This window comes from Nicotiana tabacum, chromosome 3, assembly GCF_000715075.1.
Source record: "Nicotiana tabacum cultivar K326 chromosome 3, ASM71507v2, whole genome shotgun sequence".
Classification (NCBI taxonomy): domain Eukaryota; kingdom Viridiplantae; phylum Streptophyta; class Magnoliopsida; order Solanales; family Solanaceae; genus Nicotiana; species Nicotiana tabacum.
Genome location: NC_134082.1, coordinates 190,978,937 through 191,051,025, shown reverse-complemented (window position 1 = coordinate 191,051,025; position 72,089 = coordinate 190,978,937). Strand labels below are relative to the sequence as shown.

Genomic DNA, 72,089 nt, shown 5'->3' with positions numbered 1-72,089 from the left:
GTTTTAATATAGAAGAATGTTAGTTTAAATCGCTTGAATCCGTTCTTTGTTGTTTAATTTAGATTTAATTCGTGTTCATTTTTTTATTTGAAGTTCGTTTTAATCCCGTGATTTAATGTGAGTTTATGTTTTGGTTTTTAATTTTTTATTTAGTTTGAATCATGTATCTTTGTTGTAATTTTGTTGGATTTAATTTGAAGATCAATTGATTATTTGAGTTTAATGATTTGAATCTGTTTATTTATTTTGTTTAAGTTTAATTTGAATTTGAGCTCATGATTTGAATATACTTGTTTGTTATTGTTGTTGAATCTGAAAGTAGATTTGTTGTTTAAAGATTGTTCAATCAAAATAATTCCAATTGTTTCTTTGTTGTTCATCATATAGTTTGAGTTTGTTCATAAAATCTGATTAGGAATTGGTTATAGCTGTTATATTTTGGTTAAAATTGATTAGCTGAACTTGTTATAGATGACGGGGTAGATTGGTAAATTACAGTGTTTTCAGGGTCAAAATGGTAATTTCAGTAAGGTCAGAGGGGTATTTTTGGAATTAAAACTTTGAACAATTATTTATTTTGAGTTCTCTGTCCATTAAGATTAAAATAATATTAAAATAATCAATAGTGGGGGACAAGACATAATGGTGGGGAATAATGTACTTGTTTAATAAAAAATGGGGAACAAGACATAGTGGGATTGCGGGACTCAAGAAAAGTTGTTTAAATAAATAATAATTGTATTTTTTATGTAGTAGTGAGTTTGGTAAGAGAAAGTGGTTGTTTTATTATTTGATTAATTGATTAAAGAGTTTGAGATGAGAGATAAATAGAGAGACTTGAACAGATTTTAGAGGAGAGAAAAAAGATAGAGAAAAAAAAGGGAGCTGAATATTGAAGAGAGAAAAAATTCCGAAAATATTAAGACTTCCAAACATACAAATAAAAACATTCTGGAAATTAAAAGAGAGAGTAGTATACACCTGATATACAATTTAAATATTCTGATATACGGATTCAGAAATTAAGGGTTGAACATTAATTAGTCTTTCAAATCTGAAAAGATTCCCTTGGCTTCTGTCCGTTGATTGTTGTCGGTATTTCTGGATTTTTATCTTGATTTCAAAATCTGTCACGGGTTTCTCGTTGTTGGTTGTTACTGGTTGCTGGGTATTGCTGTTGTTGTATGCTACTGAATTTCTGCTGATCTCCCTTTTCTTTTGCTTCCAATATCAGGTACACGACTGTAATACTAGCTATTGCAAGCTAATAATGTGGAAGCATGAATACATATGAAGAATGGAATTTTAAATTTTAATTTCGCTTTTTCTTTATTCCTTTTATTGATTGTATTTAGGCTATTTCATGTATTACTAAATAATAATTGGAATAAGAGAAAATAACATAAGTTAGTCTTTAATGAATCGGTTTGGCAAAACGGGTTAATTCACTAGTTATGAAGGTTTTAAGATTATCAACAGTAGGTTAATCGTGAACAAGTAGCTAAATTTAGCTAAGGCATGAATTTAAACTAAATTTCGTGAATTAGGCATTAAGGCATGATTTCAAACAAGATTAGAAGAATGTTTAAGTTTAATAAACTTTCTAATAAGCTTTAGTAATTATGGTTAAATCTAGTTTCAAATGGTTGTGAATAATTAATCTCAATAGTTTTTTTTTATAACAATGCGAGTTTTAATCTAGCTATATTTGATTCTTTTGAATATTAGTTGTCGAATTTTTATTTTATTTATAATTTCAAATTTTTAAGTAAAATTACTTTTCATCAATATTTGTATTAATCTAGCAATTAGTATGCCATGCTTTCTTAAATAAAAAAAGCTCGTAATTAATTAGGATTTTCTTTATTTATTTTAGAGACTAACTTTAATAGAAAAATGTAGTCGCTTTAAGATTTGTCCATAAATGAGATGAGCCTCGCCTAGTAAAATATATAGATTGTGGGGCCCTCACAAATGTATGCATTAATTATTTAGAACATCGAAGTTGGCCGTCTAGTGAAATTTTATGGCCTTTCCCAAAACAACAATACGCTAGTCGCTCTAGGCGCGTCTTTAACAAATTATTTTCTTAAATATGGGTGTGCATTTATGTAACCCAAATCCATATATCAACGGAGTCGAAATATGTCGATAACCACAGGTGCATTGATTGTGACGTGGTTTGAAATACGTTTTCACAATGTTGCAATTCTCCGTAAAATAATAACAATAAATAAAAATAATAAAAGCGGCTAAAGGATAAAATTTGCACATAAGTTTATAATATGTATTATATCAAATAATCAATCCGAATATAACAGTTGAGTGACCGTGCTAGAACCACGGAACTCGGGAATGCCTAACACCTTCTCTCGGGTTAACAGAATTCCTTATTCGGATTTCTGGTTCGCGGACTGTAATACAGAGTCATTCTTTTCCTCGATTCGGGATTAAAATTGGTGACTTGGGACACCCTAAATCTCCCAAGTGGCGACTCTGAAATAAATAAACAAATTCCGTTTCGATTGTACTTTAATTGGAAAAAACTCCCTTCCGCGCCCCTTCGCGGGCGGCGCGGACGAAAAAGGAGGTGTGAAAGGCTCTACCGCAACCGGCTCTTTAGACTGGTGGGCTGGGGCAGAAGCATGCGGCTTGTAATTTTTGTCCTTGGGGTTGTCTGACCCCTTCAAACTGTACCAGGAGAACGGAGCCACAGGTTTGATCTTGACGTCAAACGGTCTTTTCTCCACCTCCAAGTCCCGGAAATACATAGTGAGGGTGTTGGGAAAAAGGTAGTTCCGGTCATACTCAACCCCCACTGCAGAAATGATGCGGGACATCACATTGCCCAAGTTGATAGGATATCCCGCCATAATAGAAGCAACAAGAACGGCCCAGGCAAGTGGAATAGTCTGATCATGGGTAGTGGGGTCGAGCCGACTGCACACGAAAGTCAACCACCCTCTACCTCAAAGTTGAAGGTTCTCTGAAGAATTTTGGACCCTGCTTGTAACCATTCTGGAACCGTACCCGGGATTTCCAGGTATGAAGCTAACTACGGACGAACCTCCTCGTCCATTGCTAACTTTTCATTGTAAAGGGACTCATCTTCATCATTGAACCCCAGGTATTCATTTAGTGCCTTCTCGGTAAATACCACATTTTTTTTCTCACTTTGATCACCTTAGTGACCTTCAAGATGTGGGCCACATTGCTATAGAACTCCTTGACCATATGCTCATTCGCCTTCACACAATTGTCTTTAAAGAACTCCCAACCCACTCGAGTCTGAAACTGTCTATGTACATTGGGGTGTAGGGGTAGAAGGTCTTTGTCAATGAAGCTCCTCTCAAGAATCAACTTCTGTGACAGCCACCATTCCCTAAACTTGTGGAACGCCACCTGGCTGACGAATCTATCTTCCCAAATAGCGGGATTTTTAGTCCTGTCAACTCCCCCAACCTGAGGCATACCACCCCTAGGCAGCTTCCTATATCCCTCATCACCTTCTCCAGATAGTGATGCTGTGGGAGAGGTAGAGTATTCATCCCCACTACCTGCCGCTGAGCCCTCAGACGACCCAGAAGAAATGTTGACTGAAGCTTGAGCATCGGGGGAAGATGGAGGAGTGTCTTTATGTATGGCGTTCTCCGGATACGGGATGTAAAGAGGGACTGAATCTGAAGAGATCTCCCGGGATGGCTCATACTCACTCCCCGAGTTGTCAATGGCTCTATCAGCCGCTTTGATTGCTTTCCTCATTTCTTTTATGTTTTTTCTAGCCTCGGGAGTAAGTTTTACCATCCTTTGCTTCCCTCTCCGAGAGGAATTACCTCTCCCGGGTTTTTTGGCACCTCCACCTCGTTGTTTGACCATTATCTGCAAGCATACACATCTAACATGGTTAGTATCAGCACAGGCAGTGAAACAAGTGTTGAAATTGAACGGCAGACATCAGATTACATGTTGCAGAAATAGTTACAGAACAGAGCACCGCGACCCGCACAAATAGGAGTACAGCCGCACTGAGAGCACCGCGGACCGCGCAAGGGCAACCGCGGTCCGCTTTGGAATAAGACCCCTGAAAACATCTCTCTGAATCTCCTTACCGCGGCCCACACAAACAGTACTGCGGCCGTATTGAGGGCACCGCAGACCACACAAAAGCGACTGCGATCCGCACTAAGGTAAGTACTGTAACACCACCTCTCTGAATCCAACCACCGTGACCCATACAAAGTAGCACCGAGGTCGCAGTGGGCCAGCGCGAACCGCATAAAGTGCAATGCGGCCGCAATGGGCATAGGTTTACTTTTAGTCAATCGAGCACCGCGATCCGCGCAAAATGGAAATGCAGACTGTGTTAGGGCACCACGGACCATACAAAAACAACCGTGGGCCGCGGAGAGTGTTTTTTTAGAGGCACTAAGATAGGGTTTCATTTTTTGCACAATTGTTCAAATTTGTTCACCTTCTTTGTCCCTACTCACTTGCCCAACCATTATGTATATTTAGCACTAAAATCCATCATTTAAAACTACCCTAAGCTAACAACTAAATAAAGAAGAAGAAACTAACGAGAAGAAAAAGAAGTTATGAGCTAATGATAACAAAATAAAACAAAATTAATCAAGTAAATGAACAAGGACTGAGTGAAACATTACCGGAAGAGAAGATGAAATGTAATTAGTCAGTCTTAAGCAAGAATCACGGTCAAAAGAGGTTATGAACATTACTCTTATGTGTCTGAGTGTAAAAAGTTCGAAAAGGGTAAATAGTGACCCATGGGTTCTATTTATAGAAAAATAGTGTGGCCTATACCTACCTACCAGCGCGGCCGCACAAAATCGACCGCGGGTCACGCTGAGTTTATTCAAATGAAGCTTGAGTAGGCAACCTCCACGGAATGCACAAAATAGACTGCGGCCGTGGAGGTCCACCGCGGACCGCACTAGATGGAATACGGCCGCGGTGGAAAACTTTAGAGGGCACCACTTTTGACCATCACCAGTGCGGACCGCACAAAATCAACCACGGTCGCACTGGCAATTTTCAGAGACTGTTCAACTTTTTTCAAACTATTTTGAACTGCATCAACTTAATCCCTACAACATCTCACAATCAGTTAGCTCAAAAATCAAAACTACACTACCAAGAAAACACATAAAACAACAAAAAGAAAAAGACGTGGGTTGCCTCCCAAGCAGCGCCTGATTTAACGTCGCAGCACGACGCATGTTACCAGTACATCACTTTATATGGAGAAGTGCCACCACGTGGCCATCATCAAATTTCCCAAGATAATGCTTGACCCGATGTCCATTGACTCTGAATACTTCACCATTCTTGTTCCTTAGATCAAGAGCACCGAATGGGGTCACGAACACAACGTCAAACGGCCCACTCCACTTTGACTTGAGCTTACCCGAAAACAGACGTAACCGAGAATTGAACAAGAGAACCATATCTCCAACCTTGAACTCCTTACCCCGAGCATATTTGTCGTGAAGGTACTTCATTTTGTCCTTGTACAAGGATGAGCTGGAGTAGGCATGGAATCTAAACTCATTAAGATCATTAAGTTGTTCAACCCGCAGATTTGCCGCAACATCCCATTCTAAGTTTAACTTCCTCAAAGACCACATGGCCTTGTGCTCTAATTCCACCAGAAGATGACAATCTTTTTCAAACACTAACTGATACGGTGACATACCAATCGGAGTTTTGTAAGCCGTCCGATAAGCCCAAAGAGCATCATCCAACTTTTTTGACCAATCGGTCCTATTAGCATTGACCGTTTTGGACAAAATACTCTTAATTTCTCTGTTGGAGACTTCCACTTGTCCACTAGCTTGAGGATGATCGGGGGTCAAAACCTTATGATTAACACCGTACTTAGAAAGCAATGTGTCGAAAGCCTTGTTGCAAAAGTGAGACCCCCCATCACTAATGATAACACGAGGAGTGCCAAACCTTGTGAAGATACTTTTTTTCAAAAATGCCACAACACTCCGGGCTTCATTGTTGGGCAAAGCCACGGCTTCAACCCATTTTGAGACATAGTCCACCGCCATGAGAATGTACGTGTTCCCACAAGAGCTCACAAAAGGACCCATGAAATAAATGCCCCAAACATCAAAAATATCCACTTCGAGAATTGTATTGAGGGGCATCTCATCCCTTTTTGAAATTCTGCCGGCTATTTAGCACTCATCACATCTCTTCACCAAATCGCCCGCATATTTGAACAAGATGGGCCAATAATATCTGCAACTAAGCACTTTAGAAGCCGTTCTCGCCCCGCCATGATGACCACCATAGGGTGAAGAATGGCAAGCCTCTAGGACACTCAATTGTTCTTCCTCCGGGACACATCTTCGAATCACACCATCTATGCAAATCTTGAACAAGTATGGCTCATCCCAATAGAAATCCAAACTATCCCGCTTGAGATTTTTCCTTTGGTTAGAAGAGAGCTCATACGGGATTCTTCCGGTCACAAGGTAATTTTCAACATCGGCAAACCATGGCATATCCTTCATTGACACCACAATGAGTTGTTCGTCGGGAAATGAATCATTGATCTCAAGGCCATCACAAGGCCTCCCCTCCTCCTCCAAACGGGACAAGTGGTCCGCCACTTGATTCTCACTACCCTTCTGGTCAACAATTTCTAAATCAAACTCTTGAAGAAGTAACACCCATCTCATAAATCTCGCCTTGGAGTCTTTCTTGGTCATCAAATACCTAAGGGCAGCGTGATCGGTTTGCACTATAACTTTGGCCCCCATAAGGTAAAGTCGAAACCTTTCCATAGCAAACACAATAGCCAACAATTCTTTCTCAGTGACTGTATAGTTTCTTTGAGTCTCATTCATGGTTTTGCTTGCATAGTACACCAGATGAAAAATCTTGTTGATTCTTTGGCCCAAAACAGCCCCAGCCGCAACGTCACTAGCATCACATATTGAGCTCAAAAGGCAAGCTCCAATTTGGTGCGGTAATGATAGGGGTAGAAGTCAACTTGAGCTTGAGAAGCTCGAATGCTTGCATACAACTCTCATCGAACAAGAACTTTTCATCTTTCTCTAGCAACTTGCACAATGGATGTACCACTTTAGAAAAATCCTTTATGAACCTCCGGTAGAAAGCAACGTGCCCAAGGAAACTCCTCACCCCTTTGACAGAAGTAGGGGGAGCCTCGAAATAACCTCAATCTTGGCCTTATCAACTTCAATTCCTCGCTTCGAGATCTTATGACCCAACACTATGCCTTCTTCTACCATAAAATGACATTTTTCCCAATTGAGAACAAGGTTGGTGTCTTCACATCGGCCCAACACTCTATCCAAGTTTACCAAGCACTCCTGAAAAGAATCCCCAACCACACTGAAATCATCCATGAAGACATCCAAGATATCATCCACCATATTGGTGAAAATAGCCATCATGCAACGTTGGAAGGTCGCCAGAGCATTACACAATCCAAGTGGCATTCTAGAGAAAGCGAATGTGCCATAAGGACATGTAAAGGTTGTCTTCTCTTGGTCCTCCGGGGCAATTAGAATATGATTGTACCCCGAGTAACCATCCAGAAAGCAATAGAAAGCCCGGCCGGCAAGACGATCAAGTATTTGGTCAAGGAATGACAATGAGAAGTGATCTTTTCTAGTCACCTTGTTCAGCTTCCGGTAATCCATACAAACTCTCCACTCGGTGACCGTTCTAGTGGGAATGAGCTCATTATTGTCATTGGTTACCACGGTCATACCACCCTTCTTCGGCACACACTGCACCAGAGAAGTCCACGAACTGTTAGAAATAGGATAAACCACCCCAACATCTAGCCACTTGATAACCTCTTTCTTTACCACCTCTTGTATCGCCTCATTTAATCTTCTTTGATGCTCCAAGGAAGGCTTTGCATCCTCCTCCAAGATGATTTTGTGCATGCAAAATGCGGGGCTTTTTCCCCGAATATCAACTAATGTCCATCCGATTGCCCTTTTTCGCTTTTGAAGAACCGCCAAGGTGGCCTCAACCTGCATGTTAGTAAGGCAAGAAGAAATAATAACAAGTAAAGTAGAATTTGAACCCAAGAATTCATAACTGAGGTGTGGAGGAAGTGGCTTCAACTCCAACACTGGTGGCTCCTCGATCGATGGCTTTGTTGGTGGAGTTTGGCGGTTTTCATGATCCAAAGATAGCCTCCTAGGCTTATAATAATATGAACCCATACCATGCAATGCATTCACGCACTCCACTCTACTAGCATCATCATTGACAACCATATTAAGAAGCACGACCTCAAGGGGATCTTCAACATGGATCATGGAACTTGTGTCATTCACTGTCACAGCTGTGACAATGTCCACAAATAAACACACCTCCGTGCTATTGGGTTGTCTCATTGATTTGCAAACATGGAATACCACCTTCTCATCCCTCACTCAAAAAGTCAACTCACCCATTTCAACATCAACCAATGCCTTCCCCGTAGCTAGGAAAGCCTACCAAGAATAATCGGCACTTCAAAGTCCACCTCACAATCCAATATGACAAAGTCGGCCGGCAATATAAACTTATCCACCCGGACAAGAACATCATCAATAATGCCCAACGGTCACTTCATCGATCGATCCGCCATTTGAAGTCTCATTGAGGTAGGTCGAGGTTGTCCAGTTCCCAAAATCTTGAAGACCGAGTAAGGCATCAAATTTATGCTAGCTCCCAAGTCACAAAGGGCCTTGGCAAAATCCGCACTTTCGATAGTACAAGGGATAGTAAAAGTTCTGGGGTCCTCAAGCTTAGGTGCCATTGAATGCACTATGGCACTCACTTGATTATTCATTTTAATTGTTTCGCACTCCATCGACCTTTTCTTTGTTACCAAATATTTCATGAACTTACGTACCCCGACATTTGCTCAAGTGCCTCCACCAAAGGCATATTGATTGTGAGGCTCTTCATCATGTCAATGAACTTTTTGAATTGATTATTACTCTTTTGCTTTGCTAACCGTTGAGGATAAGGTGGAGGTGGCCTAGGCAAAGGTGCCTTGGCCTTTTGTACAACCAGCTCGGGCATGTCAATCACGTGTTCCCTAGACGGGTTCATGACATCTTGTGTCTCTACCTCGGCTTCATCATCAATATCAATCCGCACATCATTGTTCATATTTTGATTAACCACATCATCAACAGTCAAAGGTACATCATCATTCCGTAACTCGACATCTTTATCCATAACTTTTGTTTTGATTTGAGACATTCACATCACCACCTCTCCCACTTCTTGTTGTAACCGCCATCACATGATTATTATTTCCACCCTTCGGGTTCACTACCGTATCACTTGGTAGAGCACCCTTTGGACGAGTATTCAACGCTTGAGAGATTTGGCCTAATTGCACCTCCAAGTTCCGGATAGATGTGTTATGAGAAGTTAATTGAGCATCGGAATCTTGGTTCTTTTTCATTATTTGCTCGAACATGCTTTCAATTCTCCCCATATCACTTCCGGAAGAACTAGGACCTTGAGAAGGAAAGGGGTGGATTGTTCGGTTGTTGGTACATGGGAGGACTTTGAAAGCCTTGCCCCCGATTGCCTTGGTTCCCGCTATTGTTCCACCCTCCTTGATTGTTGTTGCTGCCCCAATTATTGTTATTACCATTTAAATTCCATTGGTTGCTTTGATTCCCCCAATTGTTGTTTTGGTTGTTGTTATTCCAATTACCTCTGCCTTGTTGTTGATTGTTGTTATTACAATTACCTCTTCCTTGTTGTTGATTGCCCTAATTTCCTTGAGGACGCCATTGTTGATTCAAAGAGTTGCCTCTATTCCCTTGGTAGTTATTGACATATTGGACCTCTTCACTTTGATCATTATAGCACTCATTTGAATAACCATCACCCTCATTGTTGTTGTCATATTGTTCACAATTATCTTGAGGTTGTTGTCCTCTTTGCCTCCTTTTTAACATAGAAACACCTTTCATTGCATTGACTTGGCACGGGTTTTGGACTTGTTGCAGTTGTGCCTTTGCCAATTGATTCATAGTTATTGTAAGCTCGGCAATAGCTTGGCCATAATCGTGCAATTCCTTGTGCAAATGGATGACCGTGGGGTCACCTTGGGGCACATTTGCTCGGCTTTGCCATGCCGAAGAGGTGTCGGCCATTTCATCAAGTACATCACATGCCTCTTGGTAAGAAAGTTTCATAAAGTTCCCTCCGGCCAACTGGTTCAAAATGCATTGATTTGTGGTGTTGATGCCCCGATAAAAGGTTTGTTGAATCATAGCTTCGGTCATGTCGTTATTAGGGCACTCTTTCACCATTGTTCTATACCTTTCTCATATCTCGTGCAAAGGTTCCATTGGCTCTTGCTTGAAAGCTAGAATTTCATCCCGAAAAGCTGCCATATGACTTGGAGAAAAGAACTTGGCAATAAATTTGTCCACCAATTCATCCCATGTTGTAATAGAATGATTTGGGAGCCTTTCTAACCAATCCAATGCTTTACCCCAAAGAGAGAACGGGAAAAGCCTCAATCTCAACGCATCCTCGGACACGTTTTTCTGCTTGCTACCCTAGCATGTATCCACGAACCCCTTCAAGTGCTTGTAGGCATTTTGATCGGAGGCGCCCGTGAAATACCCTCTTTGCTCGAGCAAGGTCAACATAACATTTGTGATTTGAAAGTTTCCCGCCCAGATTTGGGGAGGAACAATAGCACTGGCATATCCTTGATTTGGTAAAACTCTGGGAGCCACTCTCGGCGGTGCCGGAGGAGGGTCTGGAATATTGTTGTTCACATTTGCATTTACATTGGCATTTCGGCCTCTCCGTGGAACTTGAGGTAAGACCTCATCTTGTTCTAGATCCTCTACCTCCTCCCCCGCTATCACTTTGACGAGAGGGTCATTTGCATTAAGCGCCATTTGTACCTGATTGATTGACACAAACAAAATTAGTAAACAAGAAGGAAAGAGAAGCAAAACACAAAACTAAATAAATAGATAATCAACACCGTAAACTTCTCGGCAACGACGCCAAAAAGTGATCGCTGCCAACTCGACGCTACACTAAGGTAGGAAGAGCGGGTCGCAATAGCTTTTACCCGATATAAGGGTCGGGATCGATTTCCTCAGGGAGCTAGTAGTGGAGTTGAATTGTTTGTCTATCCTAGAGATGTGTTTGTGCTCCTAATGTCACTTCAAACATTTTTGGGTTTTCAAATTATAACTATTTTTGTAAAACTATTGATTAACACTAAATTATACTGCGAGAATATTGCTAAGTTGTATCTAATGGGAAGAAGGGCACTAGGGTCGTGACACTAGCTAGGTGGCTAATTGACGAGTAGATGTTACTAAGGTTCGATTGACATAATTGGGGCTTATGCTATAACCGTTGCACAATTTTACCCACTCTCACAGCTCTTGGTAGGGAGAGTGATTTTGCCCAATTGACTCTCTCGAGACCAAATGGGTAGGCAAATTAGACCAAGCTACTAGGGTTCAAGTAAGGTAATTACTCTCTCGAGGTTTAACCCGTTAATTGGGACTATCACTTCTTATGAGTCCATCCCAATTCCGTGTTGGGTCAATTTTGGGGTCATAGACTCTCTTTCTCGAGAAGAGTTAAACCCACAAAGCTTGAATCAGTATTTGCAACCACCAATTCTAGATTACAACATAAAATCAACCCAAATAGCAAACACCCATAGTCAATCTCACATTAGATGGCAACACCCATCAATTACCCACACTAGGGTTAAGTCACAACCCTAGCTAATGGGTTTAGATACTCATGTTAGATAAAGAAATTGAAGAAATAGATGAAGAACTAAGCATATTAATTAATTGCTAAAATTAATCTACAAGAATCTGTTGTAAATGTAAAGCAAAAGTGCCAAAAATGGCTACAAAAATTGGTCTCACGAGCACAGCTCTCCACTGATATATCTCATAACCTAAAAAATGGTAAAATGTTCTATTTATACTAGGCTGGAAAAACTGGACAAAAATACCCCTGCGGGGCCAGTGCGGGCCGCATTAAATGGACCGCGGCCGCACTAGGCTCACTTTTGCTTCTCTGAACTTGGACTCCGTGGACCGCATAGAATGGACCGCGGCCACGGAGGGAGCTGGTGCGGTCCGCGCACTCACGACCGCGGACCGCATGACAATGGCTTTGAAAACTTCATCTCTCTGAATCTCTCTGAAGAGGTTTGTGAATTTTTTATAAAATCCCAAAAGTGTTCTGTTTTTGGCTTTTTTAAAATCACACAGCGAAAATGCCCTTCGTGTTCGCGATGGTCAGGCTGGGTGAGCCTTCGCGTTCGTGCACACGGGCTCGCGTTCGCGAAGAGTAATCTTCTCGAGCCCTCGCGTTCGCGTCCAAGGGTTCGCGTTCGCGTAAGACAACTACCCCACCCTCTGCCCAGGCCCATTTGGCCTTCGCGTTCGCGTGGTCAGGATCGTGTTCGCGAAGGGTTATCCCCCCCAAAGCCTCACGTTCGCGACCTAAGCTACGCGTTCGCGTAGAAGGAAATCCTTCAGAAACAATTAACTCATCGCGTTCGCGTGGGTACTCCCACGAACGCAAAGAAGGAAGTACCAGAAACCCAACAGCTGAGAAATCTGCAACAGTTTCTAAGTCCGAAACCCTCCGAAACACATCCGAATCACACCCGGGCCCTCGGGGCTCCTAACCAAACACACATACTAACTCAACAACTTCATACGAATATATCTGTGCGATCAAATCGCCAAAATAACCTCAAAAACAATGAATCAAACCTCAAAATCAAAGGATTTTTCTCAAAATTCATAAAACATCAACTTTAGCAATTTAGGTCCGAATCACGTCAAACGGACTCCGTTTCAACCAAAATTTACAGAAATAACTTAAACCATATATAAGACCTATACCGGGCGCTGGAACTAAAATACGGGCCCGATATCATCGCTTTCTAATCAGATTTCATTTCAAAATTTCTTAAACATTTTCAGAAAATAATTTTACTTAAAAATTCATTTCCCGGGCTGGGACCTCGGAATTCGATTCCGGGCATACGCCCAAGTCCCATATTTTCCTACAGACCCTCTGGGACTGTCAAATCACGGGTCCGGGTCCGTTTATCCAAAATATTCGCCAAAGTCAAATTTATTCATTTTAAACTCAAATTTCATCATTTTTAAGCTTTCTGGCTATGCGCCCGGACTGCGCATGTAAATCGAGGCGACTCTAAATGAGGTTTTCAAGGCCTCGGAAGCACAGAATGCAATTAAAAAAATAGGTGATGACCCCTTGGGTCGTCACAATAAAGAAAATCCCAAAAATGAATAGAAGTGATATTTGGAACCAATAAGCAATTCCAACCTAAATAGATACCCGACTCCATTCCAAGCTCTCTGTGGAAATCGATCCCGACCCATAAATCGAGTAAAAGCTATTGCGATCCTCTCTTCCTCCTTTTTGGTAGTGCGGAGTAGGCTGCGCTCACTTTTTGCAACGTATAGATACTCGTTACCATACCTATACGTCGTACTCAACAATTACCACATAGCAAATAGGACTCGACTCATAATCCCTCAAGCTAAGGTTAGACCAAACACTTACCTCGAACTTTCACGGCCAATTCAAGCCTCAAACACCGTTTTTCCTTTTGAATTTGGCTCCAAATCAATTGTATCTAGACATAATCGACTTAATAACATCAATAAATTCTAAACAATTCAATTCCAATGCTTAATTATAGCTTTCCCATCATTCTTCCCAAAAAGGCAAAAATTGACCCCGGGCCCGCTTGGGCAAAATACGAGGTTCGGATCAAAACTCGATCACCCATTCACCCACGAGCTCGAATATATAATTTGTTTTGAAATCTGATCCCAAATCGAGGTCAAATTCCCAAATAATCAAAAAGCCCTAGCTCTATCTAAATCCCTAATTTTCTACCTTTAATCTCATGTTTTAGGCCTAGAAATCTAATGGGTGTTGATAAAAATGGAAGAAAACGAGCTTAGGATTACATACCTATGAAGCTATGGTGAAGTTTCTCTTCAAAAATTTCCCAAGAGGTGTGGAAAAGAAGAAGTTGTGAAAAATGGTGAAATTCCCGTAATACATTCTGTTTTTGAACTTAAAAATAACTGGGCGGATTTTGGTCTATACCATCGCGAAGAAAGGAATGCGGTCGCATAGGGTAAGGGAGATTGGTCACTGCGATCGCGTTCAAGGCACTGTGATCGCATAGAAGAAAACGGGTTCCCTTCCCAGGCTTGGTTTAATACATCGCGATCGCGGAAGAAACAATACGATCACGTAGAACAAATTGTGACCTCCCAGAATTTACTCTACGCGATCACGGAAGGACCTATGCGATCGCATAGCACAAAACAGGACCCCTGAAGTTTACACTATGCGATCGCGAGACTTCCTATGCGATTGCATAGTACAAAATAACTTGACACCTGCAACAACAGAAAGCTAGATTTTTCTAAGTCTAAATCACCCCGACACCTATCCAAAACTCACCCGAGCCCTCGGGGATCCAAACCAAATATACACACAACCTTAAAAACATCGTACGGTCTTATTCGTGTAATCAAATCACCAAAATAACATCATGAACATCGAATTAAACCTCAAAATTAATGAAATTTCTCAAAACTTCTTTAAACATCAAATTTTGCATTTAAGGTCCGAATCACGTCAAATGGATTTTGTTTCTTACCAAACTTTACCGACAACACATATAAGTTATATTGAACATGTACCGGGCTCCAGAACCATAATACGGTCCCGATACCACAAGTTTCACATAACATTTTACTTTCAAAAACCTTTATATTTTTTAGAAAATAATTTCTTTTAAAAATTCATTTCTCGAACTTGGGACCTCAGAATTCGATTTTGGGCATATGCTAAAATCCCATATTTTCCTACAGACCCTCCGGGACCATCAAATCATGGGTCCGGGTCCGTTTACCCAAAATGTTGACCGAAGTCAACTTAATTCATTTTATAGCCAAAATTTATCATTTTTTCACAGATTTTCACATAATAGCTTTTCGACTATGCGTCCGAACTGTGCACGCAAATCGAGGTGATGCTAGATGAGTTTTTTAAGGCCTCGAAATGTAGAATTTTATTTTAAAAACAAGTGATGACCTTTTGGGTCAGCACAGAAATAATGTCTGTTCTTGATGGTATCGGTCTGTATGTTGGTTTCAGAGCCCGGTATAGGTTTAAAATAATAATTAAGTTGAATCTGTGAAATTTGGTAAGAATTGGAATTGGTTTGGTATAATTTGGACCTTTAGTTGACAAAATAAAAGTTTCAATGTTCTTAAGTGATTTCATGAATTTGAGGTTAAATTCGTAGTTGTTGATGTTATTTTGATGATTTGATCACACTAGCAAGTCCGTATGATGTTTTTAGACTTGCATGCATGTTTGGTTTGGAGCCCCGGGGGATCAAGTGAGTTTTGGATAGGCCGCGGAGTGAATTGGACTTAGGAAAATTTCAGCTGACATCTGGTATTTTTGCCCAGGCCTCTGATCAGGCTTTGCATTTGCGAAATGGTCAGGCTTGGGAAATGCGACCAAAGTATCGCAATTGCGAACCAAGCTTGGGCAGGCCCTCATCGCAATTGCGACCTCATGGCTGGGAAATGTGAACTCCCTACATCGCAAATGCGACTATTCCTTCGCAAATGCGAAGATGACAGGATTTCAAAGGGTTCGCAATTGGTCGCAATTGCAACATCTGAGACCTGTTAAGTGGGATTTTGACGGGATTCTTCTTCATTTTTACAACTTTTCAAAACCTAAACTCCCACAGGCAATTTTCTTGAAAAGAGTTCTTCCCCAAATCATAGGTAAACGATTTCTAACTCATTTTCTTCAATCCATAACATCTTTTTACATGATTTCACTTCAAAATCTAGTTTTTTCATAGGAAATTGGGTGTTTTTTGGGTAGAAGTTAGGATTTTCAAATTTTGGGGATTTGGACCTCAATTTGAGGTCTGATTTCAAAACTAATTGCATATTTGAGTTCGTGAGTGAATGAGTAATCGGATTTTGGTTCGAACTTCGGGTTTTGACTAAGCGGGCTCGGGGTCGGTGTTTGACTTTTTGGGAAAAATAATGGGAAATCTATTTTCATGCATTAGAATTGGGTTGTTTAGCATTTATTGATGTTCTTAAGTATATTATGACTAGATTCAAGTGAATTAGAAGTGGAACCGAGAGGTAAAACAGTAATTGAGGCTTAATCTTATCTGTGGAATTGAGGTAAGTGTTTGGCCTAACCTTAGCTTGAGGGAATAAGAGTTGTGGTCTATTTGCTACGTGTTAGTATCGAGTACGACGTATAGGTGTGGCGACGAGTATCTATACGTTGGAGTCAAGCATGCCCGTGGGCTTTATATCCTGTTTGTTGTGACTTTATTATGTATCGATCATGCTCAATTGATGATTACTAATGTTGAACAAAGATTATGAAAGTTCTTGGTAATTGACTATTGTTGAGGATTGACTCAAGTTAAGTTCCATTTTGTAAAGTCATTGTTGAAAACGAGATTAGTTATAGCTGATTCCCTTGCCGAGATGTTATTGTTGATATTGTTGAATCCCTTGCTGGGACGTATTGTTTCTATTGTTTGGATGAGGAAGAGTGTAAAGCACAAAGGGTGATGTTGTGCATGATATTGTCCGTGAGTGTAATGCACGAAGGGTGATGTTGTGCCGATATTATGAGTGTTAATGCACGAAGGGTGATGTCATTCCATGATTTGAGAGTTAATGCACAAAGGGTGATGTCGTGCCATGATTTGAGAGTTAATGCACAAAGGGTGATATTGTGCCATGATTATGTGAGATAAAGTACGAAGGGTGATGCCATGCCATTTCTGTTGTATCATATGGTGAGAATGAGAGTAAATGCACGAAGAGTGATGCCGCGTGTTACCGCTTCCTTATTCTTGTTGATATAGATGTGATGTTCACTATGCTTTATTATTGATGTTTCTTTATTGGCTTATTGTTAGAACCTCATATCTCCCGTAGCATGTCCCCTCCCCACCTTATTCTGTTGATTCCTGTTATTATGATTCTGTTTGTATATGATTTAACTGCACATGTATATTTGACTGTCATGTCCTAGCCTCGTCACTACTTCGTCGAGGTTAGGCTCGACACTTACTCAGTACATGGGGTCGGTTGTACTGATACTACACTCTGCACTCTTTTGTGCAGATTTCGGTACTGGACTCGGTGAGTAGCTGAGGAAGCTGCCTTCAGTCCAGGGAGACCAAGGTAGATTTGTTGGCGTCCGCATAGCCTAAAGTCCCTCTTCCCTATTTAGCTTTTTTGCTGTCTCTTTTCATTCTGAGAACAGTTGTATTTTTCTTTCCAGACTTGTATTTGTAGTAAAAATCTTAGTCGTTCGTGAATTTGTGACACCAGATTCGTGGGTAGACATGTATCGAAGTATTTGAATTTATTTTAACTCTTCCATGTTTTTCATTTGTTTAGCTATAGTTACTGTTTATAATTGTTTGGGTTAATTGTTAATGTGTAAAACCTTAATAGTTGGCTTGCCTAGCTTTCACGAGTAGGCGCCATCACGATTCCCGAGGGTGAGAAATTCGGATCGTGACGGTAAAGTTACAGAATCACAGGAAAATTAAGTTTTATCTTAAGATGCAATGAATAATATGGAAGCTAGCGTAATTTGGATGGAGGGTAAATAGTTTAAATGTACATGAAATAGTAAAATATTTATTAGAATCACATAATAGTTCCTTTATTAGTAGAATATATAATTAGTTTCAGTTAATATATATTATTAAAAAAATTCCCTTTTTTCACATTTACAAACATAGTCATGTTATGAATATTATGCACAAAATTGCTCCATTACAACACCAACATACTAACCTTGTTCCTATCTAATTTCACCTCGCCTAACTAATTTTATACTACTTTCTCCTATAAATAAGACTTACAACACTTAGTTTTAATCACTAATCTGACAGTTTTGCTTCTACTTTCTCCTCCTCTCAAAAAAAATGGCCATACAATTCAACTTTCTCCTCCTCTCAAGTCTCTCAGTCCTAGTTATTGCTTCTACTTTCTTTCATGTTTCCTCTGCAAAGAATGGCCTGAAACATAATTTCCTTAATGGTCAGCAACCCATAAACCCAAATGACCCTAAAGTTGTGGGAATCGCGACATTTGCTGTGAATGAGCACAACAAGGAGGCTAAAAGCAATTTTCGACTTGTAAGAGTGATGGCAGGAGGAACTGATGTAACTCCTGACGGTACTGTTTATCAATTGCAAATCAGTGTAAGTGAATCAAATGTTATCACAACCCGTCTCGTGGTTGTTTTAATGCATTCAAACAATGTTAAAGACCTTCTTTCTTTTGAATGATTATCTTTTCTTATAAATTTAGTGTACGTTCATCTAGAAATGATTATATTAGAAGCATTTATATTAAATAAACTATTTGAATTAGATTGTTTATCTTGTTCTATTCATTCGTTTGGCCATATTAAAGATGGATGATAAATTTTCATTTTGGATAAATCGAATAAATTCTATTTGATATTATTCAAAATTGTTCCCCAAATGTCCCAATTGTCTATTTTGAGAGTCTCAAAATATATATCACATGGTATTTTTCTATTTGCTAATCCATCCTGTATCTTGGGGAAATTGTGCAGAACTCATTCTTCCATAAATCTAGAATTAAGGGTTGTGTGACCAAAAAAAAAAAAAAAAAAAAAAAAAGAAGACCGTGCTGTAAGCCTAAAACGGAAAATCCCATCCACAAAATTATCACTTTTCTTGTTAGTGATATAGCCTAAAACACTGCAGATACAACATTTTTTCCTCCTAATTTCTCATAATAGTTTTTCCCCAATGTTGATTAATCCACCAATTCACTTAGCTTCTATAATTACTAAAATTTTCCATATTTATTAAGAATAACACCACATGATCTCTGCAATTTTCTATAAATTAGATTAGAAAAACAGAGGTAAAAGGATTGGTCATTCATCACCGTTCCGTGCATCAGAACGTGAAAATTTTGAAGTATTTGACTGCCATTATTAGAAGTTGTTAATTGCTACATGTAGATCAACTATTCATGGGATTTCATCAGATCTATGATTTTTTCCTTAGTCTAGTTTCTTTCCAAGGAGTTTCATAATGCAAGGCTAAAGATTCAATGTAAGAATCTTGTTTAAAAATTTATAGTAAATCGAGTTTTTTTAAAATACTTTTTTGGATAATTTGAGAAATTGTTAAAAGTGATTCCTGTTCCTGTTTTTAGTTCATTACATGCATAAGTGTAGTATTTTCGTTTTTGTTGTCTTCTTGATTTCTTCTTTATCTTGTTGCGTATAGTATAGCATTTGGCTATAGGAAGGAACCATTCTGCAATTAAACAGTAATAATGTTGCTGCTCATCCCTTTTTTTGTTGCTAGGAATTGGATAGAATCCCAAGAACTTTGGGCCTTAGACTTCGAGATTTGATCGTACTCATAAGAAATACCTTTTGTCAGAAAGATAACTCCTTGACATAATGTTGATCATAGTTGTAAATTTAGATTTTTTTTCACAACGATTAAATATTACAGATTTTTGGGAAGGCATCCGAAAAAGAAATAGCTACAGATACAAATTTAAGGAAAGAAATGATCTTTGCCTGCCTGTTGAAAACTTTACAGCCAGGGGTGGATGCATGCTTGCCGAAGTGGTGTCATGCAACACAACTTCATTGGAAAATTTTACTAAATATATTTATTAATAGTGTACGAAAAGTTAAGTAGGAAAAAATGACCTACATGACATAAATTTTGTCTTGGCGTGTTGGTTATGTGCTTGATTTTGCTCTAACAGATCATGGGTTCAAACCCCAACTAGCTTATATTTTTATTTTGCAAATATTTGAGAGAGCCTTTGTGGTTAAAAATTGTGATAACTACAATTGAACTTGAGACTTTTTCTAACTTAAGACTTAACAAAATCAATTAGATTAAGGCTATTTCTTGTTTAAAAGTATTATAATCAAATTTATATTCCAGTTCTTCTACATATTTCGACAACGCTTACAAAATTTCTGGGTACGCCCCCGTTTACAGCCTATCGTGGTTCCACTACAGTAATGGAATCAGTATTCACAGAACCTTGGCTATTAGAAGATCCTTGCTCTGAAGAACCACGTCCTCCGGTAAATGCAGGTTGCTTAGGAGTAGGTAGGTCAGCAATGTCACTAGTCAGCATTGATAGAACCGTGGAGACATTTGGCCTATCTTCTGCATATTCTTGAACACATAATAATCCAATATGTACACATCTCACAACTTCTTTCTCAAATCTTGGATCAAATACTTTGGAGTCTATCAATTTTACAATATTGTTTTCCTTCCACAACTTCCATGCCTGAAGAGCAAAGACATTGACAAACAGTGAAAAGTTTTTGTTCAGAAGTTTCGTGTTTTTTCTCTATCTTTATCATTTTTTTATAAGTAATCAAAGACATTAAAGCTTCATGAGTATGCAAGACTGAACTTACATATGCAAATAGAGTCAGTTCATCTTCATCGTTGTAAAAACTGGAATTCTTCCTTCCACTGACAATTTCCAATATCAACACTCCAAAGCTGTAGACATCTGATTTTTCTGAGAATCTTCCATGCATTGCATATTCAGGGGACATGTAACCACTGCATAACATATAAAAAAAAGAGACCCAATAACTAATCATGTCATTTCATCCATGACAAAATTAAGGAAGCAATCCAAACTTACTATGTGCCAACAACTCTTATTGTGTTGGCCTGATCTTGATTTCCTCCAAATATCCTCGCCATGCCAAAATCTGAAATTTGTGGGTTTAGGTGTTCATCCAACAGGATGTTGCTTGCTTTCAGATCTCTATGAATAATTCGTAGTCTCGAGTCTCTGTGAAGGTAAAGGAGGCCTCGACCAGTTCCTTCAATAATGATGGCTCTCTTACTCCAATCAAGGAACTTTTCCTGGTGTGAACCTAAAAAGGAAGAAATGTTTGATGGATTTTGTTTCCTTAAGACAGTACAGCTTTTGTTTGATTTTGGAAGTCCTTAAGTAACAATAACACGCAAAAACAATGAAAGAAAGTTAAGCACTAACCAAAAATATATGCATCTAAGCTTCTATTCGGCACGAAATCATAAACCAACATCTTTTCCCCTCTCTCTATGCAGCAGCCAAGAAGTCTAACAAGATTACGATGTTGTAGTCCAGAGATCAAGACGACTTCATTCATAAACTCCTCTAGCCCCTGACTAGAAGACTGTGAAAGCCTTTTCACTGCAATTTCTTGTCCATCTTGAAATTTTCCCTGCAGACAATTGATCCAATTTATTCCATATTTTGCTCATTTGTCAAAACACATAGAGCTGCATCGAGAGACATTACTCTGTAGACCGGACCAAAGCCTCCTTGCCCCAGCTTGCTAGCCCAGTGAAATTTGTTAGTTGCATTTGCTAACATGTCAAAGCTGTACAATGTCATGTCTTCAATTTTGACTTTGTTGATGTCATCTTTAATCATGCTTTCCTTGTAATAGTTTGGAGATGCTTCTCTTAAGAATGCTTCATTTTTTCTCTTCCTTCCTGGTTCAGAATGGATATTCAGAAATCAAATGATCTACAAAGTAAAAGCCCTAGTATCAGATATCTTATTTGATTAATTACCTCTATGCTTAGTAAACAATATCCAGAAAAGGTATCCACATAAGGTAACTGTTACCGAGACCGTCGACACCGTGATTGCAACTACAGGGATGCGTTTCTTGTGATTTGCATCTGCAAAACTTGTATGAGTCATAGACAGTTCTTGAGAGTGTAGAAAGTATCAGGAGTTTCTTGTTTATATTTATCAAAGACTAAAGGGGCAGCCCGGTGCACTAAGCTCCCGCTATGCGCGGGGTCCGGGCCGGGAAGGGCCGGATCACAAGGATCTATTGTACGCAGCTTTATCCTATATTTCTGCAAAAGGCTGTTTCAACGGCTCGAACCCGTGACCTCCTGGTCACATGACAACAACTTTACCGGTTACGCCAAGGCTCCCTTTCATATTTATCAAAGACTAGAAGACATTAAATTCAACTCACCTTGTTGTTCCAATAACATAAGCTAAACAACTAAAAGCTTAAGGTTGAAAAGAAGTATATTACCAAGTTCAGAGTAGGCAAGGCGAATGAACAAATCAGCCGCCCCATCCGTGGAGAATTCTTGAATATCAATTAAGCTTCTATTCCAATGCATACAACCTATGCCTGTGTAGTATGAATATGCCATGCAGGAACAATTTTTCAAGCAATCATTCTCACAGTTTTCTTTTGTAGAGGATACCCAAATTGCAAAATCTGGCACTCCCATTGTCTGCAGCTTCAAAAACCCATCCTGCTTTCCCTTGTCAACATCAGTTTTGTTTCTTTCACAGTCCAGTGCAGTATTTCTGATGCATCCACCATTCCAATCTCCCTTCCCCCATTCTCCTTCATTTTTCGGCTTAAACCCTCGTATACAACTGCACTTTGGAGAATTCTTAGGGTTACAGCTTCCAAATTGCCCGCACTTAGCATAAAAATCACACTCACTTCGGGGATTAGCCCATGCTACCATCCAATCCTTCTTATTTGGATCCCAAACTTTCTCCTGATAAGACCCTGTGGAATTCAAGGAATAATAGAGTATCGAAGACTGATCTGGGTTGGTATAAATTTGGTATGCGGTGCCTGCATTATCAGCTACAAGGTCAACACCAGAGTCATAAAAAGATTTCATTTCTGGTAATCCGATGTAGATCTGTTTATTCCATGGACCACTACGCCAGTAAGGAGAGCTATTGTTCCAAATAAAAGCCTGGGGAAGGTATTGAGGTTGAATTCCAGCTGAGAAACTCCCGATGGATGGATCATCAGGACTTCTCCATGATTTCAGGAAAGTCGTCGTGTTAGTAAACTTATTAATCCCCATTTTCATCAACGGTAAGAGAGAATCTGTAGGGTATTGAAAACTTTCCCATAGAACTCTCCCATTTGAGCTGTCTTTCAGGACTAAGTTGCCAGTGTCCAAGAGCCCGGCGGTTGAATTCCTTATAGAGTTTGAAACACTGGATGACCAAACAATCTGCTTCTGTCCATTCAAGATTACAAGATTCCCATCTTCTGATATTGTGAGTATTCCATTAGAATCATGTAAAGGTTTGTCTCTGTTAGCTACCCATACTACAGTTGGTGTTGGTGATGGTAGGTTAAACATAATACCTACATAACGATTTGCAGAATTCCCAGGGCTGAAAAATCCCAGTTTAAATCTTCTGCCTCTGGAAAATACAGTTTCCGAGTCTCTCACGGGTGCACTACTGCTAATGGTATCTGAGGCACTGGCGCTGGAAAAAACTTCATAAAAACAACAAAGTAAGAGATGACAAAACAGAGATAAGCTCATCCTATTTTCTGCCAACAGGTTCAGTCGATCATTTGAAATGTAAGAGCTGAGAACTTCAAGGATGACCCCCCACCCTTTTTTTTTTGTTTTTACTTTTTAGCCACGAAAATAAGTTGTATTAATACTTAAAATTTAATACGTATATATTTCTCTTCAGTTTACTTTTCAATCAGTTGTCAATTAATTGTTGGGCCTGTGTCTTAAATGATTTCTTTAGTGGCCATTTTGGCTTCTAACTCTACGCGTACTGTATTTCTGAGTATTTCTTGTGCATTTGATACCTGTGATTCTGTAAAAAAAATTTGGGCAAGGAAGGGTGTCTCTCATCCATGTAAAAGCTATATACTCTAAGTATAAGATAGTGATCAAATTTTTATTTTTCCTTTCTTTTTATTTCATTAAAAGTCAGAAATTTTTATTTTTCCCTGATGAGTGATGACATCTATTTAGAATTGTTATTCTATATAGTGGTTTGTTACCTTGAATCGTTGAAAATATTTTTCTCCAAATAAGTGATTATGACTCGCCTCATTTATATAGTCTTGTTGTAAATATTGTTCAGGATTTGGTAGATCAGAAATTTCGGTAGCGAGCATAGACAAAACCATGGATACAATTATATCCATCTTTTACATATTCTTGAACACATAATAGTCCAACACGCGCACATCGCAAAAGTTCCCTTTCAAACTGCTTATCTATTATCTTGGGGTCTACCAATTTGACAAACCATGTTTTCATTCAATTAACACGCCTGAAGAGCAAAGTCATTGACAAAACAATAGCAAATTGAGCAACGGAAAGTTGACTTTTATTCGCTAAATGTTGAACCGTTTGATCACCCGTTCAATATAATTTTCTTGAGATAGCCATAACTTCTTGTTTCTCCTATCTCGAGTTATCTGCAATCCCAAAATATGTTGAGCTGGACCTAAGTCTTTCATTTCAAAGGACTTAGAGAGTTCTTTCTTCAACTGTCTAATTTTTGTTGCATCTTGTCCGACGATCAACATGTCGTCTACATAAAGTAAAAGTACAACAAAATTGCCATCCGAAAATCTCTAAATGTAAACACACTGATTTGCAACAGTCCTTTTATATCCTTGACTTACCATAAATGAGTCAAACTTTTAGTACCACTGCCTCGGTGCTTGCTTTAGGCCATATAAACTTTTCGTAAGCTTATAGACGAGGTTTTCTTTTCCTGAAACCTCAAAACCTTCCGGCTGCTCCATATAGATTTCTTCATTTAGATCACCATGAAGAAATGCTGTCTTGACATCCATTTGTTCAAGCTCCAAATTCAAACTGGCTACCAATCCAAGGATGATGCGGATTGAAGTCAATTTTACAACTGGTGAAAATATTTCATCAAAGTCAATTCCCTTTTTCTGTAGGAATCCTTTGACTACTAACCGGGCTTTGTGCTTCACCACCTTTCCTTTGCCATCTTTCTTGAGCTTGAATACCCATTTACTCTTCAGTACCTTCTTTCCTTGTGGAAGTTTCACAATCTCATAAGTGTTGTTTTTCTGTAAAGAGTTCATCTCTTCGGTCATTGTTTGCAGCCATTTTTCTTTATCCTTATGAGATATAGCTTCATGGAAACTCTCTGGTTCTCCATCTTCAGAAAGTAGAATATACTCGGTTTTTGGGTATCGAGTTGATGGAATCTGACCTCGTTCAGATCGACGAGGTTGTTGATTATTAGCTTCAGGAGGTGTACCGTCATCATTCCCCTGTGATGGTTCTGTAGTTTCCTGAGGGGTTTGTACCTCCCCCTGCCAAACATCCTCCTGTTCTGCTTCTGGTACTGCTTCATGCTCCCCCATGCTATTTGTGTCAAACTGCAATGGTAGTGGATCTGGACCAACTTTTTGGGCACTAGAACCTCTTTCATAAGACATTGTGGGCTTTTCAATGTCTTCAATTGTCTGGTTTTCGTGGAATACAATATCCCTACTTCTGATCACCGTCTTCTATATTGGATCCCATAATCTATACCCAAATTCTTCATCTCCATAGCCTATGAAGATACATGGTATAGTTCTACCATCAAGCTTCTTCCTGAGCTCCTTGGATACATGTGCATGTGCTAAACAACCGAATACCCTTAAGTGACAATATGAGGGATTCTTACAAGACCATATTTTCTCTGGAACCTCAAAATTCAACGGGGCTGATAGTGACCGGTTGATTAGGTAGCAGGCGGTGCGAACAACTTCTCCCCTGAATGGCTTAGGCAGCGTTGTCATACTGATCATACTTCTGACTCTTTCCATAATAGTCCGGTTCATTCTCTCGGCTACTCCATTGTGTTGTGGGGTGCGTGGAACCGTCTTTTCATGTCGAATCCCTTGTCCCTTGCAATAAGAATCGAACTCCTTGGAAGTATACTCGCCTCCATTATTTGAGCGAAGGCATTTTAATTTCTTTCCCGTTTCACGCTCTACCATGGCATGAAATATCTTGAAATAATCAAAAACCTGGTCCTTTGTCTTTAAGAAGTACACCCACACCTTTCGAGAAGCATCATCAATGAAAGTCAGAAAATACCTATTGCCGCCAAGTGATTTCTCCTCCATGGGACCACAAATATCAAAGTGTACCAGACTGAGTAACTCTGATTTTCTGGTTGAAGAAAATGTAAAAGAGACTCTATGTTGCTTTCCGAATAAGCAATGATTACAAGGGTCTAAAGCAGCGTTCTTGTCCATTCTGATAAGCTGCTTTTTCATTAGAATTGATATCCCCTTTTCACTCATGTGACCGAGTCTCTGGTGCCATAGGTTTTGAGATGCATCTTTTTCCATAACATTAAGGCTGTCTGAATATACCTTCAAATGAGTTTTATATAAGTTGCCACAAATATGTCCTCGAGCTAGAATTATAACCCCTTTCAGCAATTTCTATGTGTTTTTTCCGAAATAACTTTCATAGCCCTGTTTGTCAAGAGCTATACCTGATATTAGGTTTAGATGAAGATCTGGCACATAACGGACATCCTTCAATATCATTGTACTCCCGATATTTGTTTGTATTTTGATATCGCCAATTCCAACTATCTCACAGGAAGAAGTGTTCCCCATCTTCACTACTCCAAAGTCTCCTGCTTTGTATGTTGTGAAGAAATCTTATCGGGATGTGGCGTGGTATGATGTTGCAGTATCTACCACCCATTCGTTTTCTTCTTGACTTGAGACGTGAAGGCATGTCTCTTCTTGGATGGAACAAATGGCTACCTCTCCGTGGGTAGTGACTAATGCATATCCATCCTTCTGCTTCAACTGCTCCTTCTCCTTATGCAATTTTCTGCAGTTCTTCTTTAAATGGCCCTTTATTCCACAATGGTAGCACGCATAAGATGACTTCATACTATCTGTGGATTTTCCCCTACTCTTGCTTCTGCCTCTCCTCTTATCTTGACTTCTTTCTTGTTGTCTCCCTCTTTCTGTAATAAGGGCATGCGACTCACCATGATCGATGTCCTTTCTTTTGCCTTCTTCATTAAATAAGGCATCTTTAACCATAAACATGGTCAGATTTCCACTAGGAGCTGAATTACTGAGAGAGATTACCAGCGTTTCCCAGCTATCAGGAAGAGAATTAAGAAGTAGTAGGGCTTGCATCTCATCCCCGAGCGGCATGTCAACAGACGATAATTGATTTATCAAGCTCTGAAACTCATTGGTATGCTCGACAACTGAAGTTCCGTGCTTTAACTTCAAATTTACCAAACGCCTCATCAACAAGGCTTTGTTCCTAGCGGTCTTGGCTTGATACATCCCTTCTAACTTCACCCAGAGGGCATACGCGTCTGTCTCTTGTGCAACATGATGAAAAATGCTATCGTCAATCCATTGTCGAATTTGACCGATAGTTTTTCTGTTTAATTTCTTCCACTCTGCTTCTTTGGTGGAATCGAGGTTCTTACCCTTTGCTTCTTGGGATCAAACAAATCTTTACAACTGAGGAGATCTTCCATACGAGGTCTCCACAATGTGTAATTTGTGGCAGTAAGCTTTATCATAGCTTCAGATGATGATGACTCTTCCATTATATCTTTAAAATGGCTTGGTCAAAAGTTTGGAGCAGAATCTCACCAAACGAACCTCACCAACGCGTCCAGAATGGTGAAAATTGGTAGGATTGACTCTTCTTGGATCAAAATAGGGTCTCAAAAAATTTTCAAAATTTACACCAAACTTTTGGGGGTTAAATCGAAAATATGCTGAACTTGTGGGGCAGATTTATAATTTCAGTAACTTCAGGGGTTATTTCATAAATTTTTGAAAATTTATGATGACTGGGCGCTGACTAGATGCTGACTGGATGATGACGTGGCGCTGACTGGGCAATTACTATTCATCATCTTCTTCCTTGGATAGAAGAAAAAAAAATAGTAAAATTTAAATTGCCATAACTTCTTTGTTTTAGCTTTGTTTTGGCTCCGGAAAATTGCGTTGAATTCGTATCGACGCAAGGAATCTAATGAAATGATCAAAACACACTGAAGATCACGTTTTCGAAAAACGTAAATCCGGGTTGAAATTTTCAGTGTTTCGATATTTCTCGATGAACACAGAAATATGATACCACTTGTTGTGATTCTCGGATCAATATGAAGATTATTTGGGAGGAAAAATAACTCTATTTCACAAGAATAGAATTAAGGAGAATTTACACCAAGAATTTCTCTCTACAAAAAAACCTCACCAAACTCTCTTTTTGTTCTCACAATCTCTTCTTGGATTGTATTTCAATCTCTCTGGATTGATATTTCTGTGTAAAACATAAAGCTCTATTTATAGCCTTAAAGAAGGTGGTTGGTAGTTGAATTCTTCATTCAACAATGGAGGCTTCAACAATGGTGGCTTCTAGAATGGGTTGGTGGCGTCAACAATGGTGGACTTCTAGAATTGGTAGTTGGAAGCAGCTGAACTTATCACAAATCACACTTGTTGTCTTCTTTTAAACCATGAAATATAGTACAACTGGTCTTAGTCGTCAGCAAAATCCTTGCCATGCCAAAATCTTAAATTTTCGGGTTTAGTCTTCATCCAATAAAAGTGTTGCTTGCATTCAAATCTCTGTAAGAATTCCTCACCAATCCCCTCAATGATGATCTCATGTTGACTCCAATAATATGGCTTGAATGTACACTAAAAAATAGAAAGTCTGAAGTTAATATTTCAGATTAATTTTCCATAGAATCAATTAAAGAAAGAGGTAGGCATCCAAGCTTCTTTTGGCATGTATTCATAAACCTGCATTTTCTAATGGATTCTTAATATAACTGAGAAAACTTTGAGTAAAGTCATTGTTAGGTCCGAAATAATTAGGTGTTATGCAGAAGCTAGTAACGCAAACTTTGAACGACGATAAATCATACAACAAAAGAGAAATATACCAAAAGAGACAAAAACATTTAACGTGGTTCAGTCAATTGACCTACGTCCACGGTGGAGATGACCAATCCAATATATAAAAGAGAGTACAAAAATATTGATAGAACAACCTTACGAAGTGACACACTAACACTTGTTCCGTAAAATTTTTCCCCTAAACATGACTCTCAAACCTCATATGGCTACATTGTGGATGCTATTGAATGAGAAAAGATGATCCTCGATTTATAAAAGTCCAAACATTTTCCTACAAAAAAGGGACTAGCCAAATATGGGAGATTTATAGTTTCTTTCTACAAGAAGGAAAACCCAATTATGATAAATATGTTGCCCTTTCCTTCAAGAGATAGGAAAACCAAATATGGTAAGAAAATCAAAACAACTCCTAACAGCCATTACTTTAAAAAATCACATACAAGAAGGAAATTAAACCATAAAAAATATAAGACGTCTATCGTCCTTCCATAGTAGTAATGCTAACGGTGTTGACAGAGCCTTGAGTTCTACAGGAATCTTTATTGGAACAGCTTGGTCCTGTTGTAAATGCAGGTTGTTTAGGACTTGGTAAATCAGCAATTTCCCTGGTGAGCATAGACAAAACTGTGGAGACATTTGGTCTGTCTTCTGCATATTTTTGTACGCACAATAGTCCAACATGTACACATCTTAGAATTTCCTTCTCGAGCTGCAGGTCAATTATCTTGGGGTCAACCAATTCGACTATCTTGTTTTCGTTCCAACGCTTCCATGCCTAAAGAGCAAGTGCAATGACAAGACAAAGGAAACTTGAATTATGAAAAGTTGTCTTTTCATTAAAACTAGGAGCTTAATTTTCATATGAACTTACATATGCTAGAAGGCTTATTGCACAATCATCTTGGTGAAAGCTAGTGTTCCTCCTTCCACTTATAATTTCCAATAATAAAACTCCGAAACTGTAAACATCTAATTTTTCTGAGAATCTTCCTTCCATTGCATATTCAGGTGCCATATAGCCACTGCATCACATTATGAATTTGAATGGTTGCTTGTTATTTTCATTTTAACCACAGAAAAATATAGAGTAAGATCCACAAACTTACTAGGTTCCAACAACCCTACTTGTATTGGCCTGATCTTGGTTGCCTGAAAAAATCCTTGCCATGCCAAAATCTGAAATTTTGGGGTTCAGGTATTCATCCAACAAAATGTTGCTTGCCTTCAAATCCCTGTGGATAATCCTTAGTCTTGAATCCCTGTGAAGGTAAAGGAGGCCTCGACCAATTCCCTCAATGATGATTGCACGTTTACTCCAATCAAGGAAGTCTTCTGCTTCCAGGTGTGAACCTGTAAGTATATTGAAAAACATACAAGTGAAAATATTTCAAACAATTTCCCTTTTAGCTAGACAGTATGTAACATAAAAGAAAAGTAATGGTAATCAACTAACCAAAGATATAGGCATCCAAGCTTCTTTTTGGCATGAATTCATAAACCAGCATCTTCTCCCCTCTTTCTATGCAGCAGCCAAGGAGTCTAACAAGATTACGGTGTTGAAGTTTGGAAATCACCACCACCTCATTCATAAACTCCTCTAGCCCCTGGCCAGAAGACTGTGAAAGCCTTTTCACAGCAATTTCTTGTCCCTCTGGCAATTGTCCCTGTAGTTATATCATATTCCGTCAATTTCTATTCTGGAAAAACATAATAAATGACTCAATCACAGAGAACATTACTTTGTAAACTGTACCGAAACCACCGTGCCCAAGCTTGCTAGAGAGGTGAAAGTTGTCAGTTGCATTTGCTAGCATGTCAAAGTTGTATAACGGCAGCTCCTCAAATTTAGCTTGGTTGATGTCATCTGTAACCATGCTTTCCTTGTAGAAGTTTGGCAATGATTCTCTTAATAAGAGCTCACTCTTTTTCTTCCTTGCTGATTCAAAAGCACATTAGAGATAAACTGATAATGAATAATTAAAGCTACTGGACATTTTCTAATGTTACAGATTAGATTGTTACCTCTGTGCTTAGCCAAATATTTACATGAAAAGTATCCAAAAATGGCAAGAACTATTGAGCCTACTGGTACTACGATCCCAATGGCTACTTTAATATCTTTCTTTTGATCTGCATTCCGAAATAAGCTTACATCAGACCTACGTTTTGGGCAAGCAGAGTTTTGTACTAGCTTATATTATAGTTCTGAAAAGAATAAGGTATTACCAAGCTCAGTGTACGAAAGACGAATGAATAAATCTGCCCCGCCCGTGGAGAATTTCTGAACATCAAGTAAGATTCCTTCCCAATGCATGCATCCTATGCCTATGTAGTATGAATAAGCTATGCAGGAGAAATTCCTCAAGCAACCACTTTCACAATCTTCTTCATCCAAAGATACCCAAATAGCGGAATCCGGAACTTTCATTGACTGCAGCCTCAAAAACCAATCTTGCTTACCTTGCTCAATGTTGGAGTTGTTTCTTTCATTCTCTAATGCAGTCTTTCTGATGCATCCATTGGTCCAGTTTCCTTTTCCCCATTCTTCTTGACTTTTTGGTTTAAACCCTTGCAAACAAGTGCAAATTGGTGAACTATTAGGATCGCAGCTTCCATAAGGCCCACACTTTCCATAAAAATCACACTCATTTGCAGGGGTTGCCCATGTTACGGTCCAGTCATTCTTCCTATCATATAGTTCTTTTTGCTGCAAAAATCCAGTTGAGTTCAAGACTAAGTAGAGCATCCCATCATCTTGATCTGAATATGTATAGGAGAAGTAGGCAGTACCCATGTTGTCATTTACTAGCTCAAATCCACTGAAATAGAAAGAAGTCATTTCTGGTACTCCAATGAAAATCTGTTTATTCCATGGACCGCTACGCCAATGAGGTAAGCCATTCTTCCATATGAAAATTTGGGGAATGGTTTCAGGTTGAATTCCAGCTGAGAAACTCCCATCAGAAGGATCTAAGGGACTTCTCCATGATTTCAGCAGATTCGTCGTGTTAGTACTCTTATCGCTGCCAAGCTTCATGTACTGCAAGAAAGAATCTGAAAGATCACTAAAACTTTCCCATAGAGTTCTCCCACTGGAGCTGTCTTTCAAAACTAAGTTTCCAGTATCTGAGAGCTGGGCAGTAGTATTTCTCACAGCTGTTGAAATATTGGATGACCAAATACTCTTCTTCTGTGCATTCAAGATTACAAGATTTCCACCTTCTGATATAGTTATTCTTCCACTAGAATCTTGTAAAGGACTGTCTCTGTTGGCTACCCATACAACACTTTGTGATTGGGTATTAAACATAATACCAACATAACGATTCGTCGAATTCTCAGGACTAAAAAATCCCAATATGAATATGTTATTTTTGGAAACTAAAGTTTCTGAACCACTCAGAGATTGATTGATACTAATGGTGTCTGATAAAGCATTTGCTATATGAAAAAACAGAACAAGAACAGCGTGCCAAAGAAAAATCTTCTTACAACTTAGCTTCATTACTTATCAAGCTTTAATTCTGCCAATAAGCACGAGAACTGGGGTTGTCATCTGAAATTCATTTTCCTATAGTTGCAGTATTTCACGATAATTCTTTTCTTATTTGTCAACAACAAATGTCTGAATCAGTGCCTCTTGACCCGTCATATTGGATTTCATACAGTTGGTGATTACTAAAATGTTTGATCATTAATTTAGGATGCCTAAGGAGACCACATCAACATAAGGGAAATTTCCATGCTAATTAGAAATGTCAAAAATATGATATTTCCTTATCAATCTTAAGCCGGACATGACCAACAAGTAACGCTGCGACTTTGGGGTCAGCGCTTTATTTGAACATGGTAGTTCAAATGTCATATTAAATAATATGTTGATCGAACATAGGCAGTGGGCAGAAGGATATTTCACTAGAATAAGATTGTCAAATTAATCTCTGCACCACTATATGACATAGGCAGGAAACTTCCTTCCCAGTTATTTAATAGAGTTATGTTTGAATACAGGAGGAACGGTTCAAAAATAATTCTACAATAATTGTTTAATTTATTTTCCTTTTTAACATAATTTCTGATTATTGAATGTGAATTGTGTATTTGACCAAATCTTAATTAAAAAAACAAATTGAACCTTCCAATTTATGGGTAAAAATGGTGGAGGATTAGCTGACACTAGATAAAAAATGGTTTCAGTCGGAGTTCTTGAACATGTTCCAAAGTCACTTTCTGATTGGGTTCCTAATTTACTTGATTTTCCCTGCGTTAGTTAGCCATTATATATAGATATCCAAATTGCAAGGAAATGTCGTTTGGTGTTAATTGATAAAAATTGTGGATTCAGAATTCTAGTTTTTAAGTTAAAGAATTCTAAATTAATAATTTATACATATTTAATAAATTTCTTAAAATAAATAAACAATCTGAACAAAAATTACGTCCGAACCCACAGGAAATGTGCTAGTTCCGCCCCTGCATATCAGCCAATTATAGTGATAAGGATATAACTTTGAAACTTTTATTTTTCTTTTGCTAATTTGTTTGTTACAAAATTTTGCTTTTGTATTGTTAGAACATATGATAATGTCATTTTTGTCTGTATTCTGGAGTATTCTGTGAATATCTTTCCCCAGGCAACGCTTCATTTTATTAGATTCGGAGCTTTGGTATTGATGGGCCTCATATGGGCATTTGCCCGTATTATACTATCCATTCGATTGCAAAATTATCTAATATGAGCAGTGGCTGAGTTGGTTAAAATAATGAAAGCAGATTTATAATTTACTCTCGAGATGTCAAAATCAAAACCTGAATGAGGAGATTAAAATGCAGAGGTTTCAGATCCTGACCAGCCACGCTATATATATTTCAGTTGGATGCGGCGGTAATTAGTATCGGACATAAGAAGCTGAACTATACGAACAAATGCTTTTTTTCCCGAGAAAGACCAAAGGTCAGTATTTTTCTCTTACTTTTAATGTGGCCACTTTTGAACATTAATAATAGTAATATTAGCAAATAAGATACAGTTTTGATTAAAAAATTATCAGTGGTAAAGATTGATAATAATGTTTTTAAGTGTTGACTGGAACAATTGATATTATAATTAAACGTTAAGATAGCTGTAATGGAAGTCATTTTCCCCATGAAAGAAAGGTAACTCCAAATCTAGTAGTAGATGAACTTCTCTAATTTCAGGAAACACATCTTTTTAGGCTACTGCTTAACAACTTTGAGTTTGAAGTCTTTGCTATCTTCTTGCTTGGATATGGATTCTATCATCAAACAATAGCATTGCTTTCTCTCTGTGCGTTATGTGTGTGTGTTTGTGGAGGGTGAAGAACTAAAACAATTTATTAATCTGATGTTCTTAGTGCTGAATTTATGATTAAACACCCACTGCATGAGTGACTTGCACAGTTTACTCTTTTCTCTTGAATTCTTAATGTATTGAGATCATATTGAGTGGAATGATTACCAAATAAATCAGAGGCAGTAATAATTACAGGAAAGAATCAGATACATCCCTAATTACAGGGGAAGGAATAAAATACATGTCCAACTTAAAATGTTAAAATGTTTTATCGTTGTTGTTATTTGTCTAGTTTCCGTTGTTACGGATCTTTTGTCTCTGAGCCGAGGGTTTTCCGGAAACAGCCTCTCTACCCCCTCCGGGGTAGAGGTAAGGTCTGCGTACACTCTACCTCTCCAGACCCCCACTAGTGGGGTTTTTACTTTTGTTGTTGTTGTTGTTGTTGTTTTAACGTCCTTCCATAATAGTAATGCTAACTGTGTTCACAGAGCCTTGAGTTTTAGAAGATTCCTTCTTGGAACAGCTCGGTCTTGTTGTAAATGCAGGTTGTTTAGGACTTGGCAAATCAGAAATTTCACTAGTGAGCATAGACAGAACCACCGAAACATTTGGTCTATCTTCTGCATATTCTTGAACACATAATAGTCCAACATGTGCACACCTCAGAATTTCCCTTTCAAACTGCATGTCTATTATCTTGGGGTCAACCAATTCGACAATGTTATTTTCGTTCCAACACTTCCATGCCTGAAGAGCAAGCGCATTTTACAACACAATGGAAACTTGAATTATGAAAAGTTGACATTTCATAAAAAGTAGTAGTAGCTTAATTTTCATATGAACTTACACATGCTAGAAGGCTTAAGGCACAGTCATCTTGGTGAAAGCTAGTATTCCTCCTTCCACTAATAATTTCCAGTAACAAAACTCCGAAACTGTAAACATCTGATTTTTCTGAGAATCTTCCTTCCATTGCGTATTCAGGTGCCATGTAACCACTGCATCATGTTATAATTTTGAATGTTTACTTTGTATATTCTTTGCAATCATGAAAGATAAAGACAAAGATACACGAACTTACTAGGTACCAACAACTCTCTCTGTGTTGGCCTGATCTTGGTTGCCTGGAAAAATCCTTGCCATGCCAAAATCTGAAATTTTCGGGTTCAGTTGTTCATCCAACAAAATGTTGCTTGCTTTCAAATCCCTGTGAATAATCTTTAATCTTGAATCTCTGTGAAGGTAAAGAAGGCCTCGACCAATTCCCTCAATGATGATAACACGTTTACTCCAATCAAGGAACTCTTTCTCTTCAGGGTTTGAACCTGTAAGTACATTAAAAAATATACAAGTTTGAGAATATTACAAACAATTTCCTTTTTAGCTAGACCTATGAGATATAAAAGAAAAGTAATGGTAATCAACTAACCGAAGAGATATGCATCTAAGCTTCTTTTTGGCATGTATTCATAAACCAGCATCTTCTCTCCTCTTTCTGTGCAGCAGCCAAGGAGTTTAACAAGATTACGGTGTTGAAGTTTGGAAATCACCACAACCTCATTCATAAACTCCTCTAGCCCCTGACCAGAAGACTGTGAAAGCCTTTTCACAGCAATTTCTTTTCCCTCTGGCAATTTTCCCTGTAGTTATATCATATTCCGTCAATTTCTATTCTGAAAAAGATAATAAATGACTCAATGACAGAGAACATTACCTTGTAAACTGGACCAAAACCTCCCTGCCCAAGCTTGCTAGACAAGTGAAAATTGTCGGTTGCACTTGCTAAGATGTCAAAGTTGTATACAAGTAGCTCTTCAAATTTAGCTTGGTTGATGTCATCTGTAACCAAGCTTTCCTTGTAGAAGTTTGGCAATGATTCTCGTAATAAGAGCTCACTCTTTTTCCTCATTGCTGATTCAAAAACACATTAGAGATAAATTGATAATGAATGATTAAAGCTACTAAAAATTTTCTAATGTTACAGATTAGATTGTTACCTCTGTGCTTAGCTAAATATTTACAGGAAAAGTATCCAAAAATGGCAAGAACTATTGAGCCTACTGGTACTATGATCCCAATGGCTACTTTCATATCTCTCTTTTGATCTGCATTCGGAAATAAGCTTACATCAGACATATGTTTTGGGTAAGCAGAGTTTTGTACTAGCTTATATTATAGTTCTGAAAAGAAAAAGGTATTACCAAGCTCAGTGTACGAAAGGCGAACAAATAAATCTGCCCCGCCCGTGGAGAATTTCTGAACATCAAGTAAGATTTCTTCCCAATGCATGCATCCTATGCCTATGTAGTATGAATAAGCTATGCAGGAATTATTCCTCAAGCAACCCTTATAACAATCTTCATCGGCAAAAGGCACCCAAATAGCAAGATCCGGTACTTTCATTGACTGCAGCTTCAGAAACCAATCTTGCTTACCTTGCTCAATGTTAGAGTTGTTTCTTTCACTCTCTAACATGGACTTTCTGAGACATCCACCAGTCCAATTTCCTTTCCTCCATTCCTCTTCACTTTTCGGCTTAAATCCATCTAAACAAGAACAGATTGGTGAGCTTCTAGGATCACAGCTTCCAAAAGGCCCACATTTTCCATAAAAATCGCACTCGCTTACCTGACTTTCCCATGTCACTTCCCAATCATTCTTCTTAGGATCCAAATATTTCTGATGCAAAAACCCTGTTGAGTTCAAGGTGAAATAGGCAATCTCAGCCTGATTTGCGTATAAAAAGGAGAGGTATGCAGTTCCCTTGTTGTCATTTACTAGATCAAATCCATTGAGGTAGAAAGAAGTCATGTCTGGTATTCCAATGAAAATCTGTTTATTCCACGGACCGCTACGCCAATGAGGGAGTCTCCCATTTTTCCATATGTAAATCTGGGGAACCGTTTCAGGTTGAATACCAGCTGAGAAACTCCCAGCAGATGGATCCGAAGGACTTTTCCATGATTTCAGCAGATTTGTTGTGTTAGTACTCTTATCGACGCCAATTTTCATATACTGCAAGAAGGAATCTGAAGGATCGCGGAAACTTTCCCAGAGGACCATCCCACTGGAGCTGTCTTTCAATTCTAAGTTCCCATTATCCAAGAGCTGGGCAGTAGAATTTCTCACAGCTGTTGAAATATTGGATGACCATATACTTTTCTTCTGTGCATTCAAGATTACAAGATTTCCGTCTTCTGATATTGTAACACTTCCACTAGAATCTTGTAAAGGGTTGTCTCTGTTGGCTACCCATACAACAGTTGATGATTGGATATTAAACATAATACCAACATACCGATTCGTTGAATTTTCTGGACTAAAGAACCCAAATATGAATCTTTTGTCATTGGAGACTAAAGTTTCTGAATCTTGCAGGGATTTATTGGTGCTAATGGTGTCTGAAGCATTTGCTATGTAAAAAACCAGAACAAGAACAACTCGAAATAGAAGTATCTTTCTAGTGCTTAATTTCATTGCTTATGATGTTTTATTCTGCCAATTTGCATGAGAATTAATTGAATATAAGCTGAAATGGATGTTCCTATAGTTGCAGCGTTTTCTTGATATTTTTCTCACACTGCTTCTCTACAGTATGTTTGACTGTATAAATTTCGTCTTTATCAGCTGTTGATCTGGATCAGATGCATTTGTTGAGCCGTCAAGTTGGATTTCTACACTATGATTATTAGTAATTGACAATTAGCTCAGGAAGGGTTACCAAACAAAATCAACGGTATGGAAACTTCCATGCTATATATAAATGTCAACAAGTATAGTCTCTCAATGTGAATCCAATTCACAAAATAAGTAGAAACAGCATATCTGATTGAGCCATCCTAAACTAGAATTAGATTGTCAACATATTCTCGGCACCACAATATAACATGGGTAGGAAGCTTCCCGTGTGTCAACTTCACTAGTAATATAACAGCCTTTTCAATAGGACTTCTGCCTTTGTGTCACCTTCATTCATAAATAATACTATAAAGAATTTGTACATTGTACCAATAGTGTTTTTATTAGCATGTAGCGGATCCGTGTAGTTATTCTTATTTTGAATCTCTCATTCCTTACAACAACAATAATTCTTCTACAAGTGGCGTTTGAAGAGAATAGAGTATATGACGACCTTACCCCAGTGGGAGATCTAGAGTTTTGTTACTAGGTTCTCAGGAATTCAGTAATTTTTGCAAAACATTGTATTTCTATTAAGAAATCCACTGAATATTTATAAATATGTAATCGTGAATCCAGTTATTATTATATATTAATTTGAAATTACGATATTTATCCATAAAATTCAAATTCTGGATTCGTCACTACTTATCTACCTAGAAGGACAAAGAAAAGGTAAAAATATTATTTTTGATAGAATCTCGGCTAAAAAAAAATAAAAAAGGAAAGGAAATATCTCCTCATGATTTAACCAATCATCAGTAATCACATATCACTCACGAAAAAGCCGACTTGAAATTTGCTACTCCAGAGTCCCGATGATCACCTTCGTTAATATGGTCCCCAGACTACATCTTTATTCCTTAGTTATTTTCCTCGTTACATTCGAGGCTCCAATTAACGTGATGGGGCCAATGCTTCCAAAAAGTTCATTGACTTAGAAGGAATTTATTAGGGGTATTCATGGATAGGGTTAATTTGGATTTTTTAATCACCAAACCAAATTAATAGTGTCAGATTTTTAAATCTATAAACCAAATTAAACCAATAAAGTCGTGTTTTCAATTTTAGTTTTTCTCGAGTTTTTCGTTTTTTTTCCTGATAAAGTCTTCATAGCACAAAATATGTAACTTGTACTCCAAATATTTTAATCCTAATAGGATACAACTATATAATGTATTTTTCAAGAAAATAACACAATAATATGAGATTTATATCATTGTACTAAAATATTCAATAACAAAGATAATAAAAACGCATAACATAAATATTGATAATTAATAAGCCATAATAAAAAAAACATAATCTAAAAGTACTATATAAGTCATGCAATAATAAGTAAATCTGATAAGTAATATTATTACATGACTAAGCACTAAAGAAAAAGATAAACTAAGTTATGCATTTTCATTATAAACCAATGCAAAACTAAAAATAGATATCCAACGTAACACAAGTGTCATTTCTAGTGTTGAATTGAATTTATTTTGTTAGCATTAGTATTGATTTGAACTTTATTTGAGTTACTACCATTATGGGCTATAAAACTTATTGGACCATTCAAAAATGTTAAGTCCAAGTTTGAAATAATACATTAAACGGGTATCACTACTTTTAGCACGCGCCAAAAATTATTTATATTCGAAAATTAAGAAGTATATATATATATATATATATATATATATATATATATATATATATATATATATATATATATATATATATTCGACTATTATTTTGAGAGCGACTATACAATATCATTTTCCCTTATGTTATCATTTATTAAAAGAGAGAACTATGAAAAAGTTTATAAAATATTTATAAATTATATTACAATAAATATTTATATGTATAAAATATTTTTAAAATTTATATAAATATACTATCGGGTTGGTTTTGTTTCGGTTTGACTTTTTTTTAGTTAAAACCAACCAAACCAATTATGATCGGATTTTTTTTCCAATAACAAAACAAATTAAACCAAACCTCATCGAAGTTTTCTTTTCGGGTTTGGCTCGAATTTTTGATTTGATACGGTTATTAGTTTTCTTTGTACACTCAATACTCATTTAGTAGGATCAAGCCAAGTCATAGCTTTAAAGTTTTTGCTTTTTGTTTTTTTGGGATGGCATTTACCCTGGCGATACGTCTTCTGCTTGTAAAGCCTTTTATTGAAGAAAAAGAGATCGGGAAAACTATTCAAAATTAAGATGAAAGAAATGGATATAGCATGTACTGTCTATTTGTTAATGATGCGAAATATAGTCTGTTTCACTCCCCCTTTTTTAACTTTTTCTATGTTCAGGACCTACTAGGAGCCAAGTCACTGGACTGGTTCCACAAAATATGTACTACAATATTTATTTTCTATGTATCCATACATAATATTTAGCAACCAAATAATTAAAAACCTTGAGAAATATAACAATTGGAGGCTCCCCCGCCCTTTATGTAGAAACCGATACTTGCTATCTCCTGCCAATAACTATTTAGTGTTTTTTCATCTCTAATAGAATTTGAACCCTGAACTGCAAGATTTCATCCACTTCATTGATGGTTAGGTCATACCCTTGAGTGCAACTAACTCCCTTTATGTAGAAAGCCTTGTATCTTATTTTATACTTCTCTAACGAATAATGGAATGGTAAGTTCAGATACAATGTTAGACGTCTATATGCCACCAAAGGATGTGGTGTAGTTAATGAGACTGCTTTTTTCTTAACCAGAGGTCTCGGGTTCGAGCTGTGGGTATGGAAATATCCTTGGTAGGGAGCGCTTCCCCCCGAATGGGGTCCTACGCGGCGTGAATCCGAATATAGTCGGGCTTCAATGGAGGTACCGAACACCGGGTAGAAACCAAAACCAAGGCGTCTATAAATATTGTGTGCCTTGCGGTTTGTAACCCATTACATTGTGCTAATTGGGAAAAGAATTATTTTGAAAGAATCAATGAGCAATAACTAGAGAAGAATGTCAAAAACAATTAAAAAAATAAAAGGAAAATATATTATGGCTTAGGCAATCAATCAGGAGCCACATCTTGCTGCAAAAATGTAGAGCATGCTTTGGGCTTCAGAGTTGCGCACTCAATTAATTGCAACTCACTTAGCTTGGCAATTAACATATCATTGATTTGGGATTTCGCTGGCAATAATGGGTTGCTTTATAGGTAGTAAACTTTCTTGAATAAAACAAATTAAAAGAAAAGGAAAAAAGAGAGAAGAAGTCAGCTTAATGTAAAGTTTTATATGTTGTTCTTTCATAAGCAATCTCAATATTACATAGCCATTAGCTAACTTGATAATTAAAAAGAAGTTCTAAATTTATATTTGGAACAACAACATAACACGAATCAATTGTCCAATATCATCCCTCAATCATATAGGTGAATTAGGCATTTTCGTTAGATTAAACACACGACAAGAACATAACCAATATATTCCTATACGTTCTCGGGAAGGCAGTGTATACGCGGACCTTACCCCTATCTAATGCAGGTAGAGAAGTTGTTTCCATTAGACCTTCGGCTCAAAAAGATAGGGAGGAAGAGAAGAAGGAAATGTCACGACCTCAATCTCCCTCCGTAGGACGACGTGATTGCACCAAGTCTTTAATACTAAGTAAGCCTAGGATGCATGAAGAATTTAACTGAAATAGTAATAAAACTTTCAATTTAACCAATAACTATCTTAAAAAGGACTCTGCAACACAATTGAACATAACTCTCAAAATCTGGTGATACCGAGTCACAAGCTCTACACAAGTATACTGAACGTCATTATACAACAGTATCTAAAAGAAAAGAGAATGAAGCAGAACTAGATAGAGGGTGACTCCGAGGCCTACGAACGCTAGCAGATCTACTTTAAAGTCTCCGGTCCAAGCGCAACTCACTGATACCTAGGTTGGTATGATATACTTGGATCTGCACAAAAAAAATGCAAAAGCGTAGTATTAATACACCACAATGGTACCCAGTAAGTATCAAGTCTAACCTCGGTAGATTAGTGACGAGGTCGGGTCAAAACACCTACTGGTATAAATAAAGAAACCGAACAGTTGTAGCATAGTATGATAATAAAAACAAGGGAAATGATACAAGGAAGAAATATAACAAGAATAGCTACAGTGAGACCAGAGGCGGATTCTGGATTTAAACTTTATGGGTTCAATTTAAAAAAAAAAATTAACATTAAACCCATTATATTTTTAAAGTTATGGGTTCTATTATTTTTGCAATTTTAATGAATTTTTATGCATAAATTTTTATTTCGTATCCAAAAGTTATGGGTTCAATTGAATCTGTACTACCACATTGAAGCCGCCCCTAACTGAAACTAAGGCAATTAAGACATCATGGAAGAAACACAGAATAATAATGCCAAGAAAATAATGCAAAGGAAACATAAGTGATGTAAATGAAAGGTATCAACAAGAATCACTACCAAGGTACCGCTTCATAGTTTCATTTCACAAATCAAATCACAATCTTTCCTTGTATCATTGTGGGAGCCTTATATTTAGTTTTGAAAATTATTTTCTCAAAATAGCTACCCGCGTTTTAGCCCAGTTCCCCTATTTATTAACTCATCTATGTTATATTGTGGTTATATGACTTGCCGGGATGGTTGGTTTTGATTTCGGGTGAGTTGTAGAGTGAAATGGGACACTTAGTCCTTAAGTTGGAAGCTTAAGTTGAAAGAATTTTTTAGAGTTTGACTTTTATGTAGACGACTCCGGAATAGAGTTTTGACGGTAATGATAGCTCCGTATGGTGATTTTGCACTTGGGAGCATATCCGGATATTAATTTGAAGGTTCGCAAGTCGTTTTAACTTGAATTGGCGAAAGCGTGCGGACACCTGGGCGCAGATGCGCATCAGCAGGTGTAGCATTTCCAAAACTAATGATGATTTATACCAAAACAACTCCGTTTGACCTCAAATTTTGCACACAAGTCATAAATCACACAACAAACCTATTCCAACTTCCAGAATTGAAATCTGACCCTGATATTTTAGTCAATTTCCGGTCAAACTTCTCAACGTTCCAATCTTTCAACTTTTTAACTTTAGTCAATTCAAGCCGAAACGACCTACGGACCTTCAAATCAATATCCAGACACGCTCCCAAGTCCAAAACTATCATACGTAGCTGTCGGAACTGTCAAAACTCCATTCCGGAGTCGTCTACATAAAAATCAAACTCCTGATAACTCTTTCAACTTCAACTTCCAACTTAAGGACTAAGTGTACTCTTTTCACTCTGAAATTCACCCGAAACCAAAAGTAACCACCCCGGCATGTCACATAACCACAATATAACATAAAAGAGGCAATAAATAGGAGAACGAGACTAAAATACTCAAAACAAACAGTCAGGTCGATACAGAAAAGAATAAAAAGAAGCAAATGAAGAAAAAGAAGAAGAAAAGAAATAAAGGGAGGGGGGGAAGGGGAGGGGGAGGGGAAGAAAAGAATAAGTATTGCCAAATTAGTAACCACAGGAGAGTACGATAGCTGAAACCAATTAAACAACATGCTGTAATATAAATGTGAAAAGTAGAGATATATATGCGTGCTACCGGTACTACCGGTAAGAAAGATGGAAACTCTCAATTACCTACAACTTTTCTACCATAATCCTTGAACTGAGAAAAAGTACTCCTTCCTTCCAAAAGGAATAACAGTACTCTATGTGAGAACGTTGAACAGTTTTTAGATTTTAAATATTGTTAACGATAAATAATTTTGATCGACAACAATTTTACGTAATATATTTCAATATTTAAATTTCTAAAAATAAATCTCAAAGTTATACACGGAATTCAAAATAAAAAAGTTTGAAAAAATATTTTTTGAGAAAATGACGAGAATGGTCCCTTATGCTTAGGGTACGCTCGAGTAGTATCGCAATTTTGGCACTTTGGATATCCGTCAAGTATTTAATAAATTCTATTTTTTAACAGAAACTGCTAACCAACAAAAATTAATGGGAACTCATATTTGGAGGTTCAATTTCTGTTACACTTTTTTCATGGTGTCTGATACTCTTTTCGGTCCATAATAAGTAATTCTTTTATCTTTTTATTTTGATCCAAAATAAGTGATTTCTTACATAATCAAGAAGGAATTAATTTTGTTTTTTCAAATTTTGCCCTTGTTTTCAAATCTCAATGTGTCAAATTAACAATATGCTAATTTTAATTAAGGATAATTTAGTCAAAATATATTTTCTTTTTCTAGGAATTAGTTTTGTTTAAGGTGTGTTTCAAAAGCCAAAAAATCATTTATTACGGACCGAAGGGAGTACGATACTTTAAGCTGTGGGTTTCTGAAGGTAGTTTTTAATGTTGGGGTCTTTGGAATTTGAAGGGACATTCATGGTGTTTCTTGAATATATTTTATCAGGGAATTTATTAAATATTTGACAGGGATCAAAAGTGTTATTTTTAACAAACTTAAAGAACCAAAATTACTCAAAAAGAGTATATTTGATTAAGGGACTATATCTTAGACCTACTCAAACATAAGGGAAATATTTTGTCAATTTCTCATACAATCATCGTGGTTATCACAACAGTCGCAACATAAATACAAGAAAATTTGAAAAGAAAAACTCCAAAAGAATAAGAATTTGGTGTGATTGAGACAAAGAATAAAGGAGTGAGCATACCAAATGGAGTAAATAAGGTGCGTACATGTATGTTGTCTGTTGCGGCAGAGATAGGAAATTGCCCTTCAAATCTAAAAATGTTTCTTTCTGCAAAAATAAAAGACGCTCCATCACATATGAACAGAGAGTATTAATTTCCATGCAACTTCCACGAAACTAGTCCAGTCTCCCCCACCATGAAAACTCCCCCACCGATGCTTTCCCCCAACTGCTTTTTGCCACCATCCCTTTTTATCCTCTTTCTGTTCGTTTCCATCTCGAAAATTTCCTCTTCATCTTCCTCTTCTTCATATCCATTATTATTCCAGGTCATCACCACCTTTTACATATACACTATATATATGCACATCGAGTCCTTAGATCCTCTCATTAACAAAACATCTCAATCTGGTGATTAATTAGCCTATATATATATCGCACTAGTCGAAGCTTCAACTGATTAATGGCTGCATTGGGACGTGACGTGGTGTTCGAGGATTTCTTCCCGTCAATGGTGGAGAAGCTCGGGTCAGAAGGGTTCTTGAAGGAGCTTCGAAACGGGTTTCGGGTGCTGATGGATGAGGAGAGGGAAGTAATCACGTTCGAGAGCTTGAAGAAGAATTCTGCATTGCTAGGATTGCAGGGAATGAGTGATGATGAGCTGATGTGCATGTTGAGAGAAGGAGATTTGGATGGAGATGGTTGCTTGAATGAGAGGGAGTTTTGTGTGCTCATGGTTCGGTTGAGCCCTGATTTGATGGACAAATCAAGATTGTGGTTTGCTGAGACCGTTGCCAATGCGTTTTAAGTTAATTTTGACTAGGATTATTAATTAGTCTATGCTAGGCTCTATTAGTACCATGTTATTTTATTCCCTATGTATCTGTCTAGCTTATTGTAGTTCATAGCTATGGTACTTTTTGTTTTTGCCATCATTAATTAATGTGGTTTCTTCAGAACTCATGATTTAATTGTTACTCCCTCTTTTCCCATATTTTATGTATCTATGTTTAACTTACTTTAAGACACAATAATATTTTTGGTACATATAAAAACTAAATGTATACAAAATATCAACTACTATCAACAGTTAAACGTTATTTTTTAGAGTTTCACGTATCCTTCATGTTCTTTTTACGCATAAAAAGGTGAACTCCATATCAAATGGGTACTAATTAATAAAATGAGAATAATAATCAGATTAAAGAGTTTCTTTAAAGAGTTTCTAAATACAAATAAGTGACAGTTTTTTTAAACAGACTAAAAATAAAAATATTTGTGCCAATAAAATAGGACGGAGGGGGAATATGTTGTGATTAGCTTTTGGCTAAATATTTGCTAAAATTCTGGTGCTTGATGTCCCAAGCTTCACAAAAAGCTATTGATAGGGTGTTCTATCGCACCTCGATAAAGACACTTAGAAATGTTTTGTGCACTATATTAAAAATATATTTATTTTTACTTGTCTATTATACTAAATCAAGAGAAAAATAATTTTATTTTTTATGTTTTACTCTTTTCATTAACTACTCACTTCCTAAATCATATCCCAAAATTTTTGAAAATGGTATCATTATTATGGGTAAAATTATAAAATATATAATTCATTCATTTTTTCTTAACAAAGTGCAAAGTCAAAAGGGGGACAACTAAAAATAAAATCAAAAGAAAAGTTATCACCTATTGCCTATTGGACCGTATGGAAAAACTATTTATTCACCTGTCAGCATGTCCTAAAATTTTAACATTAAACGTTAAGGTAGTACGTCTGGTATATATGCTTCGATAAAGATTGTCGAAACCAGAATTTACATATTGACAATCCACTATTATTATTATTAAAAAGAAGACTATTTCCTTTTCTTTTGAGGGAGTGAAGGAAGACTACAACAAGGGAAGGAAAAATCGAAAATCAAACCTTATCTTATACAAGGAAAAAGGTAAACTTGCAGCCCACCATCTTTTTGTATTTGTTTTTTTAAAATTTTACACAGGGAAGGGGAAGGGGAAGGGTGCACCCTGGGTATGACATAGTGGTCAATAAAATAAGTTTATAAGAACATGAGGTCTTAGGTTCACATCCCAGCAGAGTCAGAAAATACTAGGTGATTTCTTCTCATTTGTCGAACCGTTGACGGACATAGTTACCTGATACCTATTGCTGGTGGGAGGTAGCAAGTATTCCATGAAATTAGTCGAGATGCGTGCAAGCTGACCCACATAATTATAAAAATAAAAAGAAAAGGATAATATTCCGCTAGTAATAGAGTTTTAATCCTCCACCTCAACTTTAGAAGGCAGAGAAGTTTGCTAAGTGAGCTATCTCTCAACCCTCAGCTTACTAATGATTGGGATTGGAAGGGAACTATTTTTTATTTTTTTCAAAAATTACAGAAAGGTGACATTGTGACGTTACGTTATATAGGACTATTCGTGATTACTTGATTGAAAATTGGAAAAGCCAATTACTGATGTGAATACTCTGAGATATTTACTCCGGAACTTGATAAATGGACTCCAAATTTGATATCATTACCATAAATAGGGTGTTCAAACCGAATCGGAAAACCGCACCAAACCGAAAAATTAAACCAAACCGATTAAAAAACCCGACTAGGTTTGGTTTGACTTGGTTTGGTATTGAGTAAAAAAAACCGAACCAAACCGATATATAAATATATAAATTTTATTTTTATTTTTAAGACTTTATAGTGAATTTTCTTTAGAAAATATTGAAATATTTGGGATCCTTTCATGTATTAACCTTGAAAGCGTAAATTAACGAAAAATTATTGTTAGACGACTAAGAAAATAACTATCATGTGTTACTAAAAAAATTCTCCCATAAAAATATTTTAATAGATCATATGTTTGTCAATTTTTTTCCATATTTACTAAACATATATTCACTTATCAAAGCTTTATCTATAATTTTAACAAAGTAAGATTGAAATAATATTCATGTAACAAAAAAATCCGAAAACCCGAAAACCCGAAAAACCCAACAAAACCGAACCAATCCAAACCGATATAATTTGTTTGGTTTGATTTTGATAAAAACCGAACCAACCCGGTCCATGTACACCCCTAACCATAAAATTGTAGTGGAACTTCTAGCTATTTGAATGCTACTAGTTAGTCTAATTAATGTGTAATTGTTTTGCTGAAGAGTTTCCTTTGTGAAGAATTTAATTATTTATCATGTTCTATAGTTGAAACAGAGGACAAATTCTGGCATTTCCATTCCCCAAAAATAATCGATCAGAGTCGGGGTTATGATTTACAGCTGGGTTCTTTTGCTCATTCGTCTTTAAAAAACATACTTGGTTCATAAGTGTGACTTGATAATTGTAATATAAGGTTTGGTTAAATATAATTGAAATCTGAATCTTTGAAAAGTATACTTATAACAGATGCAGAATTGGAGTAGTGAGTGCATGTATGAATCTTGTGTCAAACATAAGGTAATTAAGAAAATAATAATCTTTCCAAACTTACTAGATAAAACGAAAATATGCCGCAAAACGAAAAAGGCTTTTAAGTTTGAAATTCTTGGGGGACCTTAGTCTAGCCTACTTTTTTGAGAGTCGTACTCACAGCTAGAGCTTGAGGGAAAAATGGTTAAGCAATGCCTGAATAGGTATTTCCTACTCTGCGAGCTAAAGAGGAAATTTATTCCAAAGACAAGCAGTTATGTCTTGCTTGGATGTGTTTAGACGTTCAATTGCTATACTTTGGACATTACATTAGCTAGGTTAATCTTGAAAGAGGCAAGTTACACATTTGGCGGGTCGGCCAAAAATAATTACATTCGCTAGTTAAATATACAAAAAATATACACTGATTATATATATATGATCGATTCAACCTCTAATAAAAAATATATACCTTGGTTATATTTCATCTCTTCAACAAGTTTAGTAATGAGCATAACGGCCTATCGTTCCGATGGAGAGAAGAACCTATAATTAGCTTTTTGGGAAATTTCCAAACGAACAATTTCAACGAAATCTTTCAATTTCTTATTTTTCTATGTTCAACTCTATGTATTCCTCTATCCGTATAGTATATTGAATGTACAAGAATGACTATAACAAAGTTTCTCTTATTCGTATCAACAACTACTCTATGGGGAATGTTTTTATGCGGTGCTAATGATTTAATAACTATCTTTGTAGCCCCAGAATGTTTTAGTTTATACTCCTACCTATTATCTGGATATACCAAGAAAGATGTACGGTCTAATGAGGCGACTATTAAATATTTACTCATGGGTGGGGCAAGCTCTTCTATTCTGGTTCATGGTTTCTCTTGGCTATATGGTTTATCATGGTTTATCCTGGGGAGTTATACATTTGTGTATTGATAAGACCATTCACTATTTCAGAAGTTGGAGGATAGGCCTTAAATTTATTTAATAAAATAGTATAATTTTCTTTTATAATGATGGTATACCGATCATTTTGTATGTGTCTTGATAATTCATTCATTTACCTACTGCTCTCACCATTACAAATATTTGGTAATTCTACTCACTAAGGCTTTGATAATATTTTTACAAGAAATATATATGACGATTTAGATAATATTTTTATAAATTCTCATAATTTAGTAATCACAATTCTCTACCACATTTCATACTTTTAGAATAGTTCAAGTCTATTCTGAAGTGACAAAAGGTTACTCCAATTATACAAGAGATTTCGTTCTTTGATTAACGCATTCGTTATCAAATTATTTACTTCATGTATTGTATATTTATAATACTCGAGTTATTTATTTGAATAACCTCTGTTACAATCTAAAAAGGAAGTATAAAATCTAGTATATTTTATTAATAATTTCATAATATATAATTTGAAAATATTAGGATCCTTCAATCTAGGGGACCTAAAGCAATTGCTTTAGTGGCTTCCGCGGGCACTGGATTGAATTATGACGTTACCTTAGTTCTTGGATGAACCTTTATTTGAACAACCTAATATTAGACGGGAAAATACTAGCTATGTCCATTTATAAGTAGCTTATTATAAAAATTGGCCAATTCATAAAATATTATTAATATTAGCCAAGAAAGGTCAATTTTTTGCTTTCTTTTGAGTGTGTGTTATTAGAATAGATTGGGTATATCTTAAGAAGCATGAATCTTAGTTTTGGGATGATTTGGTGGAGTTTTGAGGTGGTTTAAATTGAAATTCGAAGTAGAAGATAAACGTAAAAAAAAGGTAGGTGTATCACACTGTGTATTACTTGTGTATCACATATATATCATATTTGTATCAAATTATATCAAATGTGTATCACATATGTATCATATTTGTATCAATTGTGTATCACATATATATCCATATATACCTGCATGTGAGATACATGCATGATACATGTGTCGCAGAAGAATTTATTGAACTTAATTTTAACTACGAATTTTGATACCAAATCACCTCCAATCTTCCTCAAATTTTGTATATTGACTCATCTATATGTTCTCAATGAATCTCAACCATACCCATTGAAAAAAGTCTTTTTTTTGCTTAGATTTTTAGAATCTTATATATATATTTCATCACTTTATTTGCTATCTCATCCATAAAATTTCCTTTCCGTCTTAAATCTAATGTTGCTAATCACGTTTGAAAATATGAAAAGGGATCTTTGTATGTGATTCTTAGAGAGAAAGAACCTTATTTTTGTGTTTTTTAAATTTTTATATGTGTTTGGCTAGTTTTGGTAAATCTATGATTAATGGCTAGAGGTTGGTATGTTAGGATTTTTTTGGAACATTTCTGTAAGATACCCATATTAGACTGCCTAAAGCCTGTTTTTTCCAACACGTTAGGAAAAGCAAATTGGGCTAGTATCCGTTATAATGAGGCTTTCGCTATGGGTCAGCAAATTTATTTTGTTTGGGCCACAATCCATATAATGTGTAAAAATTGTGTGGGGTAGCCATTTTTTAAAGTGGTTTTTACTTTTTATCCATCATTTTCAATGCTTAGCAATAGTAGCCACTAGTCTATTAAAATTAATATGAAAAGACTGTGTTACCCTTTCTTCTAAACAGGAATGATAGTTTTCTTCATGCTGCTTGACGCTGATTACGTGCCTTCTCTTTCTCTTTGACTTCACTTCCTTGATTAGTATCATACTGCTGATTACATGCCTTCTCCTTCTCTTTGACTTCACTTCCTTGATTAGTATCATACTCTATTTTATCAATAAAAAATAGATGAATTGACATTAGAAGACATATTAAGAGCAAGAAGATAAACATAGAACATAAACCATTACCAGGGGATTTTCCATGAATTATCTTTTCTTCATCCTCTCTGTTTCCTCCATAGATACCTCCAAAACCTTCTTCATATGATCTCATCGCATATCCATCTCCAAAGTTGCTCGACATTATGTCCCTTCGATCCAATAAATACGAATTACACTCTTGGTAATGTCCAAGCACTCAAAAGTTAAGGACACTTGGTCCTAAACTTCGAGTTCCAAGTTCAAAAGTTAAGGACATTTGGTCCTGAACTTAGAATTACAAGTTCAAAAGTTAAGGACACTTGGTCCTGAACTTAGACTAACAAGCTCAAAAGTTAAGGACAATAGGTCCTGAACTTACAGTTCCAAGTTCAAAAGTCAAGGACAATAGGTCCTGAAGTCCTGAACTTAGCCTAACAAGCTCAAAAGTTAAGGACAATAGGTCCTGAATTTACAGTTACAAGTTCAAAAGTTAAGGACAATCGGTCCTGAAGTCCTGAACTTAGACTAATAAGCTCAAAAGTTAAGGACAATAGGTCCTGAACTTAGACTAACAAACTCAAAAGTTAAGGACGCTTGGTCCTGAACTTACAGATACAAGTTCAAAAGTTAAGGACATTTAGTCCTGAAGTCCTGAAGTTAAGTTCAAAAGTTAAGGACATGTAGTCCTGAAGTCCTGAACTTAGAGTTCCAAGTTCAAAAGTTAAGGACATGTAGTCCTGAAGTTAAGTCCAAAAGTTAAGGACACGAGCAGAAGGGTATTTTCGTCTAAGAAGTTAAAGTTTATTACAGTAGTGGCTAAAGACTAAAGATATTTTAAACAGTGACTTAAAAGTAAATACATGTGTTATTGGTGACTAACCGTGCACTTCCCCCACATAATGTCGCAAGGTCCATAACAACCAATGACCAACTGGACGTGAGAATTTTTCTCATTCGCATGTCCTTAATTCTTCTTTATCCTTTTCTTTTTCTTTTTCACGTTAAAACGTGAGGAGATAATTAAAAAAAAGGTGGGTTGGGGGGGGGGTTAAAACTAATTAATTTTAGTCACTTTTATTTTGTACTCATTGGCTTATAGTAAGGGAAAGAAAGGGAAACTCTAAACGCCCCATCATAAGAAATTGCTTTTAATCACAAAGAAAACCGTGGATTCGCAATCACTTTGTTATTGCTTTCGCAATCATTTCTTAAACCCAACACTAAAAAGCACGAATACGACCCAAAAAAATGTTAACCTATGAAATCAACGAGAAATTTGAGAGTTGGATCAAGTAGAAAACCCTAATCGCCTAAGTCGATGAGAGAGAAAAACTGAGAGACGACATGGTAAATAGAAATTGATCCATTAATTAATAATAGAGTCAACTAACTCTATGTAAAAATGAATGTGGCTGAAATTGAAAATAATCGGACAAGGGCCGGTTCCCTGAAGTGTAAAACGAAAGATGACCCAATAAGAAAAGGCCCAACACTTACTAAGCTCAACCAGGATCTGGGCTTAGTATTAAAGGTCTATCACTCCCTCTCTCCCTCACCCAAGCTTGAGGGTGATTGAACACCAAGCTTGCATAAAAGTCTGTGATAAGGAATACCGGTTAAGGCCTTGGTAAGCATATCAACTAGTTGGGCAGAAGTATGCACATGCTGAAGAGAAATCACCCCATAAGAAAGAACATCCCTAACATAATGACAATCCACTTCAATGTGTTTGGTGCGCTCATGGAAAAATAGATTTATGGCAATATGTACAGCAACTTGACTATCACAAAAAATAGAAATAGGAGAAGTAATAGACAAGCCCATATAAGCAAGAAGCCTAAGCAGCCAGGAAACCTCAGCAACCATCTGTCTCAAAGCTCTATATTCTACTTTAGTAGAGCTTAAGGAAATAGTAGGTTGCTTCTTGAACTTCCAAAAAATAGGAGATTCACCAAGAAGAACAAAACATCTAGTAACAGATCTCCTTGAGATAGGGCAGGTAGCCCAGTCAGAATCAGAGTAAGCTTTGAGGGTGAAATTAGAATAGCTGCTGAGTAAGACGCCCTGAGTAGGGTCATTGGCAAGATGTCTGAGAACATGTAGTGCAACCAACATATGAGGAACTTTAGGAGACACCAGAAACTGGCTCAAAGGTTGAACAGAGAAGAAGATGCCAGGCCTGGTGTGCTGCAAGAAGTTCAACTTGCCAATCAACCTTCTATAGATAGAAGGATTATAAATGGGATCACCAGAATCAATATGAAGCTTGTTCTAGGGATCAAGAGGAGTGGTAACAAGCTTAGCATCTTGATAGTGAAATTCAGATAGGAGAAATTTTGTGTACTTGTGTTGATGGTGTGATGATCCCAAAGGTCATCTCTTATATTAGAAGTCAAAATTGTATTTTGAGGCCTTAAAAGCCTCATTTTGTCTCTCCTCGATTTGTGTGCACAGTCGGGGCGCGTTTCCAGAAAGCTTTTATGTGAAATTTAGGAAAAATAATAAAATTGGCCTTTAAAATTAATTAAAGTTAACTTTGGTCAACATTCTTGGTAAACGGACCCGGACCCATGATTTAACAATCCCGTAAGGTCCGTAGTAAAATATGGGACTTGGGTGTATGCCCGGAATCGAATTCCGAGGTCCCTAGCCCGAGAAAAGAATTTTTAAAGAAAATTATTTGTTGGAAAATATAAAGGCTTTTTGAAATGAAATGATGCATGTTCTTGATGATATCAGGCCCGTATGTTGGTTCCGTAGCCCGACACAGGTTTAAAATAATAATTAAGTTGAATTTGCGAAATTTGGTAAGAATCGGAGTTGGTTTGGTATAAATCAGACCTTTAGTTGAGAAAATGGGAAATTTCAATGTTCTTAAGTGATTTCATGAATTTGGGGTTGAATTTATAGTTGTTGATGTTATTTTGATGATTTGATCACACAAGCAAGTCCATATGATGTTTTTAGACTTGCGTGTATATTTGGTTTGGAGCCCCGAGGGCTCGTGTGAGTTTTGGATAGGCCACGAAGTAAATTGGACTTAGGAAAATTTCAGCTGGCATCTGGTAATTTTGCCCAGGCCTCTGATCTCGCAATTGCGAGGTCAGGCTTCGTATTTGCGAAGTGGTCAAGCTTGGAAAATGCGACCAAAGTATCACAATTGCGAACCAAGACTGGGTAGGCCCTCATCGCAATTGCGATCTCAGACTGGGAAATGTGAACTCCCTTCATCGCAAATACGACTATTCCTTCGCAAATGCGAAGATGACAGGCTTTCAAAGGGTTCGCAATTGCGACCCTGGTCGCAATTGCGATATCTGAGACCTGTTAAGTGGGATTTTGACGGGATTTCAACTCACTCTTTCAATTTTTCAAACCTAAAACTCTCATATGCGATTTTCTTGAAGAGAGTTCTTCCCCAAATCATAGGTAAAAATTTATAACTTATTTTCTTCAATCTATAATATCTTTTTGCATGATTTCACTTCAAAATCTAGGGTTTTTCATGGGAATTTTGGTGTTTTTGGGTAGAAGTTAGGATTTTCAAATTTTGGAGATTTGGACCTCAATTTGAGGTTAGATTTCAAAACTAATTACATATTTGAGTTCGTGAGTAAATGGTTTGATCGGGTTTTGATTCGTACTTCGGGTTTTGACCAAGCGGGCCTGGGGTCGATTTTTGACTTTTTGAGAAAAACAATGGGAAATCTATTTTCATGCATTATAATTGATTTATTTAGCATTTATTATTGTTATTAAGTAACTTGTGATTAGATACAAGCGAATTGGAAGTGGAACCGAGAGGTAAAGCGGTAGTTGAGGCTTAATCTTGTTTGTGGAATCGAGGTAAGTGTTTGTCCTAACCTTAGCTTGAGGGAATAGGAGTTATGATCTATTTGCTATGTGTTAGTATCGAGTACGACGTATAGGTGTGGTGACGAGTATCTATATATTGGTGTCATGCATGCTCGTGGGTCTTATATCATAATTGTCGTGACTCTATTATGTATCGATCATGCTAAAATTGAAGATTATTAATGTTGAACAAAGATTATGAAGTTTCTTGGTAATTGACTATTTTTGAGTATTGGCTCAAGTTAAGTTTCATTTTGTAAAGTAATTGTTAAAAACAAGATTGGTTATAGCTGAATCCCTTGCCGGGATGTTATTGTTGATATTTTTTATTCCCTCACCGGGATGTTATTGTTAATATTGTTGCCGGAACGTATTGTTTCTATTATTTGGGTGAGGAAGAGTGTAAAGCACGAAGGGTGATGCCGTGCATGATATTGTGAGTGAGTGTAATGCATGAAGGGTGATTCCATACCGATATTATAAGTGTTAATGCAAAAGGGTGATGTCGTGCCATGATTTGAGAGTTAATGCACGAAGGGTGATGTCATGCTTATATTGTGAGGAATAATGCATGAAGGGTGATGCCGTGCCATGATTATGAGAGGTAATGCATGAAGAGTGATGCCGTGCCGTTTCCTGTGGTGAGGACGAGAGTAAAAGCATGAAGGGTGATGTCGTGCACGCGTTACCGTTTCATTGTCCTTGTTGATATAGATATGATGTTCATTATGTTCATTATTCCCCGCAACATGTCCCCTTCCCACCTTATTCTATTGATTCCTGTTATTATGATTCTGTTTGTATATGATTTAACTGCACAGGTATATATGATGGTCGTGTCCTAGCCTCGTCACTACTTCACCGAGGTTAGGCTTGACACTTACTCAGTACATTGGATCAGTTGTACTGATACTACACTCTGCACTCTTTTGTGCAGATTTCGGTACCAGACCCGCTGAGTAGCTGAGGTAGCTGCCTTCAGTCCAGGGAGACCAAGGTAGATCTGCTAGCGTCCACAAAGCCTAAAGTCCCCTTCCATGTTTAGCTTTACTACTGTCTATTTTCATTTTGTGAACAGTTGTACTTTTCTTTACAGACTTGTATTTGTAGTAAAAATCTTAGTCGTTCGTGAATTTGTGACACCAGATTTGTGGGTAGGCATGTAATGAAGTATTTGGATTTATTTTAACTCTTCCACGCTTTTCATTTGTTTAGCTATAGTTACTGCTTATAATTGCTTGGGTTGATTGTTAATGTGTAGAACCTTAATAGTTGACTTGCCTAGCTTTCACGTGTAGGCGCCATCACGACTCCCGAGGGTAGGAAATTCGGGTAGTGACAAGTTGGTATCAGAGTTCTAGGTTGCCTAGGTCTCACAATTCACAAACAAGCTAGGTAGAGTCTGAGGGATCGGTACAGAGACGTCTGTGCTTATCCCCAAGAGGCTACAGAGTTTAGGAATAAGTTCACATCTATTCTTCTCTTTCTTGTGATTGGACTTCTCAATGCTAATTGAACTTCTACTCTATTCTTTCGTAGATGGCTAGAACATGTTCTTCTTCATCCGCTGATCAGCAGCCCGAGCCCCCAGTGGCATCTCCTACGAGGGGCAAAGGGCGAGGCTGAGGCCGTGCTAGAAGCTGAGGCAGGGGCAGGGCTCAGCCCAGAGTAGCAGCACCAGTGGCAGAGCCTCAGGTAGAGTTTGAGGATGAGGTTCCGGCCCAGACAGTTCTAGTAGGGCCAGCTCAGGTTCCAGAGGGGTTCATCGCCACCCTGGTACTCCAGGATGCTCTGGTTCGTCTAGTGGGCCTTATGGAGATTGTCGCCTAGGCGGGCTTATTCCCTGTAGCACTAGCCATCTCTCAATATGGGGGAGGAGCACTGACTCCCGCTACTTGCACTCCGGAGCAGATATCTCCCCAATTTCAGACTCCAACAGCTCCGCTAGTTGGGGTAGTTCAGCCTGGTGTTGTGGCTCAGACTGGTGATGGAGAAGCTATGTCTGTTGATGCCTTGTGGAGGTTGGACAGGTTCACCAAGCTCTTCACTACTACTTATGGTGGTACATCTTCAGAGGATTCCCAAGACTATTTGGATAGCTGTCACGAGGTTTTACGAAACATGGGGATAGTGGAGACCAATGGGGTCGATTTTGCTGTTTTTTGTCTGTTAGGTTCCGCCAAGACTTGGTAGAGGGATTATTGTTTGACTAGACCAGTTGGGTCACCGGCTTTGACTTAGGATCAGTTCTCTCAGCTATTTCTGGAGAAGTTTCTACCTATCACTCAGAGGGAGGACTATTGGAGGCAGTTTGAGCGTATCCAGCAGAGTTCTATGACCGTCACTCAGTACGAGACCAGATTTGTCTCCCTGGCCCGTCATGCTCTTATTATACTTCCTACCGAGATATAGAGGGTGAGGATATTCATTAAGGTACTCGCTCAGCCAATTCGGTTGCAGATGGCTAAGGAGACAGAGAGTGAGATTTATTTTCAGGATGCGGCCAATGTGGCCAGGAGAGTTGAGATGGTTCTATCATAGGGGAGTGGTCAAGGGTCTGACAAGAGGCCCCATCATTCTGGCAGGTTCAGTAGTGCCTCGTTTGGAGGCATGGATTCTGTCACACCTCCTTTTTCCGCACCCGCGAGGGTGCAAGGGAGTTTTTCCAATTGAAGGACAATCGAGACGGGATTGGTTTATTTATTTCAGAGTCGCCACTTGGGAGATTTAGGGTGTCCCAAGTCACCAATTTTAATCCCGAATCGAGGAAAAGAATGACTCCATATTACAGTCTGCGTACCAGAAATCCGGATAAGGAATTCTGTTAACCCGGGAGAAGGTGTTAGGCATTCCCGAGTTCCGTGGTTCTAGCACGGTCGCTCAACTGTATATTCGGCTTGATTGTCTGATTTTATACAAATATGAACTTATGTGCAAATTTTATCTTTTAACCGCTTTATTATTATTGTTTTTAAAAGAAATATGAACATCGCTTAAAACACGTCTTTGGACTGCGTTACATGAAATGCACCCACAATCCGGAACACGTTTTATTTGATGTTTTGGGATTTGGATTCGGGTCGCATGAAATGCACACCCAAGCTTAAGAAAGTAAAATATTAAACACGCGCCTAAAGAGACTATCGCGTTATTATTTTGGGGAAGACCGTGAAATTCGCTAAACGGTCCTTCCGAATTCTAATTAAACCATACATTTTGTGAGGGCCCCGCAATCTATACGTTTTATTTGGCGAGGCTCGTCTCATTTTTATTTTTACAGGATAAACCTACAATGACTATATTTTCTATTAAGTTCGTCTCTAAACTAAAAGAAAATCTCTTAATTATTTACATGCTGAAAAACGTAACTTATTAGTTATTAGTTTACGGCTAATGCGAATGGAAAATTGCGATCGAGTTTGTACAAAGAAAAACTGCTTTCATTTTATATTCTGTTATTCAATAATACTAGAACATGAGATTGACCATAATATCAAAACAGATTAATTATTCTCCGTAATTTAAACTAACATTATTAGATGAAGAAAATATACATATGCAACCTCATTATTCATTAATCATTCAATTACATCTTTATACGAAGAAAGAAAAATTATATTCAACCACAAATCTAAACAGGAGGAATTCAACAGGAACAAAGCCTGATTAATATTTTATTTTTTGCTTCAAGCCGAGATTGTAAAAATGTGTACCTGGAAACAGCAGTACAAGAACAAAAGAAGGAGAAGTCAACAGCAGTAATAACACAGCAACAGCAGATTCAGCAACATCGCAAACCAGTACAGTAGGAATAGCAGAAAACCCAGGAGACTATAAACGACTCCAAGTATAGTGAAGAAGTAAAAGGCAGGAAGGTTCTGACTATTTCAGATCTTAAGCGAGGCAATGAAGCAGTAACTATTTTTTTCAACTTCAAAACTCTCCAAAATGAATTCTGCCCCTGTATATTCAGGGTATACAGAATGTATATCGGGTGTATACTTCTCACTCCGCCCCCTCTTTTTTTCTTCTCTCTATCTAGTTTTTCCTCTCTTTTTTTCCACCCTTCTTCCTAAATTTTCTCTTCTATTTATAGCAAAATTTTCGAAATTTTCAGATTTGTTTTTTATTATTTTATTATTTTTTTAATTAAAAGAAATCCCACTTACAAATTGCTTTTATTTTTTTAGAAAAGGAAATCCCACCTTTATTTACTTTTATTTTTAAAATTCCAACTTTAATTACTTTATCTTATTTAAAATCCCACTTTTTATTTTTTTAAAAAAGAATCTCACTTTATTTAACTTTTCTTTAAAAAATAAACCACTATCTTTTCTTTTTCTTTTAAAAATGCTACTTTCAATTACTTTAAATTTTTTAAATTTTCAGATATCTTTATATTTATTTTTTAATTCCAACCTTCTTTTACTTTTAAATTTTTTAAAACTTTTTACTTTTTTTTTAAATTTTCTACATTCTTTTACTTTTTTTTATTTTTTTATTTTTTATTTTTTTAAAATCATTTCCGAAATTACTATATATATATATTTTTAAATAAATATATATATATTTTTTAAAATAAAAATAATAAATAAAATAAAATATTTTCGGATTTTTTTATATATATAAAAAAACAAAAAATAAAACTATTAATAGTGATAATTCACTTTTTTTTTTTTTTTTGGTTTTGTTTTGTGTTGGACAAAAATGAAGAAGGGGTGTTGGGTTAATGGATTGGGTCGTAGGGAAGATTGGGCCATTTTTTGGGCCTATAGCTTGAAATTGAAGAAGAGGCCCAATTCCGACTTTCTTTATATTTTCGCTCTCTTTTCTTCTTTTATTTTTCTAAAACTAAATTATAAAAATACTTAAACTATTATTAAGAACTAAATTAAGTTATAAAGGCGCAAATTAACTCCCAATAACAATTAACGCACAATTAAGTATTAATTAAGCATAAAATTATATATTTGGACATTAAATGCTAAAAATGCAAACGATGCCTATTTTTGTAATTTTTAATTTTTGTAAAACAATTTTAATTACTAACAATTGTAGAATTAAATCCTACATGCAAAATGCGACATATTTTTGTATTCTTTATTAATTTAGCGAATAAACACGCACAGACAAATACAAATAATTCTTCAAAATATCACAAAATTGTACACCAAAGAAAAATCATTTTATTTTTGAATTTTTTGGGAGTAATTCTCATATATGGCAAAAATCACGTGCTTACAGCTGCCCCTCTTTGCCCGGAGACACGAAGGGTTTTCGTGCAAAGATAAAGCGAGCGATTTTTGCCCATCCGAGTACTCCGTTGAAGCATTTTTTGAAAAAGATTTGACCGAACCTTTGCTTCAAAGGTTTCCTACATATCCTGGGCTAAACAGGAATCAGGTCAATGTAGTTCGAGAAATTTTGGTAGCTGGGACTACCGTTGGACTGCAATGTTACTGTTGTTGCATGCTATTACTACTGCTTACCGATCTCCTTGTTACACCGTGCTTAAAAAAAACAAGAAGCTAGGCTAGAGTACAATTTGTTTTTGTTGCCTTGCTTCCTTGTCTGCTTGCATTTCTTTCGGTGCTTTACTTCTTTTGACACATGTACTTGAGTTTGTACTGTGACCTCTTGTTGCAACCTTCTGTTTCCCGGTGCTGGGGAATTTTATTGTTTCCTGCTGGGGATTCCTATTGTAACCCTCTGTTTTATTGTCCTCTGACTTGATTTTGAAATGTATGCCTCTGTTATCTGGGCGGGCTCCCAATTTTAATACTTGAAAATTAAAGACTTGAAATGTATGCCTCTGTTATCTGGGCGGGCTCCCAAGTTCAATGCTTGAAAATTAAAGACTGAAATGTATGCCTCTGTTCTATGGGCGGGCTCCCAACTTCAACAACAACTTTAAAAATGAATGTCATTCCTCTCTTCAACCAATACATCGCCATTCTGTTCTTCAGGGGGGCTCCTGATTTCAACAACTTTAAAAAATAAAATCCTATTCGAGGGCGGATGAACCCGAAATATCCTATTCGAGAGCGGATGAACCCAAATATCCTATTCGAGGGCGGATGAACCCAAAATATCCTATTCGAGGGCGGATGAACCCAAAATATCCTATTCGAGGGCGGATGAACCCAAAATATCCTATTCGAGGGCGGATGAACCCAAAATATCCTATTCGAGGGCGGATGAACCCAAAATATCCTATTCGAGGGCGGATAAACCCAAAATATCCTATTCGAGGGCGGATGAACCCAAAATATCCTATTCGAGGGCGGATGAACCCAAAATATCCTATTCGAGGGCGGATGAACCCAAAATATCCTGTTCGAGGGCGGATGAACCCAAAATATCCTGTTCGAGGGCGGATGAACCCAAATATCCTATTCGAGGGCGGATGAACCCAAATATCCTATTCGAGGGCGGATGAACCCAAATATCCTATTCGAGGGCGGATGAACCCAAATATCCTATTCGAGGGCGGATGAACCCAAATATCCTATTCGAGGGCGGATGAACCCAAATATCCTATTCGAGGGCGGATGAACCCAAAATATCCTATTCGAGGGCGGATGAACCCAAAATATCCTATTCGAGGGCGGATGAACCCAGAATATCCTATTCGAGGGCGGATGAACCCAGAATATCCTATTCGAGGGCGGATGATCCCAAAATATCCTATTCGAGGGTGGATGAACCCAAATATCCTATTCGAGGGCGGATGATCCCATTTTCAACATCTTGGAATTGTCTTACCTCCGACTGTTTTTCTCCAAATCTTGTTGTCTTGCTATCTCTTAAAACTTGAATTGATTTCCTTGTTCTTCTGAGAAATTTTTTGACCATGGCAGAAAATCTTCTGCCCCAGTTTTGATGTTTTTCCTTGTTCTCCAGGTGGACGCCTGACTTCTGATATTTCAACTGTTCTTCCTTGTTCTCCACGTGGACGCCTGAATGCTAATTCAATTCTTCATCCTTGTTCTCCAGATGATTGCTATTTCTTTTCTTCATCCTTGTTCTCCAGGTGGACGCCTGATTGTTGTTTCTTTCATTGCTCTTCCTTGTTCTCCAGGTGGACGCCTGATTTCTGATATTTCATTGCTCTTCCTTGTTCTCCAGGTGGATGCCTGATTACTAATACTTCAACTACTCATCCTTGTTCTCCAGGTGGATGCCTGATTGCTGTTTCTTTCATTGCTCTTCCTTGTTCTCCAGGTGGATGCCTGATTTCTGATATTTCATTGCTCTTCCTTGTTCTCCAGGTGGATGCCTGATTACTAATACTTCAACTACTCATCCTTGTTCTCCAGGTGGATGCCTGATTGCTGGGGATAATACCACTGGGGAGTCTCCTTTCTTTCCTTCCTTCAAATTCAATTTTTTTTTCTTTTTTTTTTCTTTCTTAACACTGCTGGGGATAAAAGTGTTATCTTCTTGGGATAACGTTGTTGAGGATAACGCTGCTGGGGAATTTTATCCCTTCAAATCGATGCTTCATTCTTCTGGAAGCTGCTGGGGAGGATAATGTCTCTTTGCTTTTCTGAGCACAAATGTCATCTCTTTGTTTTGTCTGCTGGGGATCAACTTCCTCCATTGGAAGCTTATTATGTTGGGGGAAACCCTGGTTCAAAGACCACTTCCTTGGTGCTATCTTTATTCTTCCCCAAATGGGTACCTGATTTCCAGAAAATTTTCTAACTGAAAAGAAAATTTTCTGCCCCAGTTTGCATTTTCCCTTATGGTCTTCACTGCCATTCCATTTACCTGTTTCAAACCAAACAAAATTTGTTAGTTTAAAAACCCGGTGGTTGGTTATGATACTCCTACTGGGATGGTTTTTCCCTTTCTCCCTTCCCCACTCTATGTTGTCCGACCCTCTTGGAACTTGGTCGAAAATCTGTTGGGGATGCTCCTACATCTCGATGATCTGTCGGGGGCCCTCTTGGAATTAGGTCCACAATTTTCTCAACTGTTGTTTTCCTGTTTTTCTCCAACTTCCCCTGGAAATTTGGTCCTATTGGGATCTAGGCCCCTTTCATCATTTGGTCTTGCGACCAACTTCTTTTCTCTTTATCGCCTTATCTTTGGCGTGTCCTATTCGCATTTTGCTTTGCATCATTTTGGCAACTGGTAGTAAGCTCTGAAAATCCTTTTCAAAAACAAACTACTGGGAAGGTAAGTCTTTTAAACCAAGAAATAAAAAAGTGATGATTTCAAAAAATAGAAAAAAGAAGAAGTCTTTCTGAACAAATGCTAGGGAAAAGGAAAGAAAAGAACTTATCTGAATGATATAACCGATTCCAACGATCATGTCGCGCATTCCGGATTAATCAACCCAGTCTATTTGTATCAATCAACCTTCCAGACGGCCTCATGTTGCTGGGGATAAACAGGCACTCAACTCTTTGCGGATCCTTCCCGCCAATCTTGTTTTGTCGCCTCATAGTGCCCTTCGAGGGGTTTTCACTAATAAGACTCTCTCATTTCTCTCAACTCCTGTCGCCTTATGGTGCCTGTGAAGGTTTTCACCGATAAGACTCTCTCATTTTATTTTATTTTTCAGCTGGGAATTGGAGTGTTGCCGATATGACTCTCTCTGTTGGGGATTCTTTCGGCTATCAATTCAGTTCCAGCTTATGATCTTCTTCTTTGCTGGGGATCAGAGTGTTATTCCCGACTTCCATTTGCATTGACTTAACACTTCTCAGATACTGATCGGGAGGTCTTTTTTGGACATCAATAGGGATTTTTGTGTATGGCTGAAAGGAGAAAGGGGTATCAAAAGTTCAAAAATAATTTTTAGGGGTAAAATAGTACAACTCTTGGAATCAAACTTTCTTGCCAAAATTACAAGCGCCAACTTCTGCCCCAGTTTTTCTTGCTTGGGGATTTTTATTTTGTCACAATATGTTACCTTATGCACACTATGTTACACTATGACCGAGCCGTGAGGCGCCTACGTATCCTTCTTTGAGGAATCAGGTCAAACGTAGTTCCCATTCCTTTGTTTTTTTTTTGACTTTTCTTTTGTTCTTATTATCATTACTTTTTTCGTTTTCATTACAGATTCCAAAAGAGGGGTATGAAAGAGTAAATAAGGCTCAAAAGGGAAAGCAAAGGTCAAAGTGTTTGGATAGAAGAAAGAATTGCCTCCGTCATTTCATTCTCTGATAAATGCTAAGTACAAACAAACAACAATTACAATTACCAGAAATCATAATATCTCTTAACTGCGTCAGAATTGATAGCCATGTCGACGCATTTCCCTTCGATATCTGTGGATCATAAAGCGTCGGGCTTGCTCTGTTTAGATTGCGATGATCAACACATACCTCAGATTTTCCTTCTTTTTTTTTTGGCACCACATTAGCCCACCAATCAGGATATCGAGCGGCCCGAATAACCTTAGTATTCAGCTGTTTGGTCACTTCTTCCTTAATCTTCCCACTCACGTTGGTTTTGATCTTCCTAAATTTTGCTGGACGGGGGGTAATGCCGGGTCAGTGGGCAATTTTTGAACCACTAGATTGGTGCTTAAGCCCGGCATGTCGTCGTATGACCATGCAAAATGTTTTGAATTCAGTAAGTGCTTTGATTAGTTCTTCCCTGATGTTTGGTTCCATGTGGATGCTTATCTTAGCTTCCCTGATGTCATCCGCATCCCCTAGATTGACGGCTTCCGTGTCATTTGAGTTGGGCTCTTTTTTTTTTTTCAACTTGGCTCAACTCTCTGTTAATTTTTCTGAAGGCTTAGTCCTCATCGTATTCCGACTTATCATCACAATCTTGTACTATAAGTTCGAAATCAGATTGATTGATTTCTTTTTTTAGACTAGGTTGAAGATCCGTCGTGCATGCCATGTCATTAGAATCAGTAGAAAGAGAACTGTTCAGAAGACAAAAATAAGAAGAAAAATTAAAACAAAATAAGGAATGAGGGAAAAAAACTTTCACTTTATTAAAATACGGGATAGCAAGGTTTCACACTTTGGCGAGCACAAGAAAGATTTGGATTACAACCCTGGAATAATCCAGACAACAAAAAAGAAAATCAGAGCCCACTACCAAGACTCCCTTCGTATAGGAAGAGGAGTAGCCATTCAATTGTTGATTTTTGCTTTCAACCCCACAAACTGTACATCTGCCTCATTGGACCCTTTTCCCAACACCATAACTGGCTTGTTATCCACCTTTTCCAACTATACCACCATTTTCCCACTGGTTAACATTTATTTTGAACCGACACGGATCATCATCACTGTTTGTGAGGGTTTCTTCAGCTTCCCTCCTTCGTGCATTAGCTCAATCATGTGGGTTTCAAGTTGTGCCGGCAACGGGTTCTGATTGATGTTGGGTGCCTCTGGTGTCTGAACCTCAATCTTGTTGGTGTCAATAAGATTTTGTACTGCATGTTTCAACTTCCAACATTTCTCGGTATAATGACCGACAGCCCCCGAACAATACTCACAGCTTACCGAGTGGTCCATATTTTTGGGAAAGGGATTTGGCAATCTGGGCTCAATAGGACTCAACAAGCCTAACTACCTTAATTTGTGGAACACGGCAGTATAGGTTTCCCCTAACTCAGTGAATGTTCTTTGTATTTTTTCATTTCTGAAAGCCTGATTTCCCCGGAAACCTACCCCTGGAGGGTTCTTGTAGGCTCTTGGTGGTGAATAAGTGTTTTGCAGTGGTGTATGTGTGTTCTGGGGAGCCGGTGCGCACCATTGCGAGCGAACCGGAGGCTGAGTATATGTTTGGGCTTGGTTAATGGAAGAATGGGGCTCTGTAAGGTGATAGTAGTGTTTGGATGAATTGTGGTGGTAAGTTGATTGGCGAGGTCGTTGTTGATTATAGTAAGGCGGTGAACCTCTGGGTCCCGACCAAATTCCTGAACCAACTACCGCTGCTTCCTCTTTCTTCTTTCTTCCGATTTCTCCTACCCTGCCTTGAATAGCTTGAGTAGCTGCCTTAATTGCTGAATAGCTCATAATTTTATTTGTCTTGAGGCCTTCTTCCACCATACCTCCCATCTTCACTACCTCGTTGAATGATTTCCCTACCGCTGAAACCAAATGGGCATAGTAAGTTGGTTCCAAGGCTTGGAGGAAGTAGTCTACCATTTCACTCTCCTTCATAGGAGGATCCACTCTTGCTGCCTGTTCTCTCCACCGAAAACCATACTCTCTGAAACTTTCATTATGTTTCTTCTCAAATTTTGTCAAAGATAATCTATCTGGGATGATTTCCAGATTGTATTAGAAATGGTATGTGAATGCCTGTGCCAGGTCATCCCAGGTGTACCATCTCCCATGGTCCTGGCGTGTATACCACTCCAAAGCTGATCCGCTTAGACTTTGACTGAAGTAAGCCATCAATAATTCATCCTTTCCCCCAGCTCCTCGCATCTTGCTACAGAAACCCCTTAAGTGGGCTACTGGGTCGCCGTGCCCATCGTATAGGTCAAATTTAGGCATCTTGAAACCAACTGGTAATTGTACATTTGGGAACAAGCACAAATCCTTGTAAGCTACACTGACTTGCCCACCTAATCCCTGCATGTCTCGGAATGATTGTTCTAGACTTTTGACCTTCCTGAACATTTCTTCTTGTTCAGCATTTTTGGCTGGCTTGTCAATTTCGGTTGGGATATCAAAACGAGGAGCAGTTGAATGGATTTCGGAGGCTTTGAGGGTGGGCTCCGGGGGTAATATTGGTTGTCCTGGGCTTGGAATGTAGGCTCACTAGGAGATTTGTGGAATGTAGCCGGGGGAGGTGCTACGAAAACAGGAGTCACAGGTGGAGGAAAGTATGAAACTGGTTTTGGAGGTGGAAACTGCGGTGTTTGAGAGGTGGTTCCTCGGTAGTGTTGGTAAATGGGGAAATTTGGGGATAATTCAGTGGTAATATTATCCTGAGTTTGGGTCATTGATGGAGCAGGGTTAGTTGGGTAAGATAGGGGTAACTGCCCTGTAGACCAAGCCTGGTACATTTCAGCCATTTGCTGTTTGAGTTTAAACATCTCTTCTTTCATTTTCCCGACATCCATCTCCTCTAGCTCAATACCTGTGTCAACATCTGGGATAGACATACTTTCGGGTATTCGTCATTTTGATCTCGTGTGATAATGATAATATGCCAGTATACTCTTTAGAGAAACTAACTGCTTGAATTTTGGAAATGAACAAACTTGTTAGTTTTGAGAATTTAACACATATATAATTACACGTTGAGATGCAATGCTCCTAGACAAATATCCCCTTTCTATTATGCATTTGCTCGACTGCTTGTGTCGTCCCAGTTTTCTTGAAAATTTTATTCACTTATATTTTATTTTATTTTATTATATATATTTTATTGTGGTGGTCGAACTTATAGAGATTGCCTACGTATCATGCCCTTGCATGAATCAGACCTTGCGTAGTTCGGACCAATAAAAGATAAGCAATACTAATAATTTTTTTTTCAATTTTCATATTGGGTTTCAAAGGTTTAAAAATGACCTACAAACTAGAAAATCAAACGACCCACATATTATAATCAAAAGTTTTACAAACTCCAAAACAAACGGCCAGCTTCCTTTCTCCGTTTGACAAATGCAACCAAACGGTTATTTTTGCAAATGTGGCCCTGTCCAAATTTTGAGGCCGGAGAGGATTATTTTATGACACTTTACACATTTGTCCGTTCTTTTACGAAAATAGCCTTTCGACAACTGAAAGATACTCTGAGGCTATTTCGGCAAGAACGGTTTAAGACGCGGCCGAAGATGGCTCGGCTTATTATGACAAAATTCAAACGGTATTCACCTGACCGCCGACTATTTTTTTTTTTAAATTACAATAAAAACCTGGTGTTGCAAACACGGCCCTTCAGCGCCTCGGGGACGAAGATTTTTAAGGCTGTGTGGGTCAACTAGACCAAAATCCTAAACATGACCCAAAAGGTGGTTGTTTATGCAAAGTCGGCCTTCTGGCGTCCCATTCGGGAACATTCGGCTATGTCTTGATAAAACAACGTCACCCGACTTCTTTATGATTCTTAAAATTTGACATATTTTTTTTTTGGCTATTTTGTTTTAGCAAAAAGTGGAGGCTGGACACTGCCCGACTTATTTATGAAAAAAAATTAAAATTTTGACATGTTTTTTATTTATTTATTGGTTTTTGGCTATTTTAGCAAAAATGGGGGTTGGACCCGATGAGGGTTGCCTACGTATCTCACATCCGGTGAGAATCAAACCCGCGTAGTTCGGGCATCGTGAATAAGTAAATGAACTAATATTTTTTTTTATTGGAACTGTGAAAGAACTGCTCAAAGGAAGTATATATATTTTTTTTTGATTGATTTCTTTTTGAAAGAAAAACTCGTAAAAATTCCTTTTCTTTTGATTTGAACTTTGAGAATTTCAAAAGTAAAAGGAAGTTTTTTTTTCGAATTTCCATTTGTCTTTTTTTTTATTCTAAAGAAAAAAATATTTTTGGAATTTTACTTTTGATAAAAGAAATGCTTCTAAAAAATATTTTTTTGAATTTTGAATTTTCTTTTCAATTTTGAAAGAGGAATCAAAATATTTCGGATTTTTTTTCTTAAAAGAAAACATTTTTATTATTTTTGTTTTATCAACAATGGAAAATAAAGATATTTATATTATTTTTTGCAAGACATATTTTTTGGAATTTTATTTTGAATTTTCTTGGCAAGAAAAATACTCTTTGCAACAAATAAAGATATATATATCTTTTGGAAATAAAAAAAACTTTTCGGATTTATATATATATATATATATATATATATATATATATATATATATATATATATATATATATATATATATATATATTTGCGACAAATAATGAAAGACCTTTTTTTTTTGCGTTTTCATAAGCAAATAAAATAAAATAAAAAACCATTTTAAAAATAAGACTCTTTTTTTTTCATTTTCTATTTTTCCTTTGCTTTTAATAAAACAAACTAATAAAACATTTTTTTTTCATTTTCTCAAAATTTCGGCAGAGTTTTGACAGTTATTTGGGCATTGGTTTTTTTGTTCAAAAATAAACAGTCAATTCCCTAACCGCTATTTTTTTTTCAATTTTAAAATATTATTCATGATATTCAAAAGTCAGTCAACACACAAATCCGGATCAAATAAATGCGCAAGTAGCAGCAAGTAAGATGCATCAGGATGGTCATTTTTTTGGTACACCTGTCCTAGACAGACCCAACCCCTGTGTTGAGTCTCCAAAGTCAAATGCACGTGATGCAAACAATCGCTCCTACTAGGGATCCGGCATGAAGCTGAGTTATTCTAAGTGAAAAAACCTGAGGCATATTGATCTAGCCCTGGCTTACCCAAACGGACAGTTTGAGCCGAAGCGGGGGCAACGTACCGGGAGCACGAAAGTCTACCCGGCCTAGTTACTTGTCCCAACTTCGTCTTATTTGGTATGACTTTAACAGAAAGGTGGGCCACGCGCACGTGTGCACCATAAATTTAGAAGACTCAGAAAGAAGGGGGTTTCGTAGCAGTTGTATATATTCATAATTCAAATAATATTAAAGCGGTAAAAGTGTCATTTAGCACATTGGGCATATATCATGTAAAAAAAATCAGATAATAAATAAAGCCAACTATAACAATTATTTTAAGCTCGAATTCTTGAACCCTGAACCAGTGGTTCTGGGTCTAGTCCCCATCAGAGTCGCCAGAGCTGTCACACCTCCTTTTTCCGCACCCGCGAGGGTGCAAGGGAGTTTTTCCAATTAAAGGACAATCAAGACGGGATTGGTTTATTTATTTCAGAGTCGCCACTTGGGAGATTTAGGGTGTCCCAAGTCACCAATTTTAATCCCGAATCGAGGAAAAGAATGACTCCATATTACAGTCTGCGTACCAGAAATCCGGATAAGGAATTCTGTTAACCCGGGAGAAGGTGTTAGGCATTCCCGAGTTTCGTGGTTCTAGCACGGTCGCACAACTGTTATATTCGGCTTGATTGTCTGATTTTATACAAATATGAACTTATGTGCAAATTTTATCTTTTAACCGCTTTATTATTATTGTTTTTAAAAGAAATATGAACATCGCTTAAAACACGTCTTTGGACTGCGTTACATGAAATGCACCCACAATCCGGAACACGTTTTATTTGATGTTTTGGGATTTGGATTCGGGTCGCATGAAATGCACACCCAGGCTTAAGAAAGTAAAATATTAAACACGCGCCTAAAGAGACTATCACGTTATTATTTTGGGGAAGACCGTGAAATTCGCTAAACGGTCCTTCCAAATTCTAATTAAACCATACATTTTGTGAGGGCCCCGCAATCTATACGTTTTATTTGGCGAGGCTCGTCTCATTTTTATTTTTACAGGATAAACCTACAATGACTATATTTTCTATTAAGTTCGTCTCTAAACTAAAAGAAAATCTCTTAATTATTTACATGCTGAAAAACGTAACTTATTAGTTATTAGTTTACGGCTAATGCGAATGGAAAATTGCGATCGAGTTTGTACAAAGAAAAACTGCTTTCATTTTATATTCTGTTATTCAATAATACTAGAACATGAGATTGACCATAATATCAAAACAGATTAATTATTCTCCGTAATTTAAACTAACATTATTAGATGAAGAAAGTATACATATGCAACCTCATTATTCATTAATCATTCAACTACATCTTTATACGAAGAAAGAAAAATTATATTCAACCACAAATCTAAACAGGAGGAATTCAACAGGAACAAAGCCTGATTGATATTTCATTTTTTGCTTCAAGCCGAGATTTTACAAATGTGTACCTGGAAACAGCAGTACAAGAACAAAAGAAGGAGAAGTCAGCAGCAGTAATAACACAGCAACAGCAGATTCAGCAACATCGCAAACCAGTACAGTAGGAATAGCAGAAAACCCAGGAGACTATAAACGACTCCAAGTATAGTGAAGAAGTAAAAGGTAGGAAGGTTCTGACTATTTCAGATCTTAAGCGAGGCAATGAAGCAGTAACTATTCTTTTTCAACTTCAAAACTCTCCAAAATGAAATTTTGTCCCTGTATATTCAGTGTATCCAGAATGTATATCGGGTGTATACTTCTCACTCCACCCCCTCTTTTTTTCTTCTCTCTATCTAGTTTTTCCTCTCTTTTTTTCCACCCTTCTTCCTAAATTTTCTCTTCTATTTATAGCAAAATTTTCGAAATTTTCAGATTTGTTTTTTATTATTTTATTATTTTTTTAATTAAAAGAAATCCCACTTACAAATTGCTTTTATTTTTTTAGAAAAAGAAATCCCACCTTTATTTACTTTTATTTTTAAAATTCCAACTTTAATTACTTTATCTTATTTAAAATCCCACTTTTTATTTTTTTAGAAGAGAATCTCACTTTATTTAACTTTTCTTTAAAAAAGAAACCACTATCTTTTCTTTTTCTTTTAAAAATGCTACTTTCAATTACTTTAAATTTTTTAAATTTTCAGATATCTTTATATTTATTTTTTAATTCCAACCTTCTTTTACTTTTAAATTTTTTAAAACTTTTTACTTTTTTTTTAAATTTTCTACATTCTTTTACTTTTTTTTATTTTTTTATTTTTTATTTTTTTAAAATCATTTCCGAAATTACTTATATATATATATATATATATATATATATATATATATATATATATATATATATATATATATATATATATATATATATATATATATATATATATATTTTAAAATAAAAATAATAAATAAAATAAAATATTTTCGGATTTTTTTTATATATATAAAAAAACAAAAAATAAAACTATTAATAGTGATAATTCACTTTTTTTTTTTTTTTTTTTGGTTTTGTTTTGTGTTGGACAAAAATGAAGAAGGGGTGTTGGGTTAATGGATTGGGTCGTAGGGAAGATTGGGCCATTTTTTGGGCCTATAGCTTGAAATTGAAGAAGAGGCCCAATTCCGACTTTCTTTATATTTTCGCTCTCTTTTCTTCTTTTATTTTTCTAAAACTAAATTATAAAAATACTTAAACTATTATTAAGAACTAAATTAAGTTATAAAGGCGCAAATTAACTCCCAATAACAATTAACGCACAATTAAGTATTAATTAAGCATAAAATTGTATATTTGGACATTAAATGCTAAAAATGCAAACGATGCCTATTTTTGTAATTTTTAATTTTTGTAAAACAATTTTAATTACTAACAATTGTAGAATTAAATCCTACATGCAAAATGCGACATATTTTTGTATTTTTTATTAATTTAGCGAATAAACACGCACAGACAAATACAAATAATTCTTCAAAATATCACAAAATTGTACACCAAAGAAAAATCATTTTATTTTTGAATTTTTTGGGAGTAATTCTCATATATGGCAAAAATCACGTGCTTACAGATTCTATGACGACCCAACC

General features: G+C 37.2%; 5 protein-coding genes across 6 annotated transcripts; 2 read left to right on the top strand and 3 right to left on the bottom strand.

Annotated features, from left to right (window-relative positions):
• Window positions 1–18,088: 18,088 nt before the first annotated feature.
• On the top strand, window positions 18,089–18,454 carry LOC107772539 (uncharacterized). The gene has a single exon (XM_016592040.1). It carries the CDS (start codon window positions 18,089–18,091, stop codon window positions 18,452–18,454), a length of 366 nt encoding a protein of 121 aa, XP_016447526.1.
• A 1,483-nt stretch (window positions 18,455–19,937) lies between these two features.
• Window positions 19,938–23,655, bottom strand: LOC107772538 (G-type lectin S-receptor-like serine/threonine-protein kinase At1g11300). Its single transcript, XM_016592039.2, has 7 exons — window positions 22,252–23,655; window positions 21,770–21,880; window positions 21,492–21,688; window positions 21,204–21,414; window positions 20,844–21,081; window positions 20,608–20,758; window positions 19,938–20,474 (listed from the first exon to the last, which is right to left on the bottom strand). Exons 1-7 carry the CDS (start codon window positions 23,528–23,530, stop codon window positions 20,175–20,177), a joined length of 2,487 nt encoding a protein of 828 aa, XP_016447525.1. The 5' UTR covers window positions 23,531–23,655; the 3' UTR covers window positions 19,938–20,174.
• A 5,486-nt stretch (window positions 23,656–29,141) lies between these two features.
• LOC107772540 (G-type lectin S-receptor-like serine/threonine-protein kinase At1g11300) lies at window positions 29,142–32,626 on the bottom strand. 2 transcript variants are annotated; one of them, XM_016592041.2, is made up of 7 exons: window positions 31,141–32,621; window positions 30,937–31,044; window positions 30,654–30,850; window positions 30,368–30,578; window positions 30,021–30,264; window positions 29,786–29,936; window positions 29,142–29,689 (listed from the first exon to the last, which is right to left on the bottom strand). In XM_016592041.2, exons 1-7 carry the CDS (start codon window positions 32,417–32,419, stop codon window positions 29,390–29,392), a joined length of 2,490 nt encoding a protein of 829 aa, XP_016447527.2. In that variant the 5' UTR covers window positions 32,420–32,621; the 3' UTR covers window positions 29,142–29,389. The 2 variants fall into 2 exon arrangements, 1 of the variants encoding a protein (XP_016447527.2); XR_012708081.1 differs by having other exon boundaries at window positions 29,551–29,689; window positions 30,040–30,264; window positions 31,141–32,626.
• A 1,750-nt stretch (window positions 32,627–34,376) lies between these two features.
• Window positions 34,377–37,889, bottom strand: LOC142179566 (G-type lectin S-receptor-like serine/threonine-protein kinase At1g11300). Its single transcript, XM_075250338.1, has 7 exons — window positions 36,430–37,889; window positions 36,226–36,333; window positions 35,943–36,139; window positions 35,658–35,868; window positions 35,310–35,553; window positions 35,076–35,226; window positions 34,377–34,975 (listed from the first exon to the last, which is right to left on the bottom strand). Exons 1-7 carry the CDS (start codon window positions 37,703–37,705, stop codon window positions 34,676–34,678), a joined length of 2,487 nt encoding a protein of 828 aa, XP_075106439.1. The 5' UTR covers window positions 37,706–37,889; the 3' UTR covers window positions 34,377–34,675.
• A 7,133-nt stretch (window positions 37,890–45,022) lies between these two features.
• Window positions 45,023–45,367, top strand: LOC107772542 (calcium-binding protein KRP1). The gene has a single exon (XM_016592042.2). The coding sequence runs from the start codon at window positions 45,023–45,025 to the stop codon at window positions 45,365–45,367; it is 345 nt and encodes a 114-aa protein (XP_016447528.1).
• Window positions 45,368–72,089: the final 26,722 nt, after the last annotated feature.

Bases quoted from the DNA above. Each gene is read 5' to 3' on its own strand.
- LOC107772538 (XM_016592039.2), bottom strand. From the start codon at position 23,530: ATGAGCTTATCTCTGTTTTGTCATCTCTTACTTTGTTGTTTTTATGAA. The intron at 21,881-22,251 runs GTAATATACTTC...CAAGTTTTGCAG, and splicing joins CCTTGCCTACTCTGAACTTG to ATGCAAATCACAAGAAACGC. The intron at 20,475-20,607 runs GTAAGTTCAGTC...TTTGCTCTTCAG, and splicing joins AACTGACTCTATTTGCATAT to GCATGGAAGTTGTGGAAGGA.
- LOC107772542 (XM_016592042.2), top strand. From the start codon at position 45,023: ATGGCTGCATTGGGACGTGACGTGGTGTTCGAGGATTTCTTCCCGTCA.
- LOC107772539 (XM_016592040.1), top strand. From the start codon at position 18,089: ATGGCCATACAATTCAACTTTCTCCTCCTCTCAAGTCTCTCAGTCCTA.
- LOC142179566 (XM_075250338.1), bottom strand. From the start codon at position 37,705: ATGAAATTAAGCACTAGAAAGATACTTCTATTTCGAGTTGTTCTTGTT. The intron at 36,140-36,225 runs GTAACAATCTAA...TTTTTGAATCAG, and splicing joins ATATTTAGCTAAGCACAGAG to CAATGAGGAAAAAGAGTGAG. The intron at 34,976-35,075 runs GTAAGTTCATAT...CTTGCTCTTCAG, and splicing joins CCTTAAGCCTTCTAGCATGT to GCATGGAAGTGTTGGAACGA.
- LOC107772540 (XM_016592041.2), bottom strand. From the start codon at position 32,419: ATGAAGCTAAGTTGTAAGAAGATTTTTCTTTGGCACGCTGTTCTTGTT. The intron at 30,265-30,367 runs GTTAGTTGATTA...ATATACTTACAG, and splicing joins CTTGGATGCCTATATCTTTG to GTTCACACCTGGAAGCAGAA. The intron at 29,690-29,785 runs GTAAGTTCATAT...CTTGCTCTTTAG, and splicing joins CAATAAGCCTTCTAGCATAT to GCATGGAAGCGTTGGAACGA.